Source organism: Eretmochelys imbricata, chromosome 2 (genome assembly GCF_965152235.1).
Source record: "Eretmochelys imbricata isolate rEreImb1 chromosome 2, rEreImb1.hap1, whole genome shotgun sequence".
NCBI classification, from domain to species: Eukaryota; Metazoa; Chordata; order Testudines; family Cheloniidae; genus Eretmochelys; species Eretmochelys imbricata.
Window position 1 is genome coordinate 54414054 of NC_135573.1, and position 72089 is coordinate 54486142.

The window sequence follows — 72089 nt, forward strand, 5'->3', positions numbered from 1 at the left end:
TTTGCAGGATCAGTTGGAACATCTCTCTTTTTTCCCAAGTGAAGAACTATTCCTATAGTACAGAAGCTAATGTTATTTCCCAAGTACTGTAATAATCAACAAAAGCTTGTATAATAAAGAGAATAGTAAAGGCAAGTTCTAGGTTCTGAATGTTACCCAAATTAATTAACTAGATAAAAAACAAACTTCCCTCCAAGAACCTGACTAATCATTGAATTCAAATGTTAATAATTATTTTTTTGGGGGGGGAAGTACCATAAGGATAGAAAAACAAGGAATGAGATTAGTTGCTGAAGTCAGGTCAAAATCAGGGTTTAGTCAATAAGTTTTATTTTGAGAGCCCGTCTGGCAGTCAGAAATGAAAAAGTAATATGTTAGCACGTATTATATCAATTATATGTAATAAAACTGCATAATACCAACTAGAATTAGCAATGTTTTGTTTGTTTCAATACAAATTCAGTGAGAACACAGTGTAAAGAGAGAATGTTTTTCTTTAGCCAATTTCATATAGAAACAGCTAAATGTAATAATGTAATGCTATATGAAAAGAAAAAAAAAAAGATATATTCTCAACCATAATGTTGCATTTACTTAAACGCACATCAGAAAATACAAAGACATGGATCCAAGAAATATGAAGTCTGATTGATTACAACATTCAAATTAATGCAGTGTGATAATTTGAATAGAAAACTTGAGAAAAGAAAGTATATAATAGCTCCCTTTATGTTATTGTGAACTGACTCAGCTATACAACTTTTTTTGTGTAGAGATTCTGATATCTAAAAATCAAAGTCATTAAGAGGAAGGTGGTTGTGTCAAAACTAAAACACACACTCTGATACCCAAGACTATGCCCCAACTAAAAAACAAACAAACAAAAAATCATTCTTCTATTTGTTCCTCCCACCCTAGAACAGACAAAGACAGAACTGATTTCTTCTGTTGCTTCACAGCAGATCCTCAGCAGCAACTGCAGTGAACTGTCATTATACAGGTAAATTTAACTCTGGTGCTTCCCTTCCACAGAAGGGGCAGAAAAATTAAACAAAGGTCACATCATTTCTACTTAGCTAATGCTGGCTTCATATTTACTTACTAGTAGCAAGCGGGACAATAATTGTCAAACTTAGTCAAATTTTCATATTCACAGTACAGTAGATCCTCAGAGTTATGAGCCCAAGAGTTACAAACTGACTGGTCAACCACACACCTCATCTGGAACTGGAAGTATGCAATCAAGCTGCAGCAGAGACCAAAAAAAACCCCAATCAAAAGGAAATACAGTACAGTACTGTGTTAAATGTAAACTACTAAAAAAAATGAAAAGAAAGTTTAAAAAAGATTTGACAAGGTAAGGAAACTGTTTCTGTGCTTCTTTCATTTAAATTACGATAGTTAAAGGCAGCATTTTCCTTGTGCAGAATAAAGTTTCAAAGCTGTATAAATCAATGTTCAGCTGTAAACTTTTGAAAGAAAAGCCATAACGTTTTGTTCAGAGTTGCAATCATTTCCATTCCTGAATTGTTCATAACTCTCAGGATCTACTGTAAGTACATTTTATTACTCACCTAAAATAGGAACACTTTGGTCAGTATGTTGGGGTTAAAGTCTCTAAAAACCATAGATTAAATTTAACCATGGAAAGCTTGCAGTTACTATTTACTTTAATAGGAATTACATCTGCTTAGTCCAGGGTTGAATGTGATCAGGTAGGGTCCAGGACAGAAGGATAATGTTGCTTGCAGAAAATAAAGAACGGATAAATTATAGCAGCTGCTGACCTACCCATTTATAATCTCATTTAATCTCTGGGAACTCTCAACATAAATATCTTATACTATTTTATGTTTCTCCTCATCTTTTGACCTTGCCACTAGCTATTAATAAAAAATTGACTCTAGTCTCCCTAAATCAGACCCATTCTATCATCTTCTGAAACACACAGCTTTCTCAGTCCATGTTCTTTCTCTTCAGAATCCATATTTGCTAATCCTGTCCCTCATGATACATCTGTGGACAGCTCAGCCCTATCTGTTGTTTGCCAACTGGTCAATGTTCAACGCTACAAACTCATACATCCTCCCTGACTACCCACACTGCTTTGTAAATTAATGGTTTCTGTGATCTCAAATCCAATTTGTAATTGTCTGGAGAGTGGCAAGTGATCCCCAAGGTATGCAAATAAAATATGTGTCAAGCCAACTCGGTCTATAAAAACAGTCTCTAGGGTATAAAAGCTTATATTATAACATTAATATTAAATTATAACAGAAGGCCCTGGGTAGCAGTTAGTGTCTCTTATATTAAGCTGTCCATGCTGCCTAGCATTTGGTCAAAAATCTAAAAAATGGTTACTAACCTTCCATAAATGTTGTTCTTCAAGATGTGTTGCACATGTCCATTCCACTCTAGGTGTGTGTGTGTGTGTGGGTGGGTGTGGGTGTGCCCTGAATACAGTTGCTGAAAATTTTTCCCTCAGTGGTACCAGTTGGGGCAGCTCAAGTGCTCTCTGGTACGTCACACTCATAGCACCGATATAAAGCTCCCAGCTGACCTCACACCTCCTTTCCGGAAACTCCAATGTCAAGGGCACGAGGGTGGGTTCATGATGCAACACATCATGAAGAAAAACAGTTATGGAATCTTAGTCACCATTTTCTTCTTCAAGTGATTGCACATACGCATTCCACTCAAAGTAACTCCCAAGCAGTTGAATAGGTGGAGGGATTGGAGTTCATGGTCACACTGATTGCAGGACAGCTCAACCAAATTTCCAATCATCTCTGGACTGCTGAGTGATGGCATAGTGGGAGGAGAATGTGTGCACCGATGGCCAGGTCACTGCTTTACAAATATCCTGAATCTGCCCTAGGATTTGTGCTAGTTATGCTGCTGAAGAATTTTTCAAGTTTGTGGAATGAGCAGTCAGGGTAGTCGGAGGCAGAACACCCACTTGACTGCAACAAGTACAAATGCATGAAGTGATCCAGAACAGAATTGTCTGTGAAGAGACTGGGAGACTATTCATCCTGCCTGCTACCACTATGAACAAGTTGGATGGACTTTCTGAATGGTTTAGTCCTTTCTGTGTAGAAAGCTAGGGCTCATCTAATGCCCAGTGAGTGAAGGCTCTGTTTCTTCCTATTCGCATGCGGCTTCAGGTAAAAGACAGGAAGATAGATTGCTTGATTGCTATGAAATTGCAAAAACACTTTCGGGAGAAAACTGGGGTGAGGATGTAACTGCACATTATTTTTAAAGGTCTGTAGAGAGGTTCTAGATGTGATGGCATGGGGCTCTGAGACTCTTCTGGCCAAAGTGATGGCCACACAGGCCTTGGCTATGGCTACACTACAGGGTTTTGTCAACACAAGTTATGTTGACATACAGCCACCACGATAATTAAACAGCTGTTGCATGTCCACACTATGCTCCTCGTGTCGGTGGAGTGCATCCACAACAGCAGCTCTTGCATTGACAGAGAGCAGTGCACTGTGGATAACTATCTTACTGTGCAACTGGACGCAGGGTGCTTTTGGAAGGGTTTGCAATGCCTCATGGGGCAGGTACAGCATCACATGATGAGGGTTTCTCAATCCCATCATTCCATGGGCATCCTACTAGATTGCCAGCTGCTTTTCAAGTGCCCTGGTAACCTGCAAACCAGCCATCCCCGTCAGAAAGCATGGTTCCTGCACTGCTGTTCAGTATTGTGCTGTGCATTATGAACACAAGGCTATAAAAGGAACCCAATGGGGGGTTATTCAGCTGGGGGATGCCTTGATGGAGCATATTAACAATGAGCCACAATAACGTGTGCTGCTGTAGTGTGCTGAGCCTGGAATTGTTTGTTTGCACTGTGCTATGAACCTTGTAATGATTGCTGTGTGCGCCAAAAAGTAACAAATTTGAAGCCACTTTTAAAAGTAGCACTCGGTAATATGCCCAAATTGACATGGCTGAACACTAACACAAGAAGCCCACAGAACTGTGTACGTGTGTCTGAGGGGGGGGAGGGACGAGTGCGTGAGAGGGAGCATGTGTGTGTGTGAGTGAGAGAGAGAGTGTTGGGGAAGTGTGTGTGTTGGGGGAGAGTGAGTGTGTTGGCACGCTGTCTCTTTAAGTTCAGACAGCAGCTGGAAGCAGCCAATCCTGAGGCAGAAGCTGGTGTACAGACAGCTGGTGTCCCCCTGTTTCCCCACCCCAGCTCAGTGGAGACCAGTATACCAGCAGAGGAATGGGGACACCCCGACATCAGCCCCTGCCTCACTCCCTGGCTCTGCACAGAAAAGCAGTCACTCTCCGCCCAGGCAGCACTTCGTCCTGCCTGCCTGCTGCTGCAGTCCTAGTGCTCGGGAGAGCAGGATTCCACATTAATGTTTTGATTCCGTGATTCCCTCTGAGTTCTCCCACAGCCTCTTTTTCCCCACAGACCAAGAGATCCACCCTCCCCTGTAGTCCAGGCAGGAGTGCGTTTGCTGCCAAGAGCCAGCATGCTCAGCTGGTTAGTAGCTATGTGAGTTCTCCACACTGAGCAGTTTCAAAATTTGAAAGGGGAGCTTTGAGAGGAGAGGGGTGCATGGATGCAAAGCAGCAGAGTTCAAAACAGTGAGCAGAGCGGTCATGGTGGGCATTGTGGGATACCTCCTGCAGGCCAGTTACGGTGACGTAACAAATGCAGCGTTTACACTGATGCTTTGTCAATCTAACTTTGCCATAAAAAGCTCTATGCCTCTCATCAAGTCAGCAAAGCAGGAGAGTTTTGTTGATGGAAGGAGCATCATAGTGTGTACAGTCTACTGTTTTGTTGAGAAAAGCTGCCTTTTGCCAACAAAACTGTGTAGTGTAGACATGGCCTAAGAAAACAGCTTTTCAGGAGAGGTACATTAAGAAGCACATTGCCGATGGTTTAAATGGAGGACCCATGAGCCTTAATAAGACCAAGTTCAGGTGCCAGGGAGGAACAGGCTCTCTTACTTGAGGGTAAAGCCTTTCTAGGCCGTTCAGGAATCGGACAGACATGTTATGTGGAAACAAGGACTGGTTATCCAACCAGGTTAAGAAGGCTGACATTGCTGCAAGGCGAACATTGATAGAAGAGATAGCTGAGCCTTGCAGCTTCAGGTGTAATAGATACTTGAGAATTTCTTGTAAGGATGACCGCATGGGCGAGACCCCACGTTGGGATGCCCAGACAGAACACCACTTCCATTTTGAAAAGTAAGTAGCCCTGGTGGAGGCTTCCTATTACCGAGTAGGACCTGATGAACCTGCTCCAAGCAAGCCTGCTCTCTGGGATTTAGTCATGGAGCTTCCACACTGTTAGGGAAGGGAGCTCAGGTTCACATGGAGCAGCCAACCGTGACCCTTAGACATCAGGTCTGGGTGTAATGGAAGTGGGATTGGGATCACTACTGAGAAGCCTAACATAGTGGCGAACCAGTGTTGACAGGGCCATGCTAGGGCTATCAGAATGACCCAGTCTCGGTCCCGCTTGATGTTTAACAGTACTCCATGCAAGAGCGGGATGGGAGGGAAAGCGTAGTAAAGGTGTTTTGTCCATGGTAGCACAAAGGCATCCATGATAGACACCAGACTGTGGCCATGTAGGGAGCAGAATTGATGACACTTTCCATTGTACTGAATTGCAAATTGGTCTATCTGGGGAATCCGCCACTGCTCGAAAACACCCCTCACCACATCTGGGCAAAGGGACCACACATGGTGACTGGAGGAAGTCCTGCTGAGGTGATCTACCAGCTCATTTTGCGCCTGCGACTATAGCCATTGTCAAGTGAGGGCATATAAAAGTAACGCCTGCACAAACAGTGAAAGGATTCAACCACCTTGAGGGAGACAAGGACCCTACGGAGATACTGTGAGCGTAGTGTCCAGATGGTGGCGGTTTGGGGAGTACACTGAGGCCAGCCATGTCTGGAGGGGCCTGAGGTGTAACCTGGTATGTTGTACCACGTAAGTGCATGAAGCCATGTGCCCTAAAAGCCTCATTCAATTTTGGGCTGTTGTGATGGGATGACTTTTGAGGTGTGTTATCAGGAATGTGATTGACTGGAAATGTCCCTCTGGGAGGTAGGTCCTGGCCTGAGTAGAGTCGAACATAACTCCAATAAACTCTATCCTCTGCACCAGAGTGAGGGTAGATTTCTCCCCATTTATAAGATGGACTAGGGCCTTGAACGACGACTGGATGAGTTGAATGCTGGATGCTATCTGAGCCCTGGACCAGCCCTTGATTACCCAGTCATCTAGATAAGGGTAGACCTGTACCCCTAACATCCTCAGGAAGACTGCCACTACCGCCACACATTTTGTAAACACCAGTGGAGCTGCAGACGGGCCGAACAGGATGATGATGAATTGGTAATGTGAGTGGTTCACTACAGATCTGAGGAAACTTCTGTGATCTTGGTACATCTAAATATGAAAAAATGAGTCTTAAATCGAGGGTAGCGTACCAGTCCTCGGGATCCAAGGAGGGAATAATGGATGCCAGGGTGACCATGTGGAACTTTATTTTCTTGAGATAGCTGTTAAGTTTGCGCAGGTCTAGAATTAGTGAGACCTCCCTTGGCTTTTGGGATTGGAAATAATGGGAGTAGAGCCTTATGGCATTCTAAGGAACCTCTTCCACAACTCCCACCCAAAGGAGAGATTGAACCTCTTGGACCAGAAGTTCTTTACGAGAGGGGTCCCTGGAGAAGGACGGGGACAGAGGGGAGGAAGGAGCAGTGGAAATAAACTGGAGGGTATATCCCACTTCCACCATGCTCATTACCCAAAGGTCCATGGTGATACAAGGCCCTGCACTAAGGGTTTGTAAACAAAGGAGAAACAGAGCCTGGCATTGTGGGAACTGGTACAGAGTCCTCGTGTGTCCCATCAAAACATCTGTTTAGAACCCCCTGGATGTCTGGGTGGGGCAGGCTTTGACGTAGAGCTAGAAGGGGTGCTGGCCTATATCTAAAATCCCTGCTTCTTTTCTCTATAGATCCTGCTGGATAGAATATCAAACAAGCTGTTGGGGCCTGTTGTGCTTCCTTGAAGTTGCTGGTGTGTACAAACCAAGTGTACTAACCAAGGGGACTTAAGGGTCTCCCTGGAGTCTTTTAACCCATGAAGTTTTACATCAGTCTGGTCTGAAAAACTCCCTCAAAAGGTAGGTGCTGAAAGGTTTGCTGGACCTCCTGCGGGAGACCTGTGGACTGAAGCCATGAAGCCTGCACATAGCCACTGCCAAAGCCATGGACCTGGCCACCAAGTCAGATGCATCCAAAGCAGCTTGCAAGAATGCCCTCGCTACTGATTTTCCCTCATCCACCAATGAAGAGAACTCTTGCCTGGCCTCTTGTGGGAGCAGGTCCTTGAACTTCTGCATGGAGTCCCACATGTTGAAATCATATCTGCCCAGCAGCGCCTGCTGGTTTCTAATCCTGAGTTGTAACCCCCTAGTAGAATAAACTTTTCTACTAAATAAATCCAATTTTTTGGAGTCCTTTGCTTTTGGGGTTTCACTCTAATGACCTGTAGTTCTCTTTCACTGGCAGCGGATACTACCAGGGCTCCTGGGTGTACAAGAACTCATAACTCTAGGCAGCAACAAAGTACTTTTGCTCACCCCTTTTTGAAATGGGAGGGATGCAGGAGTCTGCCCCAAGGCTTTAACAGGGTCCATAATGGCCTCATTGAGAGGCAGGGTCACCCTTGAAGTGCCCGCAACAGCTAAAATGTCAACTAAGCTGTGGGAGGATCCTTTCATTACCTCCACCTGTATGCCCAGATTTAAGGCCACCCTTTTCAACAATTCTTGGTGAGCCTTATAGTCATCTGGGGGTGTGTGACAGCTGCTTCTGAAACAACCTCATCAGGGGAGGAGGAAGTGGACAGCACCGGTTGTGGACACACTTCCTTTCTTTCAACCTGGCAGGATCCCATTGAGCTGTCTCCTATAATTCTGTGCCAGGCTCAGTACATGAGTCCGGCCCAGTTGCAGTTGGATGGGATGGTGATGCCCTTCGTTCTGAGGCCACCGAATAGGAGCACCTAGAGTAAGCTCCGGAAACTGGGGCAAAACCCCATGGGTTCAAAAACAGCCACTGGACTAGCATAGGTCCCCAATGATGACCTGACCATGCACTCAATGGTATCCCTGTGCTAGGTACATGGCAGGGTAGGAGTGTCTGGGGGAGCAGCGGGGATGACTCCTCGAACAAGAGGAGTAAGACTAGACCTCCGACTCAGAAGACAACGACTCTATCCAGTGACCATGGAGGTACAGATTCCACCAGTGCCAGAGACTGGGTGCCATGGTGAAGACGGTACTGAAGGGTCTGGTACTGAACAATGACCAGAACCAATGGGTTCCTTCCTTTTCACCAGCACTGATACAGCTGACTTTTGTACTGCCAGTCATACCGGAACCAATAGTGATAGAAGGTCTCTAGAAGCAGCGAATGCCTCTGGCATGGTTGGCACTGAGATAATGTAGGTACCACACTATATCACAAAAGTAGACTCATCTGGTACCAGACTCGATGGTGCTTGCATGGATGCCTGAGTCAACGATGCGGACTTCTACAATACTGAGACAGAGGAGTGCCCTGACTTAGGTTGCACTCTACTCTGATCCTCATGCCTGGCCGTCTTCAGTGCTGGAGATCGTCCCCTCTTGACTAGCTATTTTTTGTACCTTTTCCTAGGCACTGTGGAGGGTGAATGGTGCTGGGACTCTAATACAGTAGGAAGAGCATTCCTTACCAATGCCGAGGCATTCTGTGCAGTCAGATTGGCCTGGCTCAGATGGAGGTCTCAGTGCCACCTCCATGAGCAAAAAACTCAGCCTGGTCTCCCGGTCCTTCTTTGTGCAAGGCTTAAAGTCTCTGCAGATCTGGCAGCAGTCCTCCTTGTGAGATTCTCTCTGGCACTTCAGGCAGATTGAGTGCAGATCACTCAGCCTTGTTGCAGAAAGAGCGGGCTTGAAGCCTGATGACCAAGGCATGCCTTGGCACTGGCTAATGAACAAAAACTCCATTAACTCAGTAAGTTACAAACTTATACTAAAACTGACTAAAACTATTTAGAAATAACTGACTGTGTACAAATACACAAAAGACAAGACCACAGAGAGCTTGCCAAAGCAAGGATAACAGTTCTAGCAACTGTCAGAGGCGATAAGAAGGAACCGATGGGGTGCAGGATCAGCTAGGTCCTTTATGCCAGCGCTATAAGCACGCAGCACCAGAAGGCATTTGAGCTGCCGTGGTGGATACCACTGAGGGAAAATTTTCTGATGACTGTGCTCAGGGTCTGCACACACTTAGAGTGGAATGCACATGTGCAATCACTCAAAGAAGAACTATAAAGATTAAAATGAAAAGATTAATTTATCCTATTGTAAAGATTCCACATATATTTAAGTCAAATCAGTTACTACTGAAGTCTATCACCATGGCAGCTAAAATGGCTAGATAGGATGCAACAAATAATCAAAGACAACTTTCAGAGGAAGGAAATTATTTGGGGAGGTTTGTGGTGAAGAACCTATATCTGAGCAGCCCCACCAGACAACCTAGGATCCAGTAAAAATGGAAAGGGTAGGTGAGTACAAAATACTCAAAATGTTGTAGGGTTTTATGTGTTTGTCTGGACTTTGGGTGGTGGGTTGTCTTCTTTGGTTGGTTGGTTGGTTGGGATTTTTTGCATCGAACAGTTTTTCAATTAAACTTAAAATGAAACAAAAACAAAACCTTTCTACCTTGCTCATTCAGTTTTAGAGTACGCTGGGTCAAGACAAGAATCATATCTTCATCTGTGACTAGATCCATTGGAACTAAGACTTAAAGCTAGGTGTTGGCAGTGTATTGATGACCCTGGAGCCTGTAGCACTTAACTAATTGTCCAAGAAGTCTCATATAAATATTGAAAAGGGATGAAGTCAGGATTGATTCTTGTGCAATTCTAAAAGTGAAGACTCTTGGGAGGAGGAGGAGTTGCCCATCACAACTCTCTGACATCTATATAAGAAAAACAGATAATGTAGTTTATCTTTAGTAGCTCGGGAATTGAATGCAAGTCTATGGCACTCATTATTTGATTATATAATAAACTGCAGATATACCCAACATACTATCAGGACTGAAATTTTCCCTCTCTCCATTGCCACAAGAAGGGCATCCATGTAACAGAATAGTCTCAGTGCCTTTTCCTCATCTGAAGCATCGCTGTAAAGTCTCTAGTATATGGACACTGACTAAAATGATGCACTTCTCAGAAGCCTCAACTAAGAAAAGTGAACAGAGGAAGGCAGGAGAAATGTGGAATTTCCATTGTTATTTTGTCACAACCTTAAATGTTATTTTGAAGCATTTTTTCTATTAAGTTTATTCCTTTTAAAACAGTACTATATTAAAGAACTAGACTGGAAAGAGAAATAAAGCCCATCATTTATTATTTTCATTTTCACTTCTGTTTTCTCCATTTCAACAAATTGAAAGTGGTTCCCAAGAATGTCAGTTGTAAAAACAAAAATCAAACAACATTCTTTTTACATAATTATTTCTTTTTTTAAAATACTGGTTTCAATCCAAGTTGAATTTTTAATGGTCAAGCTATAAACTTATTAATGACAGTGCTGAAATGTGGGCATTGCTACAGAAAATCCTGTCTAAAGCAGAAAAGCACAAGTGGCAATATGGTAACACAACAAGATAGATATATGAAACACAGACTCAAAGACAAAGAGAAGAGAGTAAAGATATGGACAGCGAACAGGAAACAATCTTTTATACTACAGCCAAGTTGATGTGAGAGTCCCATGTGATCAACCCAGGCATTAGTGCTTTGTAAAAGCATGTAATGACTCCAAGTTGCTCCCCTCAAGGGGTGAAACTGACCTGAGACTGGTTATCATTGCTGCCACAATTCTGGTAAAATGAGCTTTAATTTAATCCTCAAGTGACAATCCCAAGAAACACACAAAGATAACTAGAGTATTTTAAAATAATTCTTCAGAACTCTAACAGACCTAATATGTTGGTATCAAAAGGAAAAAAAAATTTAGGGCCTTTTCAAGGATTTATATCTATTCAAAGTAGAAATCAAGACATTTTGTTAAATCCACTTTGTGAAGCACGGCCTCTCCAATACTAGAAGGAAAGATAGGAAAGTCCACTGGTGAAATGATTAACTGATGCGACACTCAGACACAACCTTAAAAAAAAGCCAACCTGTAAGTACACATACCATCTGATCTTTATCAGACCTAATGAAGGGTAGATCACTAACTATTCCTACTAGATAAGTTTGTGTTAGGACAATTTCTTAAACAGAAGTTGTGATGGCCCTCATGATTTAAAAAGCTCTCTGTGCTCTAACAAGGACAGAGTTCATAATCCATAACTGAGGAAAATGTTCTTTAATTATTTTTTCCTTTAATACATAACACTTATAGATCCTAAACAAAAACTCTCACCAAATTAGAGTTAAGGTTACTAAAGTAATTCACACAGTCCTAATGCAAAATGTATAACTAACATTAAAAAGACCAGAATGACCTGTTTACACTGTTACCTAATTTCTGTCATCCTTACAGTGCATATATTCAGTTAACTTCAGTGTTGATGTGAAAAATCACCTTAGACATTCACAAAGAAGGTGTCTTGACTTTGACTCACAAGTCATATTTAAGAATACTTCAACACAAATAAGTCTGAATTATGTAATTAGAAGGGTATAGAGAGTTTGTAAGCACATTACACATCATCATCTACATTGCCAGGCCTAGAAGTTCACCTTGTGTACCTGGTATATACATTATAATATACCTATGTTTTCCCCAGTGTCAAGATAAGTGTGCAGGAAGAGCATTCCACTGTTACTCACCTCCTAGTGTGCACAATAGAGCTCCTCTCCTTCCAGCCTTAAGGAGGAATATGGCTCTCCTCCTGGCTCTTACTCAGGTTTGCAAGAGTGTGAAAGTTCCCTACTTCATTCCTTTAGAAGTGTACACATGAGCTTATGTTTCCAACCTAATGAGATAATTAACAGTGTAGTTAGCAGCTCCACTTTCTATTCCTCTCTCAGAAGAAAAGACATTTGAAATTTTAGATGCCAGAGTTTTAATATCTAAAATGTTAGATGAAGGTATCTGAAAAACAAGTTAGTATTCTTTGGCTTTTATGATGCTATTAATATCAGTTTTGAAGAAAAATGGTAATAAAAATTAATTTAAAAAGTTTGTCAAACTAAATCTTCTCCCATAAATTTCAACATTTAAAAAGAAGGCATTAGAGGGTTGTGAAAAAATGTTAGACACCAGCCATAAATGTTTTAAAAGTAACTATTTTAGCTTTCTGGTGTTCTTAAATTGCTGAATATATTTCCTTGCAAATTTCCAAAATATTAAATTTCTCCCTAACAGTGGGGTAACTTGGCTATGATCATTGGTTGTTTTTATGCCTAACAAAGTGGAGCTTTAAGTCCTTTTTAACTAAAAACCTGAATGTAACCTTAAAAATTTAATTACTACCAACACATAGTGTTAGGTATAAAAAGTAAAAAAATGTTGGTGTTGTTTAATATGTTTAATTAGGTATTTTAATAATGCATTTCTGAAGTAACTGTAAGTAAATCACTGGCTTCAATAGAATTTACTGTGGAGTATATGAACTATGACCCCTGGACTCCATCTTTGTAAGCAAACTTCTTTACAACTTAGACAATGGAGTTCTCTGGCTCAAACCGGACTGAACCAGCTTTTCCCGCCAGAGCCAACCCCCAACATTTTATTCCCTCAAAACTTTTCCCGCCTTAGAGAATATATAAGATCTTGCTCAGCGCCTGCACGGTGCTGCCCATTCCAGGGGCAGCGCATGGACGGTCAGGTCTGCCCAACTCTCCAAAGCTAGAGAGAAGAGTACCATTTATCCCGCAGCAAGGTTGAGAAAGGAACGGCCTGTCATCACTATCCCCGCCACAGCAAACCGAATTCATTTTACCTGTGGAGGGTCCTGCTTTCCCGGTGTCCATAATCCCAGAGGGTCTCCCTGCCTGCGACGAAATCCAGCAGTCGTCGGGACTCCACAGCGGTCCTCCTCAAAGGTTTCCAATTAGCTGGAGAGTAGAAGGTCCTGGGCCTCGCGTCTGTGCATAGTGTCCACTGCGTCTAAATTGTAAGAAAGGTTTCTGTATTGAGGTTTCATTTATTGTTTTTCTGAATGCCAAGGGAGGTTTTGTTGGTCTGAGCTTCAAGCTCCTAGAGCCAGTCGTGGAATCACTGTACAGTTAAGTTTGTGTTTCATCCCCCGCCGCCGTTTTCCCAGTTACCTTTACTCTTAATCACTTACCTTTGTTTGCACCATATTACCTTGTCTTTTCTTCATTTTTATTACATCATACAGGAGGGAGGGACACCCTTATTGTAAGCTAAATCCACCGGCGACAGATATGGAAGGGAGTCGAGTCTGTCCTTCTGAGAAAAGAGTCTTTCCTTTTATCTCCCCTCTACCATTTCTAAGTTTTCCTTTCTGAAGCGTTGCTTTATTCCCCTTGAGGTAACAATAGTAAGCAACAAATACAGATCTATTTTAAGAAGAATGATATATTAACACACCTTTAATAAGTTGCTAAATACAAAAAAATCTTGCGTAAGAAAATAAACTAGACCTCAAGTGTCTTTTTAATTCCCTTTCTCATGAACACTTTGGGACCAACATCCATTCATTCTCAAAACTAATCCATGTCTGAATTAAAAAAGTGTATTGGTTCGTGTGATCAATTAATGTAGATTACAAAAACTATTCATGGGACTCTTAAGCAATATCAAGAACTTCTGTACAAGAGAACTTCTAAAAAAGGTTCATGCATCAATCTTTAGTCCACACAGCCTTTGCTTTAGCAATAATTTGTTTTATGTTGTAATAACATATACTTTTTGGTACATGACTACGTGATCCAAAATATATATATTGTCAAATCATAAATTAGGGTGTAAACTGTTTCTTTAAAATAGGGATTGAAGTCAAGCTTAGTACCTCATACATAACACAAATTCTAACTATGCTCCTTTGTGTAGATTCACCAAAGCAGACTTCCCTCAAAGAGAGCAAGGTTCTACTTTTCTCTGCTCGTTGTGCTCCACGTAAAGTAAATGACCATCCATCCAAATATAATTTTATTAATAATAAAGATAATTTTATAAAGTTAAATCAGGTTTTTTCACCTTCCATTTTGTTAATGGAGAACTTCACCACTGCCCACCACCCAAAGCAACCATTTGCAATGTTTCTCTCTTGCCACAACCTCAGAGGGTATGTCTACACTGCAGCTCAGAGCAAACCTCTCAGCTCAGGTAGACATACATGCTAGTGGAGGCTCATGTCAGCACACTAAATATAGCTCTGTTGACATTGTGGCACCTACAGAGGCTCAGGCTAGCCCATTGATCCAAGTTCAAGTAGCTAGGGTAGGCTTGAGCTTGGGTGGCTGTTCTGAGCCTCTACCAGTGCCGCAACATTCACACTGCTATTTTTAGCTCACTTACTTGAGTTCCTCTAGCATAACTCTGTCTACCCAAGCTGAGAGGCTCAGTCTCAGCTGCAGCATAAACATACTCAGACCAAGGCATATGCCAAAAAATCATCGTATTTGGATCTGGCTGGTAATTGCATGGAAAGACATAAAAAAAATTGCATGCCCTCCAATAAGTGTGTGATTAATGACTGGATTAGTGTCCCAGCATATAACAGACTGCAGCATAGATGAGTAACATTCATTTGATCTTTAGGTTGCAGAATAATTAATAACGGTGACTGTACAACCTATCCTGAAGGACGATCCCTCACTCTCACAGACCTTGGGAAACAGGCCAGTCCTCACTTACAGACAGCTCCCCAACCTGAAGCAAATAACCACCAGCAACAACACACCACACAACAAAAACACCAACCCAGGAACCAAACCCTGCAACAAACCCCAGCGCCAACTCTGTCCACATATCTATTCAAGGGATGCCATCATTGGACCTAACCACATCAGCCACACCATCAGGGGCTCGTTCACCTGCACATCTACCAATGTGATATATGCCATCATGTGCCAGCAATGACCCTCTGCCATGTACATTGGCCAAACCGGACAGTCTCTACGCAAAAGAATAAATGGACACCAATCTGACATCAGGAATTATAACATTCAAAAACCAGTAGGAGAACACTTCAATCTCCCTGGTCACTTAGTAACAGACCTAAAAGTGGCAATTCTTCAACAAAAAAACTTCAAAAACAGACTCCAACTTGAAACTGCAGAACTGGAATTAATTTGCAAACTGGACATCATCAAATTAGGCCTGAATAAAGACTGGGAGTGGTTGGGTCATTACAAAACCTAATTTCCCCATACTAATTTTCCCCTACTATTACTCACACCTTCTTGTCAACTGTTTGAAATGGGCCACTCTCATTACCACTACAAAAGTGATTTTTCCTCCCTTGGTATCCTACTGTTAATTGAATTGTCTCATTAGACTGACCTCCTACTTGGTAAGGCAACTCCCATCTTTTCATGTGCTGTGTATTTATACCTGCTACTGTATTTTCCACTCCATGCATCTGATGAGGTGGGTTCTAGCCCACGAAAGCTTATGCCCAAATAAATTTGTTAGTCTCTAAGGTGCCACAAGGACTCCTCGTTGTTTCTAATTGGGGAGTACTGCATATAGCCAGAGGATCCTTCCCAGATAACAGAGACTCAGCACCGGGCCACAAGCAATCGTTGCAACTGCATCACAGCCTGGCCCAGAGACCTCACCACCAGCGGTGTCTACAACCAGGGAGTCCTGCCAATAGCAGGGGACCAGTCTCAGAAAGCAGGGACTCGGCATCAGGCTGAAACCATGCATCAGACCTTGAGTGTGTTTAGTTTGTAAGGGTTTTTTTTATAATTTTGTGCACCTGCCACTCATGCACAGCTCTCATGATACCACTCTTCTGCACCATAACATCTGTCCTTCTCCTACTGCCTCTCTTTCCCCATTGGATTCATCTCCCATTAATGGTTACACATACTCCTCTACAGTTCACACTGCCTCTACTTGCTCCTTATCCCCTGTCCACCCTGATCTCCTCCCTCCTCCAACCAGCACAAATCAAGGTCCCACATCCGCAGGCTCATCCTCACCTCTGATAACATTTGCCCCAATCCTGGCTCTCCTTCAGGTCTCACCTTCTACACCCAACCCTGCCATCACTACTGCTACTCTCAAGCCACCATTCCTAACCTTACACTCATTCCCCTTCTTTATTCCTCCCTGCTCCCCTTCTCTTGCTGTCTTCATTTCAAAAAAAGATCACAGCCATTTATAACCTATTCATCTCATTCCTAACAAGTCCTGGCTCTCAGGGAGACCTGGATACCTTTGTCTGACTTTGCCTCTTCAGTTGCCCTCTATTACAGAAACCTGTTCTTCTCTCATGCTCCCTGCACTGGATCAGACTATGGTGGGGGTGTTAGGCTTCTTTTCTCCTGTTTCTGCTGCTTCTATAGATTCATGGATGCCAGGGCCAGAAATGACCATTTTGATCACCTCCTCTGACCTCCTGAATAACACAAGCCATCGAACTTCCCCAAAATAATTCCTAAAACAGATCTTCCCCAAAATAATTCCTAAAACATGACCCTTGGTAAACTGTTCCAATGGTTAATTACCCTCACAGATAAAAATTAACACTCTCTTACTAGTTTACATTTGTCTAGCTTCAACTTCCAGCCTTTGGATCATGTTATAACTTTCTCTGCTAGACAAGACTACAGAGTCCATTATTAAATATTTGATCTTTGGTAAGGTACTTATAGACTGTAATCAAGTCACCCCTTAAACTGCTCTTTATTAAGCTAAATAGTTGGAGCTCTATGAGTCTATCACTTTAAGGCATGTTTTCTAATCCTTTATACATTCTCCTGGCTCTTCTTTGAACCCTCTCCAATTTAGGAATATCCTTCTTGAACTGGGCACACCAAGACAGGACACAGAATTCCAGCAGCGGTCAAACCAGTGCCAAACACAGAGGTAAAATAACCTCTCTACTCCTGCTTGACACTCCCATTTATGCATTCAAAGATTGCATTAGCCCTTCTGGCCACAGTGTCGCTCTAGAAGTTCTGGTTCAGCTGACTATCCACCACAACCACCAAATCTTTTTCAGTCACTGTTTCCCAGGATAAAGTCCCCCATCCTGTAAGTATGGTGTATATTCTTTGTTCCTAGATGTATGCATTTACACTGAACCATCTTAACATATATTGTTTGTTTGCACGCAGTTTTCCAAGTGAACCAGATCATTCTGAATCAGTAATCTTCTTCATTATTTATTACTCACCCCCAATTACTGTGTCATCTGAATATTTTATCAGTGATGATTTTATGTTATCTCCTAAGTCATTGACAAAAATGCTAAATAGCATAGGACCAAGAACCGATCGTGGAGGGATCCCACTGGAAACACACCTGCTCAATGATAATTCCCCATTTACAATTACATTTTGAGACCTATAAGTTAGACATCTTTTAAGACATTTAATAGATGCTATGTTCGTTTTATATTGTTCTAGTTTTTTTAATCAAAATGTTGTGTGGTACCAAATCAAATGCCTTAGTCTAAGCTTATTACATCAACATTATTGCCTTTATCAACCAAACTTGTAGTCTCATCAAAAAAAGGTATTATGTATGTATGTTAGTTAGTATGATCGAATCTATTTTTCATAAACCCATGTTGATTGGTATTAATTATACTACCCTCCTTTAATTTTTTATAAATCGAGTACCATATCAGCCGCACTGTAATCTTGCCCAGATTGATCTCAGACTGAAAGGCCTATAATTACCCAGGGATTCCCATTTACCCTTTTTAAATATTGGCACAACATTAGCTTTCTTCCAATATTCTGGAACTTTCCTAGTGTTCCAAGACTTCTTAAAAGTAAACATTAATGTTTCAATAGGCTACTCAGCCAGCACTTGGATGTATGTTATCCAGACCTGCTGATTTAAAAATATCTAACATTAGTAAAAAGAAAAGGAGTACTTGTGGCACCTTAGAGACTAACCAATTTATTTGAGCATAAGCTTTCGTGAGCTACAGCTCACTTCATCCAAATGAAGCGCCTTCACTTCCCCTCTAAACTTGGCCTGTTTTTTAACCAATATTGCCTTCTTCCTCGATGGTGGCTTTTTGGGTAAAATGTTCTTAAACAATTCCCAATTATCATTCACATTTTTCTGATTAAATTCGTCCTCCTAGTTGATTTGGCTTATAATTCTTTTGATTTTTGTGAAACTGGCCCTTTTAAAGCACCTAGTAGGTGTATTACTTTACTCTGTTTGCACATATAAATGTTTACTGTACTTCACTCTGTTTGCACATATAAATGTAATCAAATCATAATCACTTGTACCTAAGCTATCATTAATTTTTAATTCTGTGATCAGTTCAGAGTACTCTGTCCTTGGTCCCTTCTCTCCTCTCTCTAACACCTTATCTTCAGACAATCTCATCCACAAACACAAATTCAACTACCACCTCTGTACTGGTGACTCACAGACCTATTTCCTTCTGTCCAAACTAAAATCTTGCCCCTCCCCCCCCAACATCTTCTCATTGATGTCTAACCATCAGCTAAAGCTTAAGAGCTCTGCTTTACATATGTTAATTTTCCTCCCACACCCAGCTCTCCCCTCACCTCCTTTCTCAATCACTGTGGACAACACCACGATCCTATCTGTCACTTAGGCCAGTTACCTGGAGGTCATCTTTGACTTGCACCTTTCTCTTAATGCTCACATGCAGGCTATGTCTAAATCTTGCCAACTTTTTCAGCATAAAATCTCTAAAATACAGCCTTTCCTATCCATCCACACAGTTCAAACTCTCATCCAGGCTCTCATCATCTCACATCTCATTGTCCTTTTCACTAGTCTTGACAACTACAACTGTGCCCAGATCATATCTATTTGGAATGCAAAGATCACTCTCTAGCTTGTCTCTTTGACCACATCACTGCTCTCTTTGAATTCCTCCACTGACTCCCCTCTTCTCTACCACATCAAACATAAGCCATCTGTCTTCACCTTCAAGGCCTTTCACAGCCTATCTGCTATCATTCACTATCAAAATGTCAACCCTTGCCTCTGACTAGCCAATATAGCCTCCATCGCCCACTTATTAAATTTTCAACCTAATACCTTGATGCTTTCTCCCATGCTCCCTGTCATGGGAGGAGCTCTCTGTAAACATCTGCAAAACTACCTCATTATCCTCCTTCAAATCTCTCCTTTGCCATGATACATACAAAAAAAATGTATGGTATTAACAATGGTTAGACTACTGGTGTGCTGACACCACGACCTATCATGCTAATGTATGTTGTCTCACTGTTTCCTTATATTCAACTTTTTTTGGTCTGTAGCCATCTGCTGTCTCTTGTCTTACATTTAGATTGTAAGCTCTTCAGGGAAGGGACCATATTTTTTATTCTTTTTATTCTATGTATGTACAGCAGCTAGCACAATGGAGTCCTTGTCCGTTCCTTCCCAAGCACTATGGTAACAAATAATACCTAAATAAATAACAGCAACAAATGCAGCACAGATGAGTAACATTCAGCTGGTCTTTACTTAAGATTCTAGAATACACCATTAATAGTTTCTTCAACCTCAATTTCCTTCGAAGAAAACTCTACTGCAGGAGGTCGACTGTGGTAGATTAGCTCGATGTTCCATTTTGGAGCCACTTCTCTGGTTCTCTACCTTCTATGTAACAAGACCTCAAGTAAGAACAGAAAAAAGGTTTAGGACACTCCTTCCATCTAGCCATAAAGAAAGGAGGGTGATTCAACCTCCTAAAACCTGTTTGTAAGCCTCTAGGTTGAGAATCTGTGCCTAACTATAAAAAGATTGTGAAAATAATTATTAAATTAAAACAAATTATACCTTACAAATATTTGACTAAATATACTATTTTCTAATATTTCCATGGCAATGGATGTTTGTCAACTTACTTCCTACAGACACTTGTCTTGCCTGAGAATAAAAACTGTGATGGAAAAAAATTCTTTCCCTTTTAGTTCAAAGGAAAAAAAAATCAGTCTAATTTTGACTGTCTTAGATAAGAGCCAAGATTTGGTAGGTATGTAGTTTTGTTTTAAATTAACTTTTTTTTGCTTATTTTATGGCCAAATTGGAGTCTAATGCTTTACACATTAAGACCGACACATCTCCATTCCTCCCCAAGTGTCACTGTAAAGTGATTTTCCTTTTCTGTCTCTCAAGTGGTGATGGAAGAGAGGTTTCACTGATAATCAGAGTACAGAGTTAAAAGGTAAGCCTTACAGTTTTACCAACAGAAACAGTTAAAGAAATTAATTAATATAAATACTGAAACCTGTTAACCTATTTTCGTTACTCCTTCCTGCAAAATTAAATCTTATTTTCTAAGAAACACTGGAATCAGCTCCCTTTTTATTCTGACATAGGAAACCTCTCCCCTAAAGACCTCTCCTCTCCAGAAAAGGAAGGAAAAAGGTCAGGGAGCATATACAACATAAAGTATATATGTTCGTATTTTCCTCACAAACCTTTATAAGTGATGGAGGTACCATCACTTATAGTTGAGGTTGCCCAGTATTTCCCATTATAAGACCCTATTTTCAGTTGCTTATAAAACTTTGCCAAGCTTTAACTATTTGAGCTAAAATTTTCCATGCTATGTGTCTGCTTCAGGTAATTTAGTAATTTTTAATTTCAGCAAAAATGATTCAGCTGTTTTTGAGAGAGATGGTAAAGAAAAATGTGTTGTTTTGCCCATGTTAAAAAAATTGTACAATCATTTTACCGTAGAGAAGCTCTATAGCCCCCATGCTTTGGAGCAGGGGTATGGCATTTCACTCCTGGAGTCAGAAGTGTACCTTTTGCCAAGTTATGAACCTCTGCAAATCTCAGTTTGCATATGTTCAGTACACACTTGTTAGAGTTAGGCAGCAAAATTCTCTGAAAATTCCATCTCTACTGGGCATGCTCCAGCCCAGGGCTGCAGGGACTGAACATGACTTTTCCTGCTATTGTTCCTCCTGGCAGCTGAGGGACTACTGTGTTACTAGGTGAGAAGCAGGTAAGCCAAGTGCCATCTCTGGCAAAGGTTGCAGGCATCAACTAAGAACTGGCTAACTCACAGCTGGACGCCAGACTCAGCTCACGTTTGTGTTAGTATAATTCAAAGTAGATGTTAAAAATATATTAAAATGTGTTTAGTGTTTAAATTTCAGGAAAAACTGATGGGATGTTGCATTCACTGTTTTCTCTTATCTGTACCCTGTTATAATGAAATAGCAAACATTAGCATTGTATTTACCCCTGTAACTAAGTAAACAGTCAAATGAGAAAGTTCTTAATTTGCGTTACACAAGGCTTATAACAGGAAAGTGCTAATTCCTGTGCATGGAAAGCCAAATGGTCATTGTGTGTGAGAGCAAAGATCAGATTCTCTAAATGCATTCCTCTCTCCTCATCAGGAGAGAAGGTACCCACTTGGGGGCCATCCTGTCAACTTGGTTTCTGTGAGAAAAAACTATACATATGGACACAAGGAAAAATCCTGTTTGGACTGTTTGGATTCTAACAGGGCAGAATAACTGCATGAGAAGACAGAGATCCCCAGAGTTACACTGGGTAGCCCTAAAAGACTTTTGGGAAACTGGCAGATTACTACATCTCTGGTACCTTTTGAAATTACATAGTGTGATTCACTTGTACATATATATTTACCTGCTTTAACCTCTCAATAGCTCTCATTTCTTTTTCTTAGCTAATAAACCTTTAATTAGTTTACTATACTATTGGCTACCAGCATTGTCTTTGGTGTGAGATCTAGGATGCAAATTGACCTGGGGGAGTGACTGGTCTCCTGGCACTGATTATTTTGTCGTTTTTGGTGTAAGTGACCATTTATCACATAAACCAGCTTGTCTGGATGGCAAGATAGACTGGAGTGTCTAGTGGCTGGCTCACATACAAGATGACAATCTAGTGCTTCTATACGTTAATAGAGAACGTATTGTGGTTGCCGGGATATGGCAGGCCTAAGCCTGCCCATAGCTAAAAGCCCTCCCCCTTAACTGCAGGGGAGAGGTGGACCCAGTACGTGGTTTTCCCAAGTGGATACTGAAGACAAAAATAAAAAACTGGGATAGGAACGAAGGTCATAGAGTGAAAATTAGGGAACTGGAAGCAGAAACCGTGCACAGAACCCCCCACAGCACCCACTGCTCCTTAAAGGCATCTAAGGAGTCAGTGGACACTGCCAAGGCGAACTCTGCAAGGAGACTTGATTGAACAAGGCAATTGAAATAGGTCCCACAGCCCCAGGGTACCACCTCCCTATCCAGCTTCTTCCTCTTTGTGTGATGGTTGGCCATCTTGGCCAATGCCAGTAGGAGGCTGATGAGGAGGTCTCACAACTTCGTAGGGCCAAGGATGGGGTGTGTGCGGAAATCAGGAGGTGTGAGGAGAAGTGCAGCCAGTAAGAGGTTCTGAAGGAGTCAAAAAAGGGGTTGCAACCTGGTACATTCTATGTAGATGTGTCCCAATCGCTGCAGAAAGGACAGGTGTTAATAGGAGTAACTGAAGTGGCAGAGGTTTGTGCTGTGAATCTAAAGTTTCAAACCTTGCTGATGAATCACGTGGGAGTTAATATTGTTCTACATGACGGAATTTGTTTTTTTCAGTTTGCTTTTTTTAAAAGCTAAGAAATTAAATAAAAATCTATATAATATGGGTTTGAATTATTATTTTCTGTTGAACTAAAATATTTTCTGAGTAGTTCACTTCACTTCATGCTTTCAGATGCTTCTAAAACATCACCTACCTAGAAGTGTGAGGCTCACAAACAGACAGATTAGTTGAGTGAATTTCCTTATCAACCTGTAATTCAACAAGGAACTGTATTTTTCATAAAAGCCAGTAAAAATGTATTCTTTCAAAACAATAGTGTTAAAATAGGCTCTAGTCCTAATCATCTCCCAGTTTGTACAGCTACACACAAAAATCTAAAGACAATTAGTGACTAACAGCTTCTCCCCTACCTGGGAAAATTGATCTTCTTTCTACACCTTCTTCACTACTAAACGATCAACAATATCATGATTAGACCCTTTTCTCTCTGGGATTCTACATCACAATGATTCTACTGAGGAAAAATGACAGTTCCAACTCCTCCAACAACCTCTTCAGTCAAACACAGATCTCTTATTTACTAAGAATAAACAGAAAAATTGTGATCAGCTAGTCTGACCTCCTGTATAATGCAGGCTATAGAAAACTGCCATGAATTAACTCCTGTTTCAGCAAGAGCATATCTTTTAGAAAAAGATCCAAGCTTGATTTAAAAGTTCTCTGTGATATAGAATCTATCACAGTTCTTGGTAAATTGTACCAATGATTCCCCTCATTGTTAAAAATTTGCTCCTTATTTCTAGTACGAATTTGTCTAGCTTCAACTTCCAGCCATTGGGTCTTGTTTTACCTTTGCCCGCTAGACTGAGGAGCCTTTTATTATCAAAGTTTTGTTCTCCATATAAGTACTTATGGACTATGAATAAGTCACCCCTTAACCCCCAGGTTAAGCTATACAGATTGTGCTCTTGCAGTCTACCGCTATGAAGCATCGTTTCCAATCCTTTAATTATTCTCCTGGCTCTTCTTTGAACCCTCTCCAATTTATTCATACCCTTCTTGAACTGTGCACACCAGAAGTTGAAACAATATTCCAGTAGCAGTTGCACCAGGGCCAAATACAGAGATCATATAACCTACCTACTCCTACCCAAGAGTCACCTGTTTACACATCCAGGATCGCATTCACCCTTTTGACCACAACATTACACTGGGAACTCATGTTCATCTGATTATCCACCATTACTACCAAGTTTTTTTCAGTCAGCGCTTCACAGGATAAAGTCCCCATCCTGTAAGGAACCAGTCAGGATACAAGCAGTAAGAACTTAAGAATGAGAGGCCTAGGGATGAGAAGTTTACTAAGGAAAGGAAAAAAAAGAGAAAGGTAAACCAAAGAACTAAATACCTTTCACATCCCCAACTATCCTTTCCTTGAACAACCTTAGGCTTCAGAATGTGGAAATCAGAATTGTTGGACCTAACATACAGAGAGTGCATCTGTTGGATTAAGAGGTACCATTTGTAGATAGAAAAGGAGTACTTGTGGCACCTTAGAGACTAACCAATTTATTTGAGCATAAGCTTTCGTGAGCTACAGCCCACTTCATCGGATGCATACTGTGGAAAGTGTAGAAGATCTTTTTATATACACACAAAGCATGAAAAAATACCTCCTCCCACCTCACTGTCCTGCTGGGAATAGCTTAGCTAAAGTGATCACTCTCCTTACAATGTGTATGATAATCAAGGTGGGCCATTTCCAGCACAAATCCAGGGTTTAACAAGAACGTCGGGGGGGGCGGGGGTAGGAAAAAACAAGGGGAAATAGGTTACCTTGCATAATGACTTAGCCACTTCCAGTCTCTATTCAAGCCTAAGTTAATTGTATCAAATTTGCAAATGAATTCCAATTCAACAGTTTCTCGCTGGAGTCTGGATTTGAAGTTTTTTTGTTGTAATATCACAACTTTCATGTCTGTAATCACATGACCAGAGAGATTGCAGTGTTCTCCAACTGGTTTATGAATGTTATAATTCTTGACATCTGATTTGCGGCCATTTATTCTTTTACGTAGAGACTGTCCAGTTTGACCAATGTACATGGCAGAGGGGCATTGCTGGCACATGATGGCATATATCACATTGGTGGATGTGCAGGTGAACGAGCCTCTGATAGTTAAATAAATTAGTTAGTCTCTAAGGTGCCACAAGTACTCCTTTTCTTTTTGCGAATACAGACTAACACGGCTGTTACTCTGAAACCTGTCATTTGTAGATAGTTATTTTTCAGATTAAAACTGCATTTGATAGTGATGTAGAGAACTGCAAAACTGAAAAGAGATTATAAAAAGCCTTCAAGTTAAGCAATATTTCCGTCACTTCTCCAAAGACATTTCATCCAGTGTGCAGAATATGTCAAAGACTTGTGCCGATCAGCCACTGGGAGTTACGCACCCAATGGCTTCCACATCACGACACACCACAATAGCAATCCTTGACATTGATTACAATTATCTGATAGTGCCTTCATTAATTGTCACCACCTGAGACTTCAAAAGACTCAATGTTATTGCACAAAAAAGTATACATGTTCTCTATACAGAGTTAGTGGGAAAGTGTTTTTTGTATGACAATAATCATCATTTGGAATCTAAGGGATAGAAATTGTCCCACTGTTAAACTGTCAGTCAAAAACCTTATTATACATGGATTGAACATCACATCCATATATAACTACCTTTCCTGTCAGTCAAATATGTTGTTCTATACAGATCTAACATCAATTTGATTTTTAAATTGGCAGAGGCTATAAAACATTGTTCTGATGTGATGTCAATGTGATCTAAGTTACTGTGTGTCAGAATACAACAGAATGTCATTCCCCACCCACAAACAGTCAAATGCAAAGATTTCCTTAACTAGTTTCCTTAACTAACATGCCACGTTCATCCTATGATACTAAAATCATGATAATTTGAGTATTTTTAATATACTAATTCATCCAATGGGTAACTTCATTATGAATACATTAGCAGCTCGGAACAACCTTTATTCTTGTTTATCCATCACAAATGTTGATTTAAAATGAGATTAGTCCTTTTATCTTTGTTGAGATCAACACTGGTTTATAAAAACAAGTTCAAAAGTACTATTTTCCTATACAAGAACACTTTCCAATGACATTAGCAGCAGAGTGGGAAAAGTAATCCACCCACAGGAGTAGAAAGTTGCACTCAACTTCTCCGCCAGCTTCAAAACTGACCAAGAAAGAAAGGAGCAAGAGTAGTGCCAAACGATGTTCTTCTCCTCTCCCCCATAGATATTTTGATATTTCTGCTTTTAGTTCTGAGGATTTTTGGATCACTAACACATAGAAAAGCACTACCAAAATTAATTATTTTCTAGCCCATTCAACTTAACACATTACTTGTAATTTTGTTTCCCCTGTGAGGTGTCAAGAAATGAAGCACAGTAAAGAATCATGAAATAAGGTATTACCAAAAAATCCAAAACAAAACAGATTAGAATCCTGAGCATAACACATATTTTTCTATCAATTAATTTGTTTTTTGCAAAAAAAATTTAAAATGTATAAAGAAACCATTAATCTATGGTGCATAAATCACCCTACATATACTTATACACATGGGTGACTTAATAATAGTTAAGGCAGGGGTGGGCAAACTTTTTGGCCTGAGGACCACATCAGAGTATGGAAATTTTATGCTGGGCCATGAATGCTCACGAAATTGGGGATGGGGTGCGGGAAGGGGTGAGGACTCTGGCTGGGGGGTGAGGGGTTTGGGGTGTGGAGGGGGGCTCCGGGTTAGGGTGCGGGGGGGGGAAGTGAGGGCTCTGGGGTGGGGCTGGGGATGAGGGGTTTGGGTTGTGGAGGGGGGCTCCAGGCTGGGACCGAGGGGTTTGGAGGGCAGGAGCGGAATCAGGGCTGGGTCAGGAGGTTGGGGTATGGGGGAGGGGTGAGAGGACTCCGGCTGGGGGTGCAGGCTCTGGGGTGGGGCCAGGGCTGAGGGGTTTAGAGTGCAGAGGATGCTCTGGGCTCAAACCAATGGGTTCAGAGGGCATGAGGGGGATCAGGGATGGGGCAAGCTGTTGGGGAATGGGGAGAGTGCAGACTCTGGGGTGGGGCTGGGCATGAGGGGCTTGGAGTATAAGAGGGGGCTCTGGGCTGGGATCGAGGGGTTTGGAGGGCGGGGGGGATCAGGGCTGTGGCAGGGGGTTGCGGCACGGTGTGTGTGTGTGTGGGGGGGGGCTCAGGCGGTGCTTACTGCAAGCAGCTCCCAGAAGCATGTCCGCCCTCCAGCTCCGAGGCACAGCCAGGTGGCTCTACGCGCTGCCCTGTCTTCAGGCGCCACCCCTGCATCTCCTATTGGCCGAGTGCCTGCGGACAGGGCAGTGTGCAGAGCTGCCTGTCCGTGCCTCCGTGTACTACATAGGAGCCAGAGAAGGGTCATGCCAGCTGCTTCCTGGGAGCCATGTGGAGTGAGGTAAGCCCCTGACCCCACTCCCTGGCTGGAGCGCCGGAGTGGGGCAACCCCCCAACCCCACTCCCTGGCGGGAGCTGAGGACCAGATTAAATGGTCTGACTGACTGGATGTGGCCTGTGGGCTGTAGTTTGATGATCTCTGAGTTAAGGGCATGATTCTATAACCTTAACTCATGCAGAGCACTACTAAAATAAGGGTTGCAAAATCAGGCTATTAATTAGAGACATGGGAGTCACAATGTCTGGGATTTACTCTCTGCTCCACCAGTTTCCCTTTAAATTATGCCTTCTCTGACTCAGTTAAGCCCTCTGTAAAATGGACCTGCTGTACTCCACAGAACCCTTATCAGGCATTATTAACTACATGTTAAAAAGCTATGAGCATTTAGGATCCAATTCATAATGATGAAATATATATGATATTGAACAACTTTAATCTTATGGAATTTAGCAAAGTAATCTGTCATGTGAGGCTAAAATACAAATAGGTTATGCACAGAGGCTTATGTACAAGTATTAATATATTATTTTTCTATTTCCAAAAAAGCACTCTAATTTGAGATTTAGAACACTGTATATATATTCTGTAATTTAGCTCATTAAAATTCTACTTACCCAATCACCTTGGGTTAACAGATTTTATTTGTTGGAATTCTTTGTTTTGTTTTTAAGACAGGCATTAAAATATAGCCTTTTCATTTATCATTTTAAGGGTGTGGGATTGTTATTACTTGTATTACAGTAGCACCTGGCCCTGTATAAACACATAGTAAGAGATAGTCCCTGCCCCAAAGAGTTTATAATATCTATCAACAAGACAAAGGAAATACTGTTATTCCCATTTTATAGAGGGAGAACTAAACCACAGATAGATAAAGTAAGCTGCCCAAGATTACACTGGAAATCTGTGGCAAAAGTGAAATTTGAACTCAGATCTTCTGAGTCCAAGTCCAGTACTTTGACCATAAGACCATTTCCCACAAAAAGCAAATTTTGTGCCTGATTATGTCCAACTTTCATGACAATTTTGGAAGGCTGTTATGAATATGGTGACACATTATCTATACAAAAGACTACGTAAGCAAGTGTCACTGAAATAAACTATAAAATTAGGGAATTAACTAGACTCAAGTAGGCTACCTTCACTTTTCATTTTAAAAAGAAAAAAAGGGGGTTATAATAGAATTACTTACCACTATGGCATAATACAGAATAGGAATAACTTTTTTTCCTTAAATTGAGAGGGGACAGACCTAGATTGCTAAAATGGAAACAGCAGAAATTAAATCAAATTAATGGGTAAGATTTATACAAGGAAAACTTTGATCAAAACATAGCACACATTTTACACAAGGGATTGTACAGAGAGGCACTAAACGCAGGGACAGCATGGTATTTACCAGAGATGTTTTTTAGGAGGTTAGATCATGGTTTTCTCTAACTCAGGAAAAACTAGTTAGTCCCAGTTTAAGACATTTTCTATTTTAAAAATTGTGTCATTGATGCACTATATTGCTACTACATTACACATAGTTTTAGTTACATATTTAAATTGTGATTACATAAAGCACTAGGAGATTAATTTACAAATAAAAAGTAAAACTGCAGCGAGCATAACAATGATATATGTTATAATAATACTGACTGTCTAAATATCTGTATACATTTTGGTTCAGTATTTTTTCAAGGAAGTTATATATGTCAGGACTTATTTCAGTTTTCAATATTTTACAAATAAGAGTCAAAACATTTGGTTATATGTAAACAACAACAATCCAGACTTTGAGGCTTGAAGCAGAAGCAATCAGAAGCATGCAGAATTGCACACTACCAGTCTAGGTCCACTTGGCCATTCAAAATTGCGTAACAGAAGATCAACTTTGATGTAATGGATAGACCAAGCCTATTCATCAGTTCTGGGTGGATTATCCAAAGTTTGAAAAGATTAGTTCTGTGCTTGCTGAACTTGCTGGACACTGATGCAATTGTACCTCAAGTCAGACAGAATATCATCATTCTACAAATGTTTCCACCATGTTAAAGGGGAAATTTTTCCTTGATAGCAGATGAAAATAATGATTTTGGATACAGCAATTCTTCTACTTTAAATCAAGCTAAATATGAGAGAAAGTCAGGATTTTACTCAGCAACCACGGTCTTGCAATTTCTTTTTGTTCAGATGACAAATTTCTTTCCTGGGTATTTTGGATGAAGAAGGTTGGCCAACATTTGTACAGGAGTAATTGCCTCATAAAATCTCGTGTACTTTTCCTTTGTGTGGTGCAAGATCTTTATTTATCAGCAAATGCAACCATTCTTTTCATTCTACAACAATTGTTAATGTGTCCCTTTGGTGTGCATGCCATTTCACAGCAACTAATTTTAATTGTCTGATCAAGTTATTTGCTTCTTGGTAAATCCCTTGATTATTAAAAGGGCCCAACCAAATCCATGGCTGTGAAAAATGCATCACAGACTGAAATCTGATCCCCCCTGCGAAATCTGGTCTTTTGTGTACTTTTACCCTATACTACACAGATTTCACAGGGGAGACCAGCATTTCTCAAACTGGGGTCCTGACTCAAAAAGAGGCAGTGGGGGGTTCGCAAGGTTATTGTAGGTGGGGTCGCGGTATTGCTATCCTTACTTCTGTGCTGCCTTCAGAGCTGGGTCACTGGAGAGAAGCAGCTTCTCACCGGGCGCCCAGCTCTGAAGGCGGCAGCACAGAAGTGAGGGTGGCAATACCACACCAGGCCATCTTTACTTCTGCGCTGCTGCTGGCAGTGGCTCTGCCTTCAGTGCTGGGCTCAGGGCCAGCAGCTGCCGCTCTCCAGCTGCCCAGCTCTGAAGGCAGCGCTGCCACCAGCAGTAGCACAGGAGTGCAGGAGACAATCCCACAATCCCCCTACAATAGTCTTGTGATCCCTCCCCCTCCCCCCAAGCCTCTGTTTGGGTCAGGACCCCTACAGTCACAACACTGTGAAATTTCATCTTAAAATATCTGAAATCATGAAACTTACTATTTTTAAAATCCTATGACCATGGAATTGACCAAAATGGAGGAGGAATTTGGCATGGCCCTAATTATTAATTATACTGATAACTCTATCTTCAGTTCTGCCTCATGGTTAGTCAGAATCCTGAGATAATGAGGACAGTTTTTAAACATATGTTTCCAGGCATGTTATTTGACTGTTCCATTGTGTAACACCAGGGATTTGGGGTTTTACAGAACTTGGCATTCTTTTAACCAGACTTCAGGCTGATGACAATTACGAAAATGCTTTTGTAAATCTACAACATGTTTCATCAAAGGTCTTGTCCAAGTAGATTTAGCCAATGTGATGTGAATCCATACATAACCAACGTGTCATCCTCTTGTTCCAAATCACTTCTCATATTTTACATCTTTTTCTCATCGTCTCTCAGGTAGCTCTTTACACAATGGTACAGTTCATTTGCTAATGCCTTGGCTTCTCTTGCCAATGTAGCAGAGTACTTTCCAGTCTTCTTATTGCTTCCAGTATCAACCACCAACACAGAAGCCAAAGTTAGCTATCACTGAGTCATTGTGCACATTTCTCCAGCCATCTTGTATTAATGTAACTGCTTTTCCACGTAATTTGTGTGCTTCCACCTTTAAGCCATTAGTAACTGTATCTAACAGTTCATCTAGTACCTTCTTTTGACAGGGAGCTTCGTAGCTTGGCCTTAGGCAGCTGATAATTGATTGAAAAATTGGATGCTAAATAACAGAAGAGGGAATATTACACTCATAAAAAATCTGCAATTTTCAAGTCTACATTTTGTTTCAATACTGGAGATGTTTTTGTTATAAACATAGCCATTTGTGGTTGAAAAACTGTGATACTTCCTCCTCCTTGTCTTTGGCTGAGCTGTATATGGCTTCCTTTTGATGTACTTGGCAATGACAATGCAGTATTATCAGTACCTTCATCCTCAGAGTCTGATTCTAATACTCATGTATGTTTAGCCAAAGTCAGCCGTTCCAGAGTCTCTCTGTTTTTTCCACTGTACTTTGCAAAATATTCGCTCATACAATCTGCCTTCCCACTTACTTTTTCTTTACAATTTCTGCATCTAAGGCTCTCTGCCATCTTCTTGAAACTTGTCAAAATAGCCATGAATTGGGTCAAGTGGTCTTCCATCTTAGCTAATGATGAAATATTTTGTCTTGAATCACTGTACTCACTGAGTTCAATCACAGCAGTTGCACTGCAGCCAGCCAGATGAAGAGACAGACTACTGGACTGGACAGTTAGTTTGGCAGTTTACCTCAAACAGAAACTGAAACTTCTGAATCCGGGAATTCCCCATCTGGGAAAGGGGAGTTCCTGGATTCAGAAGTTTCCGTTTCTGTTTGAGATAGCCAAGGCAACAGCATACAGGGGTTGGGGGGCGGGGAGTGTTTGATTTTATTTCCTTTCATTAAAATTAACAGACCATCTTACTGCAAAATTATTATCAAATTGCTAAATATTTGTCAGTGATTTTCATTAGTATATTTTAATAAAAAAATATTTTCCAACTTGCACAGTTCAAATCAGTATTTACCAACATCCTGTCCTAATGTAGTTTTTCCTGGGAAACTGCCAACCCTGAATACATTTACATAAACAATTGAAGGAGATTTCCTAGGGATTTGACAGATTATAGGCTGATGACACTATTGTTACAGTCTCAATGGAAATCTGGTTTGATCTAGTTAACAAAGAACTAGAACCACACGAAGACAAAATAAAAAAGACAATTTGGAGATACTATGGATTCTTTCCATTACTTAGTCAATATGGCTTATCCTAAATACTGAGGCTGAAACCAGGCAGGAAGAAAATTTGAAATATGGGGAACACAATCTAGTCCTGAATTTATTCCTTTACTTCTAGAATTTAAATTTTAAGAATTTGATTTCTACTCCAAATCTATTTCTGTGAAGAAGGTTACATCTGAGTTTATTTCCAAATGGTGGAAAACTGTGGAAGTAAAACTATGCAGTAAAATTTTCAGAATGTGCCTAAGAGACTTAGGAGCTACCTAGGTCACACTAAAAGTCAATGAAATGAAGGCTCCTAGCTACCTAAATCATTTTTAAAAATGGACTGTGGATTTCTCTTCATGTTTTAAAAAGGTGCTCTTCTATAGCAAGACAGCAAACATGTGAGAGGATTTTACAGTGAGATAACTAAGTGGAACCAGGGCACTTGTAGTATTTACCAGAAGTGGCTAGATAAGGTCAGCACTATGCCACCACCTAGGATTGACTTCACTTAGTTGACCTCCCAGTAAAACTAGAGAGCCTTGTCTCCACTATGTTTTTACAGCACATCAATTATCCCACAGTAAAAAAAAAACACTTTTTTTTTTTGGTCAGTGAAGAAAAGCTTTTAGGTTAAGTCACTTAGGAGCTTTTGAAATTTTTATCCAAAATATTGTTCAGACTGTTGTCATTCTTAGAAGATCTAAACATCTGTCCAGACAACTCATCATCAGTCAAGTGTGTTTAGTACTTTCAGACTGGCTTGGTTTGGTCTAGTCAAAATGTTGTGATAGGCTAAATGATAAAAAGCAAGTGAGTTGTTAAAAAACATATTGGTATCTTAGGTCAGCTACAAATGACACAGTTTTTAACAGCATAGGGATTCAGTTGTTGCAGTTTTGTGAGCGTATCACAAGAATGTAAGCTTTTCATTTTGGACAACATAAGAAGATAACATAAGAATGGCCATACTGGGTCAGAACAAAGGTCCATCTATCCCAATAGCCTGTCTTCCGACAGTGACCAATGGCAGGTGCCCCAGAGTGGATGAACAGAACAGGTAATCATCAGGTGATCCATCCCCTGTCACCCATTCCCAGCTTCTGGCAAACAGAGGCTAGGGACAACATCCCTGCCCATCCTAGCTAATAGCCATTGATGGACCTGTCATCCATAAATTTATCTAGTTCTTTTTTTGAACCCTGTTACAGTCTTGGCCTCACAACATCCTCTGGCAAAGGGATCCACCAGTTGACTGTGCGTGGTGTGAAGAAATACTTTTTTGTTTGTTTTAAACCTGCTGCCTAGTAGTTTCATTTGATGACCCCTAGTTTTTGTGTAAATAAGAAAAGTGACTTCCTTATTTACTTTTTCTACACCAGTCATGATTTTATAAACTTCTATCATATCCTCCTTTAATCGTCTCTTTTCCAAGATGAAAAATCCCAATCTTATTAATCTCTCCTCATATGGAAGCTATCCATACCCATAATCATTTTTGTTGCCCTTTTCTGAATCTTTTTTGAGATGGGACGACCACATCTGCATGTAGTATTCAAGATGTGGGCATACCATGGATTTATATAGAGGCAATATCATATTTTCTCTCTAATTAACTATCCCTTTCTTAATGATTCCCAACATTCTGCTAGCTTTTTTGACTGCCACTGCACATTGAGTGGATGTTTTCAGACAACTATCCACAAGGATGCCAGGATCTCTCTCTTGAGTGGTAACAGCTAATTTAGAACCCATCATTTTTATATGTATAGTTGGGATTATGTTTTCCAATGTGCATTACTTTGCATTTGTCAATATTGAATTTCATCAGCCATTTTGTTGTCCAGTCATCCAGTTTTGTGACAAACCTTTGTATCTCACAGTGTGCTTTGGACTTAACTATCTTGAGTAGTTTTGTATCATCTGCAAATTTTGCCACCTCACTGTTTACCCCCTTTTCCAGATCATTTATGAATATGTTGAATACTCCTGGTCCCATTACAGACCCCTGGGGGACACCACTATTTACATCTCTCCGTTCTGAAAACTGACCATTTATACCTACCCTTTGTTTCCTATCTTTTAACCAGTTGCCAATCCGTAAGAGGACTTTTCTTCTTGTCCCAAGACACCTTACTTTGCTTAAGAGCCTGTAGTGAGGGACCTTGTCAAAGGCTTTCTGAAAATACACTGTATCAACTGGATCACTCTGGTTCATATGCTTGTTAACTCCCCCAACGAATTCTAGTAGACTGGTGAGGCATGATTTTCCTTTACAAAAACCATGTTGACTCTTCCCCAACAAATTATGTTCAACTATGTGTCTGACAATTCTGTCCTTTACTATAGTTTCAATCAATTTCCCTGGTACTGAAGTCAGGCTTATTGGCCTGTACTTGCCAGGATCACCACTGGGAACCCTTTTTAAAAATTGATTCGAGGATAGCTAATGTGATGCCATTTGGTACAGAACCTGATTTAAATGATAGGTTACAAACCACAGTTAATAGTTCTACAATTTCACATTTGAGTTCCTTCAGCACTCTTGGGTGAATACCATCTGGTCTTGGTGACTTATTGCTGTTCAGAGGAGGTTTTGGAACAAATTGATAATGACACCTCAATCTGGGACAGTTCCTCAGATTTGTCACCTAAAAAGAATGGCTCAAGTTTGGGAATCTCTCTCACACCCTCAGCCATGAAGATCAAAGCAAATAATTCATTTAATTTCTCCACAATGGCCTTATCGTCCTTGCGTGCTCCATTAGCATCTTGATCATCCAACTGTCCCCACTGGTTGTTTAGCAGGCTTCCTACTTCTGATGTATTTTAAAAAAATCTCTTACTTGTTGAGTCTTTGGCTAACTGTTCTTCAAATTCTTTTTTGGCCTCCCTAATTATATTTTTATACTTTGCTTGCCAGAGTTTATGCTCCTTTCTATTTTCCTCAGTAGGATTTAACTTCCACTTTTTAAAGGATGCCTTTTTGCCTCACTACTTCTTTTACTTTGTTGTTTAGCCACAATAACACTTTTGGGGTTCTGGTTTTTTTAATTTGGGGTACACATTTAAGTTGAGCCTCTATTATGGGGTCTTTTAAAAGTTTCCATGCCGCTTGCAGAGATTTTACTTTTGTCACTGTACCTTTTAATTTCTGTTTAACTAACTTCCTCATTTTTGAGTAGTTCCCCTTTCTGAAATTAAATGGTACCGTGTTGGGCTGCTGTGGTGTTTTCCCTGCCACAGTGATGTTAAATTTAAGTATATTATGGTCACTATTACCAAGCACTCCAGGTATATTCACCTCTTGGAACAGATCCTGTGCTCCATTTAGGACTAAATCAAGAATTACCTCTATTCTTGTGGATTCCAGGACTAGCTGCTCCAAGAAGTAGTCAGTTAAGGTGTCAAGAAATTTTATCTTTGCATCCCATCCTGAGGTGTCATGTACCCAGTCAATATGTGGACAGTTGAAATCCCTCATTATTATTGAGCTTTTTATTTGTATAGCCTCTCTAATCTAAGGCAGAAATGTCTGTGAGGGGAGGGCTCCTGCCTCATACTGGGAATGAGGGGCGATCAACAGGTTATCTCAAGTGCTTATATACGAATGCACAAAGCCTTGGAAACAAGCAGGGAGAACTGGAGGTCCTGGTGATGTCAAGGAACTATGATGTGATTGGAATCACAGAGACTTGGTGGGATAACTCACATGACTGGAGTACTGTCATGGATGGTTATAAACTGTTCAGGAAGGACAGGCAGGGCAGAAAAGGTGGGGGAGTAGCACTGTATGTAAGGGAGCAGTATGACTGCTCAGAGCTCCGGTACGAAACTGTAGAAAAACCTGAGTGTCTCTGGATTAAGTTTAGAAGTGTGTGCAACAAGAGTGATGTAGTAGTGGGAGTCTGCTATAGACCACCGGACCAGGGGGATGAGGTAGATGAGGCTTTCTTCCGTGAGCTGCCAGAAGCTACTAGATCGCATGCCCTGATTCTCATGGGTGACTTTAATTTTCCTGATATCTGCTGGGGAAGCAATACTGCGGTGCATAGACAATCCAGGAAGTTTTTGGAAAGCGTAGGGGACAATTTCCTGGTGCAAGTGCTAGAGGAGCCAACTAGGGGGGGCGCTTTTCTTGACCTGCTGCTCACAAACCGGGTAGAATTAGTGGGGGAAGCAAAAGTGGATGGGAATCTGGGAGGCAGTGACCATGAGTTGGTTGAGTTCAGGATCCTGACGCAGGGAAGAAAGGTAAGCAGCAGGATACGGACCCTGGACTTCAGGAAAGCAGACTTCGACTCCCTCAGGGAACGGATGGCCAGGATCCCCTGGGGGACTAACTTGAAGGGGAAAGGAGTCCAGGAGAGCTGGCTGTATTTCAAGGAATCCCTGTTGAGGTTACAGGGACAAACCATCCCAATGAGTCGAAAGAATAGTAAATATGGCAGGCGACCAGCTTGGCTTAACGGTGAAATCCTAGCGGATCTTAAACATAAAAAAGAAGCTTACAAGAAGTGGAAGGTTGGACAAATGACCAGGGAAGAGTATAAAAATATTGCTCGGGCATGTAGGAATGAAATCAGGAGGGCCAAATCGCACCTGGAGCTGCAGCTAGCGAGAGATGTCAAGAGTAACAAGAAGGGTTTCTTCAGGTATGTTGGCAACAAGAAGAAAGCCAAGGAAAGTGTGGGCCCCTTACTGAATGAGGGAGGCAACCTAGTGACAGAGGATGTGGAAAAAGCTAATGTACTCAATGCTTTTTTTGCCTCTGTTTTCACTAACAAGGTCAGCTCCCAGACTGCTACGCTGGGCATCACAAAATGGGGAAGAGATGGCCAGCCCTCTGTGGAGATAGAGGTGGTTAGGGACTATTTAGAAAAGCTGGACGTGCACAAGTCCATGGGGCCGGACGAGTTGCATCCGAGAGTGCTGAAGGAATTGGCGGCTGTGATTGCAGAGCCATTGGCCATTATCTTTGAAAACTCGTGGCGAACCGGGGAAGTCCCGGATGACTGGAAAAAGGCTAATGTAGTGCCAATCTTTAAAAAAGGGAAGAAGGAGGATCCTGGGAACTACAGGCCAGTCAGCCTCACCTCAGTCCCTGGAAAAATCATGGAGCAGGTCCTCAAAGAATCAATCTTGAAGTACTTGCATGAGAGGAAAGTGATCAGGAACAGCCAGCATGGATTCACCAAGGGAAGGTCATGCCTGACTAATCTAATCGCCTTTTATCATGAGATTACTGGTTCTGTGGATGAAGGGAAAGCAGTGGATGTATTGTTTCTTGACTTTAGCAAAGCTTTTGACACGGTCTCCCACAGTATTCTTGTCAGCAAGTTAAGGAAGTATGGGCTGGATGAATGCACTATAGGGTGGGTAGAAAGCTGGCTAGATTGTCGGGCTCAACGGCTAGTGATCAATGGCTCCATGTCTAGTTGGCAGCCGGTGTCAAGTGGAGTGCCCCAGGGGTCGGTCCTGGGGCCGGTTTTGTTCAATATCTTCATAAATGATCTGGAGGATGGTGTGGATTGCACTCTCAGCAAATTTGCGGACGATACTAAACTGGGAGGAGTGGTAGATACGCTGGAGGGGAGGGATAGGATACAGAAGGACCTAGACAAATTGGAGGACTGGGCCAAAAGAAATCTGATGAGGTTCAATAAGGATAAGTGCAGGGTCCTGCACTTAGGACGGAAGAATCCAATGCACCGCTACAGACTAGGGACCGAATGGCTAGGCAGCAGTTCTGCGGAAAAGGACCTAGGGGTGACAGTGGACGAGAAGCTGGATATGAGTCAGCAGTGTGCCCTTGTTGCCAAGAAGGCCAATGGCATTTTGGGATGTATAAGTAGGGGCATAGCGAGCAGATCGAGGGACGTGATCGTCCCCCTCTATTCGACATTGGTGAGGCCTCATCTGGAGTACTGTGTCCAGTTTTGGGCCCCACACTACAAGAAGGATGTGGATAAATTGGAGAGAGTCCAGCGAAGGGCAACAAAAATGATTAGGGGTCTAGAACACATGACTTATGAGGAGAGGCTGAGGGAGCTGGGATTGTTTAGCCTGCAGAAGAGAAGAATGAGGGGGGATTTGATAGCTGCTTTCAACTACCTGAAAGGGGGTTCCAAAGAGGATGGCTCTAGACTGTTCTCAATGGTAGCAGATGACAGAACGAGGAGTAATGGCCTCAAGTTGCAGTGGGGGAGGTTTAGATTGGATATTAGGAAAAACTTTTTCACTAAGAGGGTGGTGAAACACTGGAATGCGTTGCCTAGGGAGGTGGTGGAATCTCCTTCCTTGGAAGTTTTTAAGGTCAGGCTTGACAAAGCCCTGGCTGGGATGATTTAACTGGGAATTGGTCCTGCTTCGAGCAGGGGGTTGGACTAGATGACCTTCAGGGGTCCCTTCCAACCCTGATATTCTATGATTCTATGATCTCCCCGAGCATTTCACAGTCACTATCACCATCCTTGACAGATGGTCAGTATTGCTGTATACAGATTGCTGTATTCTTATTATTCGAGCATGGAAACACTATCCATAGAGATTCTCTGTCACAGTTTGGTTCATTGAAGATTTTTTTACTTCATTTGATTCTATGCTTTCTTTCACATATACTGCCACTCCCGCACCAGCATGACCTGTTCTGGCCTACTGATATAGTTTTTTACCCTGGTATTACTGTGTCCCTTTGATTATCCTCATTCCACCAAGCTTCTGTGATACCTATTATGTCAATATCCTCATTTAATACCAGGCACTTTAGTTCACCCACCTTATTATTTAGGCATCTAGCATTTGTATATAAGCACATTAAGAACTTGTCACTTTTTACCTGCCATTGCATGATGTAATTGAATGGGACTTTTTTTCCATTTGACTTTCTCATCAGATCCTACCCATATTTTATTATCTTCTATCCTCTCTTCCTAAATAGGAGGGAATCTCCATTAGTAGATCCTCCCCTAAGGGATGTCTCTCTGAATCATATGCTCCTTCGCACCTGTCAACTTTCCCCCAGCCCTTAGTTTAAAAACTGCTCTATAAAGTTTTTAATTTTAAGTGCCAGTAATCTGGTTCCATTTTGGTTTAGGTAGAGCCATCTTTCCTGTATAGGCTCCCCCTTTCCCAAAAGTTTCCCCAGTTCCTAATAAATCTAAATCCCTCCTCCCTACACCATCATCTCATCCATGCATTGAGACCCTGCAGTTCTGCTTGTCTGACTGGCCCTGCAGGTGGAACTGAAACCATTTCAGAGAAAGCTACCATGGAGGTCCGGGACTTCAATATCTTGCCTAAAAGCATAAATCTGGCCTCCAAGACCTCTCTCCTACCCTTCCCTATGTCACTGGTGTGATGGGTTGGACCCCCCACCCCCCCCAGTCCAGGATGCCACCTGATGTACTGGGGTTTCAGAACCCACCTCTTCCACCAGCCTGGGATCCCTTACACTGTTTTGCTGAACTAGGCTCTCCAGCCTCCTCCAGTACACACACAGGCAGGAACACACCCAGCTGTATAATCATACAGACACTACAATCACCACTGCTAGCACTCAAATTCACCAGCACTCAAGTGCACATCCGCTCTGGAGCGTAAAGCCAAAGTTGTATTGTCTTGCACTGCACAGAAAACTGAATAGCGTAAGCTCATGAAATTTGCTCCCTCCCTCAATGTGAAGGAAGATATGCACAGCTTTCCCCCTACCCCACACCCCCGTTATAAGTTGCACAAACTGGGTTTTAGAAAACAAAACAAGTTTATTAACTACAAGGATAAACTGTAAGTCATTATAAGGGATAGCAAACAGATCAAAGCACATTACTGAGTAAATAAAACAAAACACGCAAACTAAATTTAATATACTAAAGTAACTGGTTAATAGCAAATTCTCACCCTAAGTGTTCATACAGGTTGTAGAGTTTCTTGAAGGTAACTGCTTGCAGCTTAGATCTCCAGATATTCCTTTCACAGGCTAAATCTTTCTCACCTGGGCTCAGCCCCTGCCTCCTCTTCAAGATTAGTTCCTTTGTTTCTTCATGTGTTTTCAGCAGTCTTCCTTCTTGGGTGGGAGGGCAGTGGAGAAGAACCCGGATTACCTCACTTCCCCGCCTTAAATAGAATTTACATATGGTGGGAATCTTTTGTCTCTCAGTGTGGTTCCCTCACACACACACACACACAGTGGAAAAATACCAGAAATCCAAGATGTAATCCAGTACCAGGTAACATGATCACAGCATCCCAGGAAACTTCTCAGGAAGGTGGGAGATTAGCATCTTCAGAGTCCTATTGTTCTCCCAAATGGCCCATCCAGGCTGATTGCATACTGTCTGGGGGGTGTACCCCAAATGTAAACACAGTTGTAATTGTTACATAGTCGATATTCTTAACTTTGGATACAGAAATGATACATGCATACAAATAGGATAATCATATTCAGTAAATCAGAACCTTTCCAATTGTACCTTACGTGACCCATCTTGCATAACACATATCTTAGTTATGTCATATCAGAAGCATATCTCTATGAAGAACATGGGGTGTAGGCTCACAATTGATACCTCCGTGTTCCATGACCACCGGCTCCTCCCCAGCACTACACATAAGTCTACCTAGATATCTCGAGAGATCCGCAACCTTCGTACCAGGCAGGCAACTCACCATGCAATTCTCCCGGTCATCCCAAACCCAGTTATCTATGTTTCTAATGATCAAATCCCTCATAACTAATACCTGTCTCTTCCCAATAACTGGAGTTCCCTCCCCTGGAGAGGTATCCCCAGTGTGAGAGGATACCACATCATCATCTAGAAGGAGGATCCCAATTATGGGATCGTTTCCTTCTACTCCAGTTGGATGTTCTCCTTCCCCGAGACTTTCATCCTCCTCAACAGCACCTAGCCTGTCAGATCGGGGCTGGGACCATTCTACTATGTCCCAGAAAGTCTCATGTATGTACCTGTCTCCTTTAGCTTCTCCAGTTCAGACACTCTGATCTCCAAAGCCCGTACATGGTCTCTGAGAGCCAGGAGCTTCTTGCTCCTAATGCACACATATGCAACCTGCCCATACAACAAGTAATCATACATGCTTCATTGAGTACAATAAACTGGATAGCCCCCACTCTGTTGCTGGACTTCTGCCTGCATTCTCTTTTTACTCCTGCAGATCCTTCCATTGTTGTTGTTGTTGTTTTGTTTTTATTAGGGGGTGTATTTGGCCTTAAGTTTAAAGAATGTTAAGTGTATCTAGTCCCCACTCTCCCACTAAACTCCCTTCCCAAAGCCCTGGTCTTCCTCAGTAGCCCTGCCCCCGGTTAAGGGTTGATGGGTGCTAAAGGGCTTAGGGATCAAAGCCTCATTAAGAAGCTCTCAGGCTTGCCTAGCAGGCCACTAGGGTCAGCACACAGTCCCCCAAACAGACCACACGATATATTTCGGTCAAGCAGCAAGCACTCCACAAACACAAACACACACACTACAAACAAAAAATTTACCCCAAGGGTCATGTCATTGCTTTTTTTCAAAGTACATGTGTTTTGTCATATGCCACGCATAAGGCTCAAATGTCCTACTGAGAGGGCCAAATGTGTTTACTACCGGTATTCAGTTTGTATTCTATATAAACTCATTAAAAAGAAAGGAGAAATCACATTCACTGCATGCAATTTACTGCTTCTTCTCTCAAGTTTTGTATAAATGTACAAACAACAACAACTGCTCTTCCTTGGGGCTCAAATCCACTAAATCCTCTTGATTTTGTGTAAACTGAAATTGATTTATTTTACATCTCATGTTCTTTACAATATATATATTTTATATTTTAAAAGAACAAACTCTAACCCCTTGACTAGAGGCAATTGATAAACACTGAAAAAGTAAAACTTAACATAACTTTAAAGTTGCAAAAGACACTTAAAAGCAAGGAAGTTCAGAGTGAGGGCTCAAACTCCACCTTTAATTTGGCCCACTGCATCTAAGTATTAAAGAACTCAAAAAAAACAGACACATAATATATTCCAGGTATGTTGCTATCCCAAGATACAAAAGGATGATTTAATTAGTTTGCTTCCATATGAAGAAGCAGCACCTCAGCAATTATGAGATCATTAATACAACAGAGCCTAACAGCACCTTTCGAAGTTTCTGCTAACCTCTAGGCACACCTTACTCCCATTAGCCTTAATGGAAGTCACATGTGCACTGAGGGGGGAAATGGGCCCACTTAAAGTAATACAATATATACCTATTAATCTTCAGGTCATGCTTAAGGTCAAATATTCTACAAGTGTTTATGAAGAGTACTTCCTAGGCAAGCACAGAGGCCTCTTCAGCATTGGGACAGATCTACAGGCTATTAAATCTATAGAAAATCTTTGCTTTTTAAACCAACACCAAGCACTCAAAGCAGTAGAAAAATTGTAGGGTGTTTTTTATGGGGAGTGGGGGCATTTTTCTATTATGTCCTTCAAGCGTTAGGGGGTGGGAAGGGGAAATGTGACAAGGAATACTAGGCATGCATGAAAGGTATGCATCTTACTTTAATTTTTTCCTCCATCCCCCCTCAAATTCCAGTTCCTTAGTTGTGCTTCTTTGTAGAGTATTAACAGCAAAGTTACTACTGCACTACTGATCTCGGAAATATGCTATAAAATTCAATAAGGACAAATGCAAAGTTCTCCATTTAGGAAGGAACAATCAGTTGCACACATACAAAATGGGAAATGACTTCCTAGGAAGGATTACTGCAGAAAGGGATCTGGCCCACAAGCTAAATAGGAGTCAACAGTGTAACACTGTTGCAAAAAAAGCAAACATCCTTCTGGGATGTATTAGCAGGAGTGTTGTCAGCAAGAAGTAATTCTTCCACTGATTAGGCCTCAGCTGGAGTATTGTGTCCAATTCTGGGCGCCACATTTCAGGAAGGATGTGTACAAATTGTAGAGATTCCAGAGAAGAGTAACAAAGAGGATTCTAGGTCTTGAAAACATGACCTATGAGGGAAGATTGAAAAAAATTGGGTTTGTTTAGTCTGGAAAAAAGAGAAGACAGAAGGGACATGATAACATGTTTTCAAGTATTAAAAGACGGTTATAAGGAGGAGGAAGAAAAATTGTTTTTCTTAATCTCTGAGGATAGAACAAGAAGCAATGGGCTTAAATTGCAGCAAGGGAGGTTTAGGTTGGAGATTAGGAAAAATTTAGTAACTGTTAGGGTGGTTAAGCACTAGGGAGGTTGTAGAATCTCCATCACTGGAAATTTTTAAGAGCAGTTTAGACAAACACCTGTCAGGAATGGTCTAGATAATACTTAGTTCTGCCATGAATGAAGGGGACTGGACTAGTTGACCTCTTGAGGTCCCTTCCAGTTCTATGATTCTAAATCTGATTTGTCACACAACAGCTGGTTTGGGTTTTGTTTGTTGATGAGGAAGAAGTGGGCTCTTTGTAAGCATCTTATATGGCAACTGCCTTCTTTGCGACATGTCTGTACAGTGCCTAGCAAAATTCTAGTGCAATTCAAAGGTGCTACCATATATAAATAATAATAAGATTCATTGTATGCCATAACTAAAAATTCACCCCAATAATGGCTGCATTCCAGTGGCACATCAAGTGCCTTGCGTCATGGAATGGTAAAGTAATACCATTAACAAACCTATCAACAGTTTAGGTAGGTGGGGTGGTGCTGGTGTTGAAATACTTGCCTTCAGCACCTCTTTAGTGGTTGTTGCCATGTCTCCTCTCTAGTCTGCTCAGCTTCTAGTCTGCATGCACTTTTTCAGTAAAAGGCTCACGTGATGAGTCCTGGACAAGAATCTGCTGCTGCATCCCCTGCTGTGCTATATCTTCCCCATGTTACTTTATCTCCATCCCCTCCCAGATCATTTAGTCCACACAGATTCTCATCACCTTGATTAGCCATTTCACACACACGCACCAAGGTTTTTCCACCTATACAATCCAGAGACAGGTTTCAGAGTAACAGCCGTGTTAGTCTGTATCTGCAAAAAGAAAAGGAGTACTTGTGGCACCTTAGAGACTAACCAATTTATTTGAGCATGAGCTTTCGTGAGCTACAGCTCACTTCATCGGATGCATACCCTGGAAACTGCAGCAGACTTTATATACACACAGAGAATATGAAACAATACCTCCTCCCACCCCACTGTCCTGCTGGTAATAGCTTATCTAAAGTGATCATCAAGTTGGGCCATTTCCAGCACAAATCCAGAGACAGGGGTGAGTTTTATGGTGGGAGAGCAGCTCTTGCTGCAGGTTGACCTCAGGTAGGGCGGGGGCAGATTAGGCTTCACAGAGAGTTTCTGCAACGAAACGCACGTGTTTGCTTATCCTGCCAGTAACAGGATGTGGGATGGACCGGGGGAGCGAGGGGTAAGAGACCCCAAATGGGAGGATGGTGGTTTGGGTTGGAAGGGGCCGGGCCGGGCCAGAGGGGGACTTTGCCAGGGGCGGAGACTGAGTTGGGACGGGGCGAGGGGGTGGAAGGGGGGGTTGATGCCGGGGGAGATTTGGCGGGGGCGGGTTGGGGACTGGGGGTGATGGGGGGGAACGGCGAGCCGTTGTTACAAAACACAAAGTTTTAAAAAGATGGCAGGAGAAGGAACGTAACACAGACCCCACGTTAAAGCAACACACACACACACACACACACACACACACACACACACACACACACACACACACACACACACACACACACACACACACACACACACACACACACACACACCTCCTCGAGTCACTGACTATCAGACTCACCCCCATTGGCCAGTCGCTCTCCTTCCTCTGATTGGTTGAATGGCTTGTCAGTTATATAGCCGCGAGCGTTGTCAACCCCGGAAGCGCGAGCCCGGCTACTATCCCGGGTCCCTTAAGTTAGGCGAGGAGAAGCTTTGCTCTAACTCGACGGCATTTCCCGTTTAGTGGGCGGCACTCTAGGCGGCTGACGCTACATCTATGGTATCTGTTGCGTTGTGTGACGGCCGTTCTAGGCAGTGGGTGCGGGCTCCATGATCCGGGTCGCAACTTGCTGTTAATAGCTGCGCCTGGCCTGGTCGCGAGGCGGGCCACCGTGCCCCAGCCCTGGCACCTCACGGCCGGGTGAGTGGGAGCAGCAGGCGGCGAGAGGGACGCTCAGGTTCCCCTCTCCCCAGCGCCAGGCAGCAGCAGGCAGGACGGCAGCGGAGGTCAGTCTGGGGCACAGCGGGGGCAGCCGTTTGAGGAGTTCGGGGGAGACGGAGGACGCGGCGGGGCAGTGGGGGAGGGGAAGCTGTGGCGGGTCAAGGGGCGACCGGAGCGGGAGTGTCTTGCGGGGGGCTTTTTAGTGAATTTTAAGTTTCTCTTTCTCAGACCTAGGAAGGAAACCCCACTTCCCTAAAAGTTCACCCCAATGGCCCCAGAACTGCCCCTGGCCTAGTCAAAGACTTGGGCCTGGCATCAGTTTTTATAGGCTTCCCACTATGCCAGTTGGGGACTGGCTGGCAGCAAAGGTCACAATCTAGTGGTGACAGGAGAGCTTAGTCTAGCTCTTCCCTGCGGCCTTTGGTCTCCTGCCCACTGCTCTTTGATGGAGGCCTATGGAGATACTACAGGGCCCAGCCAGGAATGTGCCATGTCCAAAGTGGCAGCTCTGGGAACCCTGCAAGCCAGGTCATGTAGTCTTTGACCACTAGACCTTTAGGATTAAGGTGGGGTGTTGTTACATGCTGGGGTTGTAGTCTTTGCTATGCTCCTTACACTTTGGGGCTGTTCTCTGCTGAGGATGGCTGCCTTCTGGTTTCACTTGATGCTTGGACAGCACTTGGGCTCTTGATGACCAGTTGAGTAGGGTATGAGTGTTAAAACCGTATTCACTGGGTATCCCTTAACCTGCTAGTGTTAAACTTATTTTTGGAGTCAGCTGAATTCTGTTTTAAATTTATAGTCTAGGGTTAAAAAAATCTAGGACTGTACATTCCCTTCAATCCGTAGCAATCGCCATCCTATTGCTCTTTCTATCCACTTCTGCCCTTTATATCAGTGGTAAACTTGCACAAAGGTTGAGGTGCACTGTTTGTGCAGGGAAAATGGCCTGATTGTAGTAAATTAAACTTTTAGTTATTAACTCACATCTCACAGTAGGTAAATATTCACATTTAGGACCACCATTATTTCTACCCTTTATAAGGTCAATTTCTATATTTTTTTCTTCTTTCCCCATCCTATTTTCTCTATTTATATCCCTCTTCCTACCTTCTATTTTCCTTCCTGTGCAGTAGCTCCCAATTTCCATTCGAGTATTCATCCTCACCAGCTCATCTGATTAAGTGATCATCAATAAAATTGTTAAATATTTATATTTAAGTGTCACATCGGTCTCTGGAATTAATATTCCAATTAGATTAATTGGGGTGAAGGAATTCATACATGAAGTCTATTGTTTCAGGCTGTCCACAGACTCTCTCTTTGCAGTTAGAGGGTTAACTTTATAACTATGATGTCTAGAATTTTTTTTTTAATTATGTTTCAGGAGACTCTAAATAGATCATGCAGGCCACATAGATCCTTCAGGAGCACTAGATCCAATATGCAGACCAAGTGTTCGACACCTATGACTTAACTCCACCACCAGCACTCCTTATGGAAATAGGCAATAGTATCCGTATTGGAATATCCGCTACAGTTATTAATATGCATCTTAAAGGCATCATCTTGGAACAAAAAAATTAAATTTCTCTTATTTCTTCGGAAAGAATAAGAACATGAGAATAGCCATATTGGATCAGACCGATAGTCCATCTAGCACAGTATGCTGTCTTCCGACAGTGGTTGGTGCTGATGTTTCAGAGGGAATGAACAGAACAGGGAAATTTATCGAAGGATCATCCCCTTTCATCCACCTACTGGCAGTCGGAGGCTGAGGGACACCCAGAGAATGGGGTTGTATCCCTGATCATCTTCGTGAACAGCCATTGATGGACCTACCCTCTGTGAACTTGTCTAATTATTTTTTGAGCCTTGTTATAGTTTTGGCCTTAACAAAATTCCCTGGCAATGAGTTTCACAGATTGACTGTGCATTGTATGAAGAAGTACTTCCTTTTGTTTGTTTTAAACCTGCTGCCTGTTAATGTGATTGGGTGACCCCTGGTTCTTGTGTTACATGAAGGAGTAAATAACCCTTCCATATTCACTTTTTCTGCGCCGTTCATGATTTTATAGACCTCCATCATATCCCCACTTAGTTGTCTATTGTCCAAGCTGAAATAATCCCAGTCATTTAATCTCTTCTCCTACTGAAGCTGTTCCGTACTCCTAATCATTTTTGTTATCCTTCTCTGTACTTTTTCCAGGTTTTTTTTGTTTTTGTTTTGTTTTTTTGAGATGGGGTGACCAGAACTGCATGCAATATTCAAGATGTGGGTGAACCATGGATTTATATAGTGGCATTATGAAATTTCTGTCTTCTTATCTATCCCTTTCATAATGGTTCCTAACATTGTTAGTTTTTTTGACCACCACTACATGTTGAGTGGATGTTTTCAGAGAGCTATCCACAATAACTCCAAGATCACCTTCTTGAGCCATAATAGCTAATTTAGACCCCATCACTTTGTATATGGGGTTGGGATTGTTTTTCAATAAGCCTTTATCATCACTGAATTTCATCTGCCATTTTGTTGCCCAGTAACCCGATTTTGTGAGATCCCTTTGTTACTCTTCACAATCAGTTTTGGACTTAGCTTTGAGTAATTTTGTATTGTCTGCAATCTTTGCCACCTCACTGTTTATCCTTTTTTCCACATCATTTATGAATATGTTGAACAGCACTGGCCCTTGAACAGATCCTTTGGGGGCCCTGCTGTTTACTTCTCTCTGCTGTGAAAACTGACCATTTATTCCTACCCTTTGTTTCCTATCTTTTAACCAGTTACTGATCCATGAGGACCTTCCCACTTATATTCCATGACTGCCAACTTTACTTAAGAGCTTTGGTGAAGGACCTTGACAAAGGCTTTCTGAAAGTCCAAACACTCTATTTCTATTGGATCATCCTTGTTCACATGCTTATTGACTCCCTTAAAGAATTCCAATAGATTATGCCTCACCAATCTCCCTTTACAAAAGCAGTGTTAAGTGTTCCCCAACATATTGTGTTCATCTGTGTGTCTAATAACTCTTTTCTATGACAGGTTTCAGAGTAGCAGTTTTGTTAGTCTGTGTTCGCAAAAAGAAAAGGAGTACTAGTGGCACCTTAGAGACTAACCAATTTATTTGAGCATAAGCTTTCGTGAGCATAAGCTTTCATAAATTGGTTAGTCTCTAAGGTGCCACTAGTACTCCTTTTCTTTTTGCGAACTCTTTCTATAGTTTCAAGCAATTTTCCTGGTATTCAAGTTAGGTTTTCTGCTCTATAATTGCCAGGATAGCCTCTGCAGCCTTTTAAAAAAAAAAATTGGTGTTACAACAGCTATCCTGCAGTTATCTAGTACAGAAACTGATTTTAAGCAATAAGTTATGTACCACAGTTAATTTTTCTTCAGTTTCATATTTGACCTCCTGGTGATTTATTACTATTAAATACATCACTTTGTTCCAAAACCTCCTCTATTGACACCACAATCTGGGACAGTTCCTCAGATTTGTTACCTAAAAAGAATGGTTCAAGTTTGGGAATCTCCCTCACATCCTCAACCATGAAGACCAAAGCAAAGAATTCATTTAGTTTCTCCACAAGGTGCCTTGTTTTCAGACCACTTAAATGTAGTGACATTTCCTTTCATGTACATCAGTTTGAACCAACCTATTTGAAGCGTGTTGTCCAGCGCACAATATTCCATCTTAATCCAAGTGGAATTTTTATAAGAAAATGAGTTAGGGCTAGGTGTACAGGAATGTTCTTCCTCTACTAAGCCCATGGCACCTCCCTTAAAGTGTTTTCTTAGCTATACAGGCAGTGCTTGGACTTACGACACAGTTGGTTCCTGAACATTGCGTCGTAAGTCGTAACTCGGAACCGCAATACACTCCATTGTGGGACCGAGCGTCAAAGTCTAAACCAATTGTCGAAGTCAAATCAGGGGGTCAATTCAGAAACGTAAGTGCCATTCATCATAAGTCAAACGTCATAAAGTCGAGGACTGCCTGTATAAATGTGTGTATTTTGCAAACATCTTATTTATTTCCTCCATTTTGCCTACCAATTTAGGCAGTATTCTGATGTTTCTGCCATTCTATGTACCCCACAAAAGAAACAGTAAAAACAATCAATTGAATATTACTAAAATGAAACTAAATTGGAACTACTCGTGTAAAAAGATGTAGTGCCAAAAGCATTGGTAAAATACTTGGAAGGAAGGCCTTTACAATTAAGAGGAAAATTTTAGAATAGTTTCTGATCCTGCACACTGAGACTCTTTTACCCACACAATTCTGTTGCCTCAAGCTAGTGTAGAAAATGGTAACAGAAATGTTAACAGCACTGGCTAGAAACAATTCTGCTTATGTCACTCGGTGCACGCTGTTTGGCTCTTGCTAACTATATTTGTGTGCACAACTTAGATCTGCTGAAGCAGCCATTATATTGCTTGTCTAGCTTATGATTCCAATAGATGATGATTTATTGTCCATGTGACTGTTAAACAGCTATAAGGTAAATGGAACATATTAATGGAGAACTTTTTGACTAATCAAAGAGGAGAGGAATACTAATAAAAGTTTAAAAGGTGTGATGGTTCTATATTAGGGCTGTCAAGCAATTTAAAAAAATTAATCACAATTAATCGTGCTGTTAAACAATGGAATAACATTATTTAAATGTTTTTGGATGTTTTCTACATGTCCAAATATATTGATGTCAATTACAACACAGAATACGAAGTATACTGTGCTCACTTTAGATTTATTTTTGATTACACTAAAAAAAAAAAAGAGAGTATTTTTCAATTCACCTAGTACAAGAACTGTAGTGCTATCTCTATAATGAAAGTTGAATTACAAATGTAGAATTATGTACAAAAAATAACTGCATTCAAAAATGAAACAGTGTAAAACTTTAGAGCCTACAAGTCCACTTAGTTCTACTTCTTTTTTCAGCCAATTGCTAAGACAAACAAGTTTGTTTACATTTTCAGGAGAATGCTGCTCACTTCTTGTTTACAGTGTCACCTGAAAGTGAGAACATGTGTTTGCGTGGTACTTTTGTAGCCAGTGTAGCCAAGGTATTTACGTGTCAGATGCACTAAAGATTCATATGTCCCTTCATGATTCAGCCACCTTTCCAGAGGACATGTGTCCATGCTCGTGACAAGTTCTGCTTGATAATGATCCAAAGCAGTGCAGCCTGCCACATGTTCATTTTCATCTGAGTCAGATGCCACCAGCAGAAAGCTGATTTTTCTTTTTCGGTGGTTTGGATTCTGTAGCTGCCGCATCGGAGTATTGCTTTTTTAAGACTTCTGAAAGCATGTTCTACCCCTTGTCTCTCTCAGAATTTGGAAGGCACTTCAGATTCTTAAACCTTGGGTTGAGTACTATAGCTGTCTTTAGAAATCTCAAATTGGTACCTTCTTTGCATTTTGTGAAATCTGCAGGGAAAATGTTCTTCATTTTAAGAACATGTGCTGGGTCATCATCCAAGACTTCTATAACATGAAATATATGGCAGAATGCAGGTAAAACAGAGAAGGAGACATACAATTATCCCACAAGGAGTTCAGTCACAAATTATTTAATGTGTTTTTTATGAGTGTCATCAACATGGAACCATGACCTCTGAAGTGGTGGCCGAAGCAAAAACGGGCAAGCAAACGTTTAGTAAATCTGGCATGTAAATACCTTGCAATGCTGGCTACAGAAGTGCCATGCGAATACCTGTTCTCACTTTCAGGTCATTGTAAATAAGAAGCAGGCAGCATATCTCCCGTAAATATAAACAAACTTATTTTTCTTAAGCAATTGGCTGAAAAAGAAGTAGGACTGAGTGGACTTGTCGGCACTAAAATTTTACTTTCTTTTGGAGTGCAGTTATGTAACAAAAATCTACATTTGTAAGTTGCACTTTTACAATAGAGATTGCATTATAGTACTTTTATTAGGTGAATTGAGAGATACTATTCTGTTAATTTTTACAGTGCAAATATGGTTATAATAATACAAAGTGTACAGTGCACACTTTGTATTCTGTGTTGTAATTGAAATTATATTATAAAATATTCTAATTTCAATTGGTATTCTATTGTTTAACAATGCAATTAAAACTGTGATTAACTCAAAAAAATTAATGGCGTGAGTTAACTGCACTTAATCGACAGCACTATTCGATATCTATTATCAGTTTAATATGTATTTTGTCTCTCAGCCCTCACTTTGTTTAAATTTTCCAGTCTAACTTGCATTAAAGTCAATATGAGTCACTTCACAGATTCATGAGAGTTGCATGAGCTCCTAAGTTCCTGATTCTGGCATGTGGTTTGTTCATTGAAATCCTTATTCTACATAAAGTCCACCAGTTAGTCGGGATTTGGAAAAAAAATAGGCATTTAAAAGACCCAAAACTGTCACTGGTAGTGGTTTTTTTAAAAAAAAAAAAAAAAAAAAATTCCACATGATCATGTGTAAGAGCAGCAACTACAAATGAAAAATATGTATTCTCCAATATAAGGTGGACACCATGACTATCCAGGAAAATTAAAGTTGGTGTGAGTACACACCTGCTTAAAGTCAAGCATATGCGTAAGCATCTGGATGAATCAGGACTTAGACTTGCTGCCTTTATTCTTTTCAGGGGATGCAAACACCTACATTAATGATGGTAAAATGGCATCAGACAGCTGAACAACACAATGTAGTTAATAAAGATCACTTTGAGAAGCTTTATACTCTTTTTTGATATGGCAAAGTATGTCCAGATTGCTCAAACTAAAGATCATAGAGGCTATGCTTCACTTCTCAAGTACTGGACCTTGGGATGCATTTTAAAACTATGCAAGGATTAATGGGGTTTCTGGTAGATGCGATGTCACAGAACGGTTCACAGTGGCGGATCATTGAGCATTAGAAATGGGTCTGCCCTACATGATTTTGGAGTTCAAAAACTTAAATTAATTTGGTACTTTTTTATCATAAAATTATCATATTCATTCCTTAAGAGTTATTTTTCCGGTGACACTTTTTAGATATAAACTAGAAAAAATGCATAATATAAAAAGTATGATTAACCCACAAAAACAAAGGGCTTAAAATTTAGGGTTAAATACAGATATTTTCACTTTCATGTACAGATAATTCTAATTCAGAACTGACTGTTTAATAGACTCTCTAAATTCTGTATGGTCACATCCTAAAAGTAAAAAAAAACCTCTCTTCTGGTGCATTTAGAAAAAACTATTTGACAAGGGAAGAGGCGGAATTTAATGTGAACAAAAGCTAAGTGTTATAAGGTCAACAATCAGTTTGATAATGCAGCTTAAAATCAACAAGGTGTTTAAAGAGGAAGCTTTCACCTTGAATCAGAATGTTCTTGAGACTGTTAATGTTCTTTGGACATAATCTTTTCAGGTGTAACTTTATTTCATAAAGGAGTCAGTGAGTCACATGCAGAGAACTGGGTCAATGACATTTATTGCAATTCAAGATTCATATGAAACAAATGTGGACCTATGGATAACCTAAATTAAAACTTATACTATACACCATTCTGCCTCCTCCAGAGACTTCTTAGCATAGGATGGGAGACGTACTTTCCTGCATTCTGATGTTGATACTACCATTTTTAATCCCTGGACGACCTCCTGTACAGTAACACTAACTATGGCAGTAGCAAGTCAAGAGATGGCCTTTTAAAGACAGGAGAAGGTCAAGTGTGTCTATAAGATTAAAATAGGGGTTCAGAAAATTACCAGATGCTACTGTTTTTTGCCACTGGCATCTTGAAAGAGAATTCTGGGGGGAAGAAGAAATTCAAGAAGGTTATACTCCATCAATGCCAAGAAACCTAAGGAAACATGAACAAAGTACCTACCTATTTTAAAATGAGTTTACCAAGGAAAAAATACAAGGCCTGGACCTCATTTTCACCCATGCTGTATTGCAACAAAATATATTCAAAATAGGGGAGGAAATAGATCTTACCTTTATTAAATTCTACCTTCTTTCTGCCTCTTAAGAGAAAAAAATTGATAATTTAAGCTTCCACTTGAAATTAATTAGCATGAAACAAAAGATCACCAGTAGATAGTTTTGGGTCAAAATAAGTATATCATATTATGACTATTCAATCAGAGACCATTTCAGGATCTCTTGGCAATGACTACGACAGACTAAACTTTAAAAAAAAAAAAAAAAAAAAAAAAGTGTGTGCATTGAGTGAGATGAGCAAATTCCGTATATCAGCTAAGTCTGACTAGTGATGCCAGGCACAAATTAGGCACACATGCAGTTTTGATATCGTATCATATTTATTTGGATAAATTCAATAACAAAAAAAGATGAAATGGACAGACATGCATTACTTACATTAAAAGAAAGTACTGTATTTTTAAAAGCAATGTGCTTCATTGGCTAGACCTGAAGATGAACAGTGAACATATTTTGGATTTATAGCAGAATCTGGCCCACTACCTGCACAAATGCTGTGGGCCTTGGAGCAGCAGGGACATGCCAGCTGCTTTCTGGAAGCTGCTTGGAGCCCAGTAGTGAGTCTGCTAGCCCTGCCAACCCTCCCCACCAGCACCAATCTCAGGATGGGTAGTGTTTGAAGTGAGTTTGAAGTCCTTCTTCCATGCAAGGGGTGTGATTCACTTCTGGTTTTATTGGGTACTATCTGGGGCTGATAGTTCTAGTTGACAGACCATGGTGTGGACTGCATTCCTTTGCGATTTAATGATTAAGATATTAAAATGTAAATGTTTGGACACTGGCTACTTTTTATATTTTCTTATCTTGAACTCCTGTATACCAGTGTATACTAATGAAGGGTTGTGCTAATGAGTATAGAAAGTTTTATGAACTTGTTTTCCAGTGCCAGTATTTGCAGTTTTTTTCTGGAACAGGTATCCTCCTAAATTCCATCAGGATGCCATTGTTTTGTCTCCTCTAATTTTTTTTATGATATGAAGACTGTAACTCTATTTGCTGCAGAAGAGAGATCACTTTAAACTGCTCAATCCTGAACCCATATATGTCAACAGGAATGATCCTACTAATTTAAAGCATGCCAGATCACATTCTGAATGAGGTTTTTAATAGTTGTGAACTAGTTTAATAGTTGTGAACAGAACCATTTCAAAAATGTTTTCATTTGAACATTTTTAAAAACTGTTAAATATCTTAAAATCTTGAAGCTTTTGCATAGAAATAATATGTAAATGCAATATTTCTGTTAATTATGCTAGAAAAGTAGGAGCAAGATGGCAGTGACATTGGAACAGTGGAAATTAGTTTATTACAATGGAATAGCCGGGAGGGGGAATGACACCCTAGAGATTACTTGGATTCGTGAGTTTCTGCTGACAAAGTTTTTATAGGCCTGTAAATTTAACGTAGAATTTTTGTAGGCAGCATGCATTGACAAATATGCCTAATGGTAATACATCTAGTACTGAGTGTCTCAGAACAGGTCAATAATAATGCTTATATTGATAGCAGCAATGTAGGAGATGTTACTTGGTATTATAGCTAAAATCCATGTTATCCCCTTAATCATAATTACATTAATATTGACAGGCCCTTGACAATACTCACATTACTATTGATAGATTTCTGTCAATAACATGTTTCTAAATAAAATATATTCATTCATAATTTGTACAATACTCAATAACAGCATTAAAATCTACTTGGAGAAATTCCTATTTTCTTTGTGATATACAATTTGTATTTGGAATGCACTGTACAAGAGATTCATTTATATATATATATAAACTAAAGAAAGCAAAGCATGGGCTTATTTAAGGAAAGAAAAGACTTTATATTATTGGAAAACTGATTTTTCAAGGGTGGTTTTTTTTTTTTCTGTGAAACAAAAGCAATTGGCTGTGGTGATAAAATGTCAGCAGGAGACCTTAATATTTAGTTTTAAATCATTTTGCCTTAAACATATTTATGTAACAACTTAATCACACTGATTTTAGTAGAATGCACTATACTGTTCTTGATTTTTTTTATTTTTATTTTTTTTTTTTTGCCTTAAGTGTTCCCTTCACATACTCCTAGCCTAGTGATATACTTAAATGAAACACTGGTGTTTGTCTTTATTTATTATTATTGGGCATACAATTCTGGTCCCTTCACTAGTTTAAAATGATCTAAAGCAAGATGATGAGAAGAGAATAACAAGCAGTAGGGACAAGGAGAAATGGAAGTTAATTAGGTGGCATGGAGGAAAACAAGTTTCTTGGTGAAATCTGTATAAAACAGAAGAATATGAAGTGAAGAATTGCAATGGGGGAAAAAGAATACAAGCTGAAAGATGGTACTTGTGGGCTGCGTAATTTTATTTATTTATTTATTTACTGATTGATTGGTACAGACACCAGGCTGCATATTTGTTCCAATGGTAAGGCCAGTATCTGTGAAAACAATATGAAGTACAAGTGTAACAAAGCATTGAAATAACTTCGTTGTTGGGCAAGGGAAAGTAATCAAAGGAGACCTTTTATGTTAGCACTGTTTAAAAATAAGTGGATAAAAACAGTAAAATAAGAAACCACCATTGCTGCAAAACAGGAAATATGCGGAGTGGAGGCTTATTATTTCAACAAAAGTTAGCCACAAGACCATTGTGATTCTCATATATATTTAGCATTCACATGGGAGTAGGCATTTCAAATTCTACCCTTTTGATGTTCACGTATGGATAACATTGAAATCAATGGCAGCAACTTCAGAATCTTGCCTTTTATATACATTCTAAATGTCCAAATAACCCTGGTTAAGTGCAGGCTTCTTCAACACGGTTGTAGTGATGGATGGTAATGAGTGTGATATATGGCCCCAATCCAACAAAGCACTTAAGTGTGTGCATAACTTTAAGCATGTGAATAGTCCCATTAAAGTCAAAGTTATGCATGTGCTTAAGTGGTTTGCTGGATAAGAGCCCATGTTAATAGATGTGGTCTGTCATGGCTTACATTATCTAGAAGTACTATATATATAATTTTTTCCAGGACTTAACGGAAGAATTCTTAGCTACTGCCATAGAGTCTGACTACACTTCATGGCAGCGCAAGCACTGGGAATGGCTAGTCTCCTCAAATATGTGCCCATCATCTCAGACAAGTACATACTCAGGCTGACTAGCCTCTCCTGTTGCTCATGCCACCACAACTACTCTATTTTTAGTGTGCTAGTTTCATCAGAGCTAATACAAAGTATGTCTCCTTGAGCTAGGAATTACACCCCAAGCTTGAGGATTAGATATACCCATAGGCAACAAGAAAAGCTTTGCATGCCAACATCTTGATGGTTTTTTTTTTTGTTGTTTTTTTTGTCCCCTCCCCCCATCTCCTCCTTTATTTGAATCGCGCACACATGGAAAAACTAATCGCATCTACTGCAAGATTTGTTTCAACAGTGTGTTACTTGTGAAATTACTAAGTCTCCCAATAGGTACAGAAAGGAATACTGCTCTAAAGTTTTTGTAATTTGGGCTTTGAATTGCAGATCACTTTTCTTTTTTTAAACTTTTGGAGTTGTTATGGTTTTGCCAGTATTTTTCTCCCTACCTGCGCCCATTCCTCCTCCCCCCCCGTCCCCCTCCCCCGGGGGGGGGGGGGTGTTTGAGCTCAAGGAGAATTAATTCACCTCTTTTAAAAAAAAAAAAAAAAAAAAAAAAAAAAAAAAACCCTCTGTTATGGCAACTTTCTGTCTAACAAATAAGGACTGGAAGCAGCTCCTTCTGAAATTGGTAAATTCCATTTCAGGCTTTTGCTCTCTGGAGAGACTCATTCTGTTCCTATCCCACTTTTCTAAAGCAACTGAACATGCTACCTCCACAGTGCAATAAGTCCTATTGGTCCGCTTTGCGAGGAACCCAGTTTAAAACCCCAAATCTGTGGGAGCAACCTGTGCACTTATTAGATCACTAGGCCTCCTAGCAACTCATTTTTATTTGTTTGTAGCTCAGTGTAAAGGACCACTACATCAGGCACCCCACAGCGAAATCCTGCATATCTGAGACACGTTATGCCATGACTTTTATACAAGATTACTTTGCCTTTGCACTGTATACTACTGTTTTCCCATTGTACAGAATTGTTAATATGATCACATATGCACCAAGCTATTTTTTTTTAGGATAACTTTATTTTTCATTCTAATACTCAGGCAGGAAAAGAGTACACATTAGTTGATGTTACCAGCGTACATTAATCATCTTGCCAGAAAAATTGTTATACAACTGGTAGCAAAACCCTGCACCTGTCAAAAGAGATTAGAAAATACATGCAGGCATCACTGATATATTGTAAGATAATTTATGTGTGAGTGCTGAATATTTATTTGATCCTTTTAGCATTTTTTAAATATCAGTGTCTTTGTTTTAAAGGCTTTATCATCCCCAACTTGTTTACATTTCATATTTCTTCTATGTATATTTTTCAGATCTCCTAATATCTTCTATATTATATAGTTTATCCGCAGCTTATGATGTGTTGATATGGTAAGGTTTGTCTTCACTACTTTCCCCCAAGAGTTTACTTACTATACCTATTTGCCACATCAAATTCCATAAACCACCGTACTGTTTTACAATTACTGTTCCTTCATTTTAGTATTTGATCACTCTGCTAGCATCAGGCAATGCATTAAATCTTACAGTGAAGCACTAAATGTGTGATTAGTATTGTGAATAGCTCAGAGGATACAGCTGTGTTACTGTGTGGAATAATAGTGCAGTTTAAGTAATTTTAAGGCTAAAGTTATGCTATTAATATGACACTTCTTGAATGGTGCTGGTTGCAGTGTGTAATATTGTTAATATTTCCTAAAGCAATGGCTTTGTTGCTTGTTCAATTTTGTTCACAATTTTATATGAACTGTATTGAAAGACAAGTATAAACAATACAAAATGTTAAATTTATACTATAAGCTTATCTGTATTTATTCCTAGAAAGCTGTGGTGAAGACATGGCTTCCAATGGCAATAATTCAGAAAGAGTGAACCCTGTGCTCAGAATAAGTCAGATGGATGCTCTTGAACTAAACAAAGCCTTGGAGCAGCTAGTTTGGTCCCAGTTTTCCAGCTGTTTTCATGGATTTAAACCAGGGCTGTTGGCTCACATTGAACCAGAAGTAAAAGCATTTTTATGTCTTTTCTTGTGGAGATTCACCATCTATTCTAAGAATGCAACTGTGGGACAGACTATTCTGAATATTCAATACAAGAATGACTTATCTCAAACACAGAAATATCAGCCATTGAGCAAACACCAGAAGTTATGGTATCTTATCTGCACTGTTGGTGGAAGGTGGTTGGAAGAAAGATGCTATGATTTATTCAGCAGTCGCCAACTAGAGTCATTCTGCAGAATCAAGCATTTCATTAATTTTGTAGCTGGACTTTTAAAACTTTGTGGACTACTGAACTTTCTGATTTTCCTTCAGAAGGGAAAATTTGCAACACTTACCGAACGTATTTTAGGAATTAGATCTGTCTTTTGTAGGCCTCAGAATGTTCGTCAAATAGGATTTGAATACATGAACAGGGAACTTTTATGGCATGGCTTTGCTGAATTTCTAATCTATCTTCTACCACTTATTAACATACAAAAGCTCAAACTCAAAATTTCGTCTTGGTCTTTGCCTATTGCAGTTTTTTCCAGTAGCAAAAACACTTTAGCAGCACATTGCAAGGAATGTTCTGTATGTGGGGAGTGGCCAACTATGCCTCATACCATAGGCTGCTCACATGTTTTCTGCTACTATTGCATTAAAAGCAACTGCTTATTTGACATGTATTTTACCTGTCCTAAGTGTGGTACAGAGGTATACAATCTTCAGCCATTGAAATACAAGATTGAAATGACAGAAGTTCACACATTCTAGAGTTTTTTGTGGTGCACTTGAAGCACATACTTTAGAGTAAACTGTGTAATATTCAGAACCACTATTAAATTGATCATATTGTCATTTTGTTTACAGCAGTTTGATCTTTCTCGGTCTTATGTCTATGATATAATAAAGTCCATATTGACATTAGTTTCCATATACTAATATAAAATTGTAATTTAGCAATTATTCCAATTATAATCAAAGATTCATGAGATTATATCGTTGGTAGCTATCCGCATATTTCATCAACTGCTTTATGTAATCACTATAGAAGACATTCCCTGTGAACGACTTTTGAGGTAAGTAACTCATTAGCATCTATAATAAAGTGGTGAGACCACCTAAAGAAAATGGAGAGCTGCACAGCAGGATATCAGCAAAAAACAATTCATGTTCACTCACTACTGAGAATAGGCTTAAAAGTAACTTTTTTTTTTAAACAGTTTTTTTGCCACTGTGCACCATTAATCCAGCATTGTCAGTTTAAATTCATTGCAGTGAATCTGTTTCCTGATTGTCCCAGCCAAATGCATCTATTCTTTCAGGATACTAAGTGGATACCACCCTAATCTATTATATAAATCATAGGGTACTTTTGTTGCCTTTATGAACATTTTAGTATAGCCTTCATATACCACAGTGATGAACATGGGTCTCTTTGTTTCGTTATTTCAATTGTTGTACCACAATTTCACTGGATATTATCAGTGCAGCTCTGCAATAGCAGAGCACCAAACTCTGAAGGTCTCATAAATAACATGTTTTATGTGGGTTTTTTCCTTAGCAATACTAGATTTTATTTTTATTTTATTTTTTACTTTGTAGTTAGGTGCAATCAAAACAACCATTGAGGAGCCAAGATTCCCACATCCTCCCCCTGTTGAGAAGTCAGTTGCCACTGGGTTAATATTTTTAAGGGAGGAAATTCTGGAGCTAAAACTTCAGTATTTGGCAGCTTCCCTTTAACACTTAAATTTCATATATGTTATGTTTTCAAATAGGATCTTAACTGTTCCTGTATTAGGTGACAAAAGAAAATTCCTAAAATGTATGTCTTGCCTAAAGATATCAGAAGAAAAATTCAGCTAATTTGTGATCTATCCAAAGGATAACTACCTTTGTTATGTTTGTTCACTTACTGTATGGATAAAATATCACTAATTAAACTGTCATCTAAAAGGTGTATATAATTAAAACAAAAGGTCTGCTGATACTTTGTATTACAACATAGTCTGAATCCCTTATTTTTAACTTTTATTTTTTTTCAGTCAACTTTTTTTAAACTAAACCTTTGGGTAGAGTTCTGTTGTTCATCTACAGTTAGAACAGTTATAGTGCCATAGTAACCAGTGCAGCTGTGGAGTGAACCAATGCCTAGAACTTATACCAGTTACAAGTACCCTGTACCAGAAAACTTCTATCAAAACTCAGAAGAGATCAGCCTTTATTACTATATACCATTTAGCTAGTTTCTACTCCTTATCGCACGTCAGCATGTCTGAATGTACCAAAACCTGCTGACGAGTCTCCCGGTCCTATGACCAGACTTGTATCTATTTCCCCTGGGATACTTCCTACCTGGTCTCCTGTGTACAGCAGTCTATGGGTCCTCGGGGGTAGTCTGGTTGTTAAGTCCGCAGCGACTCCCTTCCCAGGTCACACTGGCTGGCTGGTATCCACCTGGGATTTGGCATGACTGTCCTCTGTGAACTGAGGCTCCAGCAGGTCTGTGGAGGGAGCTCACAATATGCATCTGTCCTCAGGTCGGCTGCTTCCCTTTATACCCTTTCTCCAGACTGAGAATGCCCAGCAGAGATGGAGGGGTGTGGTTTCCTCAGCCTGCAATACACAGTTAACCCTTGTGCGGCCAGTGCAGGTAGATACACCCATCCCAAAGCCAAAAGGATGTTTTCCTTTAAAGGAACACTATCAAGCCAGTAATCTGAAATTGTAACTTAACATTTATCTCAAGCGTTCAAGTAGCACTAACTTCTGCTGACCTTCCCTTTAGCTTGCTGGGTTCTTGTAAATTCCCATATTCAGATTGCTAAAGATTCTCTCTAGCAATTACTATCCAACGTACAGAGAAACAAACATTCCACAATTACAGAACACTGTATACGTGGTGCTTTCTTCCTACCCATACTTCTGAGAGAGACTGAGATTCTGTGACACCCATGCCTCTTCACCCACCCAACCACTTGTGCATCACTCTTTTCTCACAACAGGGCTGGATACTGCTGCCTTTGCAGTCAGTTTACCTTGCTCCTTTGAAATAACTTCATCTCCTGTTCCCTGCTAACCTGGGGAAAAAAGAATTTTGATTCCTTGTGGAACTGCCATGCTAACTGTTAAACCACCCTACAAACCTTAATCATAATTCAAGTTTTAAGCCACATATTTTGACAGCATTATGACATATTCATAGAACTATTTATAAATACCTTTTTAAGAAACTCTGACATACTAGCAATAAATGTCAAACTAGTAGAGATGCCAGGCCAGAGAGGGAAGAGCTATAAAGAACACAGTACTTGAAGGTTTCAACCTAGGCAGCAATGTTTGGAGTATAAGTAAGTTGTTGCAGGGCTTCTTTTTTAAAAAATGCAAAATGTATTAGTTGTTAAGGTATGATGCATGATGAAATTTAGGCAGCTAAACTCTGGAGTTAGGCACCTAAGTCCCTTTGCATCATACCACTGTCATCCATGAAACTCCTGCTTGGCTACCACCTAACCCTGTAGGCACCTAAACTCACTCAGCAAATAACATTCTGCTGTCTAGACAGCTAGGCTTTAGACCCTGCGGCAAGCACACTACTCTCCAGTCTAGGTGTCCAGATGCCTATTTCCTGCTTCAATCCCTAAAACAACTCTTGAACCAGGGCAAGATAGCTATTCGGTCACCTATGTTGCATGCGGGGCCTGATCCAGTAGATGTCTACTGAGCATGTCTACCAGATTGGGTTCCATCCAAAATCCAGCTGGAAGAGGAAGCAGTGGTTAGAGCACTTGTCTGGTATGTAGGAGACACTGTTTCAAATTCCTCTTTTCTCCCAGAGGAGTAGAAAAAGATTTGAACAGGAATCTCCCATCTTCTGTCTCTCAAGCGAGGAGCCACTGAACTATGCCTTATTCTGATGTGAGGGTCCCTCAGTCTCTCCTGTTGAAGTTGTTCCATTGTAGATAAATAGTTGAAAGAGTGATTGGAGCGGGGGCAGGGCGCAAATCCAGGGTCTATCTCCCCTTACCTACCTCCTACTGTTCCACTGGGAATAAATATTTAAACAGTTATTAGACCAGCGAGAGAAAGAAAGAGAACGATCCTGTAGGATAGTGGGTAGAGCACAGCAGAACAGCTTCAACAGGAAAGATTGAGGGCTCCCCCCAGTCAGAATATGCCATAGCTCAGCAGTTAGAGCACTGTCCTGAGAAGTAAGTGACCCCATTTCAAATCCTTGCTCCCCCTCTGGCAGAAAGTGGCAGGAGTTGAAACTGGGTCTCTCACATTCCAGGCAAGTTCTCTAACCATGGAGCTAAAAGTTATAAGGGCAGTCGTGGCAGCAACAGCTCCTCCTCTGGCTGTTTTGGTTTAAGAGACAGGGGCATAAGCAATTCCTGCAAGAAGTGGTTTACATGCATAAGCTGCCTCAGTCCAGGCACCAGGTTCCCATTTGTGGATCACAAGGAGAAGTAGGTGCCTCCCTGCAGCCTGGGTTTAGGAGGCTATCTCCATGATAGGGGCAAGGCTTAGTGCATACCTCTCTCATTGGTATCTCCCAGAGTCTAGCTTAGATGGCTTTGTGCCTAGTGTGCTGATTTTATTGATCAGATTCTAAGGTACTTATCTCTCCCCATTCATTATATAAGTAGCCTTGGTGCCTAACTTGGCATTGTGGATCACGAATTTCCCAGGATTTTCTAGGCACTTAAAAGTTAGACATTTCAATGCTATCACAGCACCTAAGTCCCCCTTTGTGGATCTCACCCTTAGTGTTTTTCCTGATTACTGCCTATAAGTTCTCCAGGAAATATTTGGTGGGGTCCTGTGGGCAAATGCAATTTGTAATTCCAAAAGATGCAATCTTTTATTGAAGCATTCCAGCTGCGTGCTGTTCTACTACAAAACATTTTTAAAATTGGTATCAACCATAACCAAAACTCAAAAATTATACTGTGAAAAAAATTTTTCACCTAGCTTCTCAAAATTAGCAAAACATTCTCACAATCTTAATTCCCCCCCAAAATTACCCGTAGGAGTTTTCACAATACAGCTACTACTACTGCCACTGACTGTTACCAAATGAGGGTTCGTATTAAAACGTTCACAACCTACCTTGTAAGGCAAAGAATGCTGCTTTTGAGCATATTTGAGGTTACTAATTAGTCCCAACTGTTAGTTTTAGAAGGTTAATTTGATCACTTAATGGAATGTCTCTTTCCGTTGCCCCCTAAACTAAGCAAAAACATTAACTGATGTCAGCTCTCATTCAAAGAAATTGTATAGCCTTCAAAAGAAATGAAATTATTTTCTATAACCATCCATAGAACAATTTTTATGTAGCTACATTAATCTAAGAAAGCAAAAGTCTTTTAAATTTCAATACACGTTACACACAAACATAGCCAACTGATATGTAGTGGTGAGTGTTATATAAATAGTTACTTGTACTTAGATGCCTGAGATTACAGGGAGCCATTGCCTTTAGTTTGTTTTTGAATAACTGCTTAGGAGTAATTTTTCTCTGACAGTATATATCAGCCCTACTTCTTGGAGCAGAAGAAAACATTTTGGGGTTCAAAAGACAATATGAAAGAATTTGTCATATTTGAAGGTATGTAAGTGGCTCTGACAAATGTGGACTATGTCCCTATTAATACTTTTTCTCTTATAAGAATATGAGAGGCTGGATGAAAATTTTTAATTCCATTGCAGAAGTAATAGCACTGTTTTGGTGTTTTGTAAGCAGACATTATTCTACTAGTGACTGTATTTGCAGTGATGCATTATTCTGAATTCTATTATTGTACATCAGCGGCAGCTTAAAGTGTATTTTTTATAAACAGCAAACTTCACCTCATAAAAATTCATTACATAAGGGCATAAACAAGTACTTTTCCTTCCAGTCATTGGCAGTAAGTGATTCATCAGTTTTCCACAAAAAACCAATTTCATTGCAGATGTTCTGTAATTTCCAGTCTCCCTGAACTGTAGAATCATATCACCCAATCCCAATGCAAGGAATGTAAGGATTTTTTTTAAGGCAGTGGGGAAGCTGTGCTTAGTCTTTGTAATAGGATTGCATATCATTTGCTGTCTCATCAGTTTTGCAAAATAACCATAAAGTAATCAGTCTGCCATTCTTTACTTTCTTATGCAGGCTATCAACTTACTTGCAAGTATGCAAGTGAATAACTAGTTGGAAAGAAAAAGTCCTCTATTATCCACTGGTTACCCAAAAAGTAACATGTTTGTATAGTAGTTCTTCAGTCCTACAGTTAGGGAGTTTGTAATGCCACTAGTAAAGTATTACAAAGGTGTCAAAATAAAGAAATTTTCAATTGTCACCTACTCATTGTCATTCTTTAAGAGATTGATATTCTCTAATTAATTTTAATAAACAAATACTAAACAACAAATACTACTGACAAAATTTCACATTCACCCAGTGAGAAAGAAAGAACTAAAAGACAAAGTCAAGTGCCCAAAAGCTATACAACATAACTGTATTTTGTGGAGTATCTTTTATATAGAATGTATCGTAAAACTACTTCACTATATCAAGTGATGCAGTCACATAGTTAAGTCTGATAGCACACAAAGAGAAAAATTAATGGCGATAGGCAAGGGAAAGGATAATTTCAGGTGCGATTGGTGTGGGGAGTTGGGGCAGATATGAGAAAACTGTTCAAGATGGCAGGAGGCATGACTCCAAGGCTTGGGTCTGCAAACATCAGAGCTAAATTTTTCCCTCAGAGAAGAAGCTAATAGTAGTGGAATACGTGGATAAAGTCATCAAAAGAAATTCTACAGAGGTTGTTTTTATTTTATTTATTTATTTATTATTGTGAGAGACAAGTAGGTAATTTTTAACTGGTTTGCTCTTTGGGGTAGGGACTGTCTTCTTATTCTGTGGCTATCCAGCATCTCGCACAATGAGGTTCTAGTTCATGACTTGACTAGAACTCCTAGGTGCTATAATAATAACTGGATCCAGTAATGAAAGTGGAGTCATTTGTTTCAGCTCCTACCTTCTTGTTCTTTAACTAAATTGTTCAATATTTTTGAAGTTCTATACAAAATGCTATATTAAAAATGTTAAGGTTGCAACATATATAAAGGCCTAGAGAACAAGTTTAGACACCAATGTTTAAGAATCTCAGGGATTTCAGAGGACAGATGGAACTAGATAGCTAGCGCATTCAATTTTGAAAGCTATACCAGGTCTAAATTCAAAGTTATTTGACAAAGTGAACACGGCAATGGCAGGCCTAAATATAGCCTCAGTCACAAGCCATGTGTAATCATATTGTGCCTTATGAGCTTAAGATATAGGGATACTATTATGGAGTGTTACAGAATGCCCAACAACTTACATAGGATGGGCTTCAGAGTAGCAGCCGTGTTAGTCTGTGTCTGCAAAAAGGAGTACTTGTGGCACCTTAGAGACTAACCAATTTATTTGAGCATAAGCTTCCGTGAATCCGATGAAGTGAGCTGTAGCTCACGAAAGCTTATGCTCAAATAAATTGGTTAGTCTCTAAGGTGCCACAAGTATTCCTTTTCTTTTTACATAGGATGATTTACATAGATTCATACTCTTCTGTTCTGTATAAATCAGGACTTTTTCAGAGGCTTGCAAAAGAAAAGAATACAAGTCATTGTTTCATCATCCATTATGTCTACTAGGTTCAACTTAGGCCTAGTTTACACTAGGGGGTGAGATCGACCTAAGATACGCAACTTCAGCTACGAGAATAGCATAGCTGAAGTTGACATATCTTAGGTCAACTTACCTCACATCCTCAGAGTGCGGGGTCGACTGCCACTGCTCCCCCGTCGACTCCGCTTCCGCCTCTTGCCGTGGTGGAGTACAGGAGTCGACGGCAGAGCGATCAGGGATCAATTTATTGCCTCTACACTAGACGCAATAAATCAATCCCCGATAGATTGATCACTACCCGCCAATGCGGCGGGTAGCATAGATGTATTGTAAATGATCAACCCTTATTATTGGGTTCTGCCGGTAAGTCCAATTCTCACTTCCAAGAATTTGAAAAAAAAAGCTGCAAAATTAAGTAAGTATATATAGCTGTTTGATTATTTTTCTCTCTGCCTTCACTGTGGCTGCCACTCTGAATACATTGTCATGGAAGAACAACTCCCTAAACTTGCACAAAGTAGTGGAACAAAATCTAGGATCCAGTCCTGCATCTTGAGTATTCTTAACTCACATACATCATCACAGTGGCCCCAAGTTCTGCAAACAGTGGGTCCTGGAATATACAAGTTCTCAATTCCCCCACTGAAAGGCAAGATGTATAGTATCTGGGGGGAGGGAAAAAATTATGGAATAAAATTTCTACACAAGACTCACCTTGCATCTAAGGAAGAGTTCATTTAATAATGCTAAAGTTAGGTGCATATGTAAAACAACATTTAATATAAAAGTTATAAACAATTTGTTCATGAAAATACAGATACAGATTCTGAAGGAGATCCGTAACTATTACAACACAGGTAATGGGGGAAATCCTGACCCCACTGAAGTGAACAGGAGTTTTGTGATCTTCAGTGGGGCCAAGATCTCATCTCAGATCATATTTATTAACATACATGTCCTCATTTCTATGTCCTCAGTTTTGATATATTTAATATGGTACCGATCTTCCCATATATTGTATTTATAACCACAGGATTTTCAATGCAATTGTGGTCTCAACAATAAATAGAAATGGACAGAGTAACTAAACAGAGTGTAAAATGGTTTGATTCAACAGGGTGGCGTAGCAAATTAGATGACATGTAACAATACTTGCATCTATGGGACTCCTTTTTTTGTTATTTCTAAAATCTCACCATACTCATTCCTGTGTTGATCACTCCATAATTTCTAAGGGCTACGTTGTACCCCACCATGGAAATATCTGCAGAAGGTAACAATAGGCCTAGGAAACGCCATGAGGTGTTAAATCCCAGCTCTACTGCAGTCAATGGGAGTTTGCCATTGACTTCAATTGATCTAATATTTCTGTCAGATCTTCTCTTCAGTAGAAGTAGTTAGCCCATAGGTGAAGCCCCATCTCCATCATCTTTAGATTCTGTATGAAGAGAACTGCATGCTTTCATTGCTGCTTCTCTGACTCCTCTCTTTCCTGGATAGATTCCCCCTGTAGTCATTAGCAGCAACAAAAGAGAAAGTTCAGTGGAAGTTAATACTGCTTCAAGCAGTACTGACTCTTGATCAGATTTTCACACAAAAATCTAGATTTTCAGCAGGTATAATGCTGCAGAGAACAGCTGGCCCCTCCTGTCATGGTTACATTCCAAAGCTTTATGGAGCTTAGGCAAAGGGGCTTCCACCGGATTGCAGAGGGGGGGGACAATGCTGTGCATGTCTAATGCGGGTGGCCTTTTCTTCTACATCAACCAAGACAGGCCTCCGAGGAGGTAGAGGAGGAAACTGCATTTGGGTTTCCCACGTCCCAAATGAGTGCTCTCACCACCGGGCTTAAAGTTATAACATAGACACTGGCATCACTATTATTTTGAATGGGACCCGATCTGATAGGCAGCCTCTGAGCATGCCTATCAGATCGGGCCCTGTGGGTGAGATTGGGAAAATAGGTGGAGGAGCACCTCAGTTCATGGATTGCACTGGGGCTTAGATAGGAGACAGGTATCTAGAGTGAGGCAACAGTGTGCATGCCAACATGCAGAAACTTAGGTGACTAGGGCCAAATTTAGGTGCCAAGTGAGTTTAGGCACCTACAGGGTTAGGTAAATGCTGAACAGGGGTTTTATGGCTCACAATAGTGCCTAAAATTGGGACCTAGGCACACAAGTACCTTTGCGGATCTAAGCCTAAATCATTAAACATACAAGTGAAGCAAAGGGCTTGTATACATCTATTGGATGATGGACCAATTATGCTGGAGATTTCATTACTCTCTAACAATATACACAGAGAAGGTTATGAATTATTATTTTTAAATACATTGGTATAGCACCATAAACATGGATGTTGCTCAGCTATAATCAACATGGCTTTGCGCAGGTGTCATTCTCTGTCAATGTGCACCAGATTGCAGGATCAGAGCAGTAGTGTTGAGTAATCACTCTGGGCACAAGCTGCTTGAAAGGATCCTCTTTGTTCAGTGATGCAGTTTCAACTGCCTCTGCATAACAGAACTGGGGCTTCTTCAGCACCCCTCATCTAGATGCCCTGTCTTGGAACATAACCCACTTAAAGATATAGTTCCCAATACCACATGAGCCATAAACAATACTGCTGGACCAAACGAGCTTACATAATTTTGATAAAATGAGCCAAATATATACAAGACAAAATACAAGATTATGGTCCAGGAGAAGGAGATTCTGTGGATTATTAAAGAGGAATGAAAGGAAGGAGGGAATAATTGAAGAGAGAAGTTTTAAGGAGGGATTTGAAGAAAAAAAGGGCACATGGCAAATGAGGACAGGGAGAATCTTCCAGGTATAGCATGATGGGATAAGGGAGGTTAGCATGCTAGAAGGCGTGAAGTCTCATTAATACTCAAGTAATAAAATATCATGCATTTAATTTACACTTAAAAAGTAAGTTAGAATAATTTATGTACATGAAAATTCCGTGGGCTGAAAATGAATTTTATTGAATGCCTTGAAGATGAGCCTGAGGAACTGAATATAAATCGTGAACAGGAAACTCAGGATTCAAGCCAGTCAAAAATCTAGAGAAGAAATTAAAGAAACTAGTACAGAAACACAAACGGATAATGTCTGTTTAATGAAATATATAGTCAGATCTTTCAGAGAATGTCTAACCCTGTAAATTTTGACTAATGGACAAACAGAAAAAACATATATATTATGCTAAGCAATGTTAATATTAGTAGTATAACAAAGCTAGCATAACAACATAAAATTAAAGTAGCAAAGGAATAAGAGAATTGTAACGATGCGTGTTCAGAGACATAAGGGGAAAGTTAAAAGGAACTGGAGATGAATTCTCCAGTTTTTATCAAACATTACCTTCCTTTGAGCTGGAAAAAAATGGAAAGGAAATTTAGCCGTATTGCAAACTTATAAACCTCAATATGCTCACTGAGGATTACAATGACATACTTCCTGCCCCTAACGCAATCCCAGAAATAATACAGGCAATAAAATATATGACCAGGGTCAATATTGAACTTTATACAATTTGTAGGTCGGATTCTCTTTGTCCATTTGTTTTACACTGGTGTTACTCAATTTACTTCACTGAAGTTACTCTGATTCACACCATTGAACGTGGAAGGAGAATGAGGCCCAGATGTAGAAAATGCGTAGCTGACACTGATGACAACACCCATAAAATATGGATTTTAAAATTAATAAAAACAATGTTATACATGTCAGTGGATTATAGGTCTGAGCCCTGATACAGCAAACAAAAGCATTTTCTATGCCTCACCAGAGTTTTCGGACTGAAAAACAACCAGACTGTTAATTACAAGTTCCTGAATTTGTGGGAAAAGAACTTCCCTTTTTCCTTTTTGTGATGTAGTTTATGTTTACATATGAAATGAACGCTTAATGTTATATTCTATCATTAGGGTATTGAAATGAAAGACATCAACCCCTTAAGTAAGAAATTTAATTTATACCATACAGAGGAAAGGATTAAACTATTCAGAGAATCATCTATCCAGTTTTAGCTATCTAAAGCTTTCTGGACATAGGCCCATTGAAACGACAAGTTCCAGTTCAAGAAAGTTGCTAGGAGAGCATAATCACAAGTGACAGAATAATGCATTTTTATTTTAAATAGGAAATGTTGATTAATGAATAAAGGTATCTAAAGCATCTATGTTCTATCGAAGTCTATGTGAAAAATATAATTCATATGTTGAAAAGCCAATGCAAATTGAAAATCTTCAAGGTAAAGCCAACCAAGGTAAAGCTCTAAACATATTTGTTAACTGTGTGAGTAGAAGTTCACAGACACACAGATGAGACGAAGAAATGAAGTAATTCTAGAACATAGGTCAAATAAGACTAAAAAGAAAGAATAAAAAAGTAGTGATTCAGATACCGAAGACTCATTCAGATATTTTGTTCTTCATTCTTAACTAAGCTATGACTGTTGATGAACAGATGGATCAAGTAACTTTGTTATTGTTTTGCAGTGGAGTGATTAAAAAGCATGAAGTAATCAAGAGCAATTCTTAAACCCCAGCTCATTGCAAGAAGGGCATTTTTGTAAAATAATAGAGAGAGAAACTAGAATCTGAGAAGAAACTCAAAACTGCAAAGATAGGCAACACAGTCACATGACCCTGAAGAGAAGCTTTGCAAAGACTGCAGAGAATAGAATGTTACAGATAGGTGTCATCTGGTTTCTTAAATTACGGAATTTTTGAGGTGCTCTCCTGGCATAAATTGTTATAGCTCTATTGACTTCAGCTGAGCTACAACAATTAACACAAATTGAAGATATAGCCCTGAAAGCACAAGTGAGATGATTTGCATTTGAAAGTCTATGGATCTTGAGTTTTGGGACGTAAACACACAGGAATTTTGTGCAGTTCTAAATATGAAACTACAAGACATTTGCCCTGTTTTCTCATGTGCTATGAAGAGATGATGCATAAAATACAACTCAGATCCTGGTGACCATCTCAGCTCTATGTGTGAAGTAGGAATTGTCTCATTGGTCCACATCAGCATTTTGAAAAGAGGACCAGTGAACAGACTGTCCATCAAAATTGAATACAAGAAACTTAGTGCCTCTAGCAAGTTGCTACTTATAAGCTGAAAGACACCTGGACAAGACAGGAAATGAGATACTCATGCAATGACTGGCCACTAAGAAGGGGTGGGGAGGGGCCCTCCACTTGTTGTGGCCCAGGGCCCCTAATCCACCTCTGGCCATACCCCACTTTTGGATAATTTTTGGCCCTTCTCGATGAGTTGCGCCGTCTTGCACAATGCATGCCTGCAAAGACACAAAGGATTCAAAGCAAAATCTATGTCTGCTCCCCATTTCTTCTTCCCCTTTCTTTGTGCCTAAATAAATATGCTGCAGTATAAAGCATGTGAGGTACATTTTATGTACCCTACTAGTCTCACCACACCTAATAGAAAAAAATATTATGCATGAATTGGGCCTCATTCTGCCCCCTTTAAATGTATACTAACTTATTCTATGAATAGTCTCATTGACTGACAGTCATAGTTGCTGGGAAAACATTATGATACACACCATGTAACACACACTGGCCCAGATTCTCAGAAAGTATTTAGATGCCTAATTCCCATTGATTCATGGGAGTTAGACACCTAAATACATTAGAGAACAAGACAATTTTTAAAGATCTATTGGTATTTAAATGCTGATTTACAAAAACAAACGTGAAGGGTGGGAAACAGGATCAAATATGCCAGCAAAGTGATCAGGGTGATGGCAGGCATGCATCTGAGTTCCATCATTCTCTCTTCTTTCTTTAGATATTTGTTTTAATTACATTGCGGGAGGAGTGGTTTGGAGAGCAGGCATTCAGAGCTGGAGACAGTAAGAGATAACAATTGTTTAAATGAGAAAGAGGAGAGGGAAATGGTGTGAAAGAGGAGAGGGGAACTGTGAGAAGAACAGGCAAGGAGAGTGGGGTGTTGTAGTTGAGGAAGGATCAATAGTGAATGGCAAAACAAGGTTAAAATCCAGAGTCCAAGTCCCCAATCCTGCTAACACCTTAGTGCAAACAAACTACTTTCAGAGTTAGGTGAATGATGTCAAGAGA

At 40.3% G+C, this 72089-nt stretch overlaps 1 protein-coding gene across 3 annotated transcripts; it reads left to right on the plus strand.

Moving 5' to 3' along the window:
* The first annotated feature begins 44947 nt into the window (after positions 1 to 44947).
* PEX2 (peroxisomal biogenesis factor 2) lies at positions 44948 to 60298 on the plus strand. Of its 3 annotated transcripts, XM_077810103.1 has the most exons (3): positions 45031 to 45243; positions 57637 to 57694; positions 58145 to 60298. In XM_077810103.1, exon 3 carries the CDS (start codon positions 58162 to 58164, stop codon positions 59077 to 59079), a length of 918 nt encoding a protein of 305 aa, XP_077666229.1. In that variant the 5' UTR covers positions 45031 to 45243; positions 57637 to 57694; positions 58145 to 58161; the 3' UTR covers positions 59080 to 60298. The 3 variants fall into 3 exon arrangements, with proteins under 3 accessions (XP_077666230.1, XP_077666229.1, XP_077666228.1); XM_077810104.1 differs by lacking the exons at positions 45031 to 45243; positions 57637 to 57694 and adding an exon at positions 44948 to 45016; XM_077810102.1 differs by lacking the exon at positions 57637 to 57694.
* Positions 60299 to 72089: the final 11791 nt, after the last annotated feature.

Excerpts from the sequence above, each read along its gene's own strand:
- PEX2 (XM_077810104.1), top strand. The coding sequence starts at position 58,162 with ATGGCTTCCAATGGCAATAATTCAGAAAGAGTGAACCCTGTGCTCAGA.